Source organism: Coffea arabica, chromosome 1c (assembly GCF_036785885.1).
Source record: "Coffea arabica cultivar ET-39 chromosome 1c, Coffea Arabica ET-39 HiFi, whole genome shotgun sequence".
NCBI lineage: Eukaryota > Viridiplantae > Streptophyta > Magnoliopsida > Gentianales > Rubiaceae > Coffea > Coffea arabica.
Genome location: NC_092310.1, coordinates 7,576,398 through 7,648,486, shown reverse-complemented (window position 1 = coordinate 7,648,486; position 72,089 = coordinate 7,576,398). Strand labels below are relative to the sequence as shown.

At 35.2% G+C, this 72,089-nt stretch overlaps 2 protein-coding genes, 1 long non-coding RNA gene and 1 pseudogene across 6 annotated transcripts in view; all 4 read right to left on the bottom strand.

Moving 5' to 3' along the window:
* Positions 1-192, bottom strand: part of LOC113737533 (uncharacterized) — a 10,694-nt gene extending 10,502 nt beyond the window's left edge. For all 4 annotated transcript variants that reach the window (XR_011816945.1, XR_011816933.1, XR_011816949.1 and 1 more), the window contains exon 1: positions 1-192. This exon is cut by the window's left edge and continues 139 nt beyond it. This is a non-coding gene — a long non-coding RNA (uncharacterized lncRNA).
* A 17,890-nt stretch (positions 193-18,082) lies between these two features.
* LOC140038808 (uncharacterized) lies at positions 18,083-19,372 on the bottom strand. The gene has a single exon (XM_072084168.1). It carries the CDS (start codon positions 19,370-19,372, stop codon positions 18,083-18,085), a length of 1,290 nt encoding a protein of 429 aa, XP_071940269.1.
* An 11,986-nt stretch (positions 19,373-31,358) lies between these two features.
* Positions 31,359-45,376, bottom strand: LOC113737527 (serine carboxypeptidase-like 51; annotated as a pseudogene).
* A 22,930-nt stretch (positions 45,377-68,306) lies between these two features.
* The window catches only part of LOC113737511 (serine carboxypeptidase-like 51), a 4,602-nt gene continuing 819 nt past the window's right edge, over positions 68,307-72,089 (bottom strand). The window contains exons 4-13 of the mRNA XM_027264737.1: positions 72,000-72,089; positions 71,867-71,910; positions 71,719-71,786; positions 71,446-71,551; positions 71,189-71,364; positions 71,034-71,103; positions 70,783-70,833; positions 70,291-70,343; positions 70,076-70,208; positions 68,307-68,423 (exon numbers count right to left, since the gene is read on the bottom strand). The exon at positions 72,000-72,089 is cut by the window's right edge and continues 160 nt beyond it. Coding sequence (XP_027120538.1) covers positions 68,307-68,423; positions 70,076-70,208; positions 70,291-70,343; positions 70,783-70,833; positions 71,034-71,103; positions 71,189-71,364; positions 71,446-71,551; positions 71,719-71,786; positions 71,867-71,910; positions 72,000-72,089 — 908 coding nt within the window. The remainder of the gene's footprint in view (positions 68,424-70,075; positions 70,209-70,290; positions 70,344-70,782; positions 70,834-71,033; positions 71,104-71,188; positions 71,365-71,445; positions 71,552-71,718; positions 71,787-71,866; positions 71,911-71,999) is intronic.

Sequence of the window (72,089 nt, the reverse complement as noted above, 5' to 3'; positions counted from 1 at the left end):
CACTCGAGTCTGCTTTAGGAAGAAAGCAAGAAAGGAAGACAACTTTTCTTCTCAACTCTCTCGGCCTTATTGATTAAGGAGATCAGATTGTTACCTTTCGGCCACCGCCCAGTTTTTGTTTCTTTTAAGCTGCTCTCTATTTGGTTATTGCTTACTCAGCTGGCTTAGTAACATTTCCTTCCTGGCAGCTATCTCAATTCACCGCCCAAATGCATTGGCAGAACCTATCATTTTTCTTTCGGTTCTATTCCAGAAGGCGGTCCTCTTGGTTGCATGGTTGATTGCTGAAGTTTTAGGGTTAAATTGGTCTTTTAGCTTTGGTTTATTTACTGGTTAAGGATTTGTTATTCTATCAACTTCAAATATTGCCCCAAACTTTAGTTTGTTCCAATTTACATACCCCTATAAGAATTTTTTCTACACCATTCTTGGATTTTTTTATTTTCAATTTATAAGAAATCAATTAAACACTTAATTTAATCAATTGTAGAATATATGTATTATTTCTAATAACAAAATAAATAAAATAAATTAAACACTTAATTTAATCAATTGTAGAATATATGTATTATTTCTAATAACAAAATAAATAAAATAAATTCAAGGTATACCTATAAATTCTCGAGTTCTCACATGTGTCGCTTTAGGATACCATATGTACTGATATCGGATAATGGAAAGTAGTTTGTGAAAAATCCCTTTACGAAGTGGTATGAAGAGTTGAAAGTAAAATAGCATTTCACTTTAGTAGAACATCCGTTAGTTAATGGGCAGGTGAAAAATATGAATATGGCGGTTTTGCACAAGTTGAAAACCAAGATGAAGCAAGTACAATCGGAATGATTGGATGAATTGCCTAACATCCTATGGGCCTATCAAACAACTACTCAAAGGACAACAACTCAGGGAACTCCATTTGCACTGACTTTCGGGGTAAGACCAGTTATACCAACAAAAGTGGGTGTCCCCTTATCTAGGACTCAGAATTTTATTTCAGAAGTCAATAATAAAGAAATAAAATATAACTTGGATATGATAGAGCAAAAGAGGGAGTAAGCCACAATAAGAATGGCAAAATATAAAGAACAAGTAGCTTAGTACTATAGCATTAAAGTTCTGCAAAGGAGATTTAAGGTAAGAGGTCTTGTCCTAAGAAAAAAATTTAATTAGCCACACACATGCAACTAATAAATTAGATCCTAATTAGGATGGTCCGTACACAATTATAGAGGCTAGACAAGTTGGATATTATAAACTATCTCATCTCAGTAGAGAAGAGATCCCGCACCCCTGGCACACAACTAATTTGAAACTCTTTATCCAGTAATAAGTAATCGGAACTTTGATTTTGTACTTTCTATGTGTTTGAAATAAAAATATTTTTTTGGCCTAAATTCTTATTGTATTTGAACACTCGTCATTTAAATTGGATAATTTTTAATTATCCAATAAATAGGTGACGATGTGCTTTTAACTTAGTATACTTTAAAAAATTTTCTAAGTACATTAGGGGGCAAGATATATCAAGACATATTACAAAAATATGACAAATTCATTGAAAAAAGCTAGCAATATGAGGAATTCATTGAAAGAAGACAGCAATGTGAGGAATTCATTGAAAGATTTTCATTAAAATGTGAAATATTTTATACAAAAAACTATTGAGTACAAAGGAAGAAGGCCCTAGACTATAGGTTGTTTGGAAGGTTGGTCTACTGAGAGTGACTAAGTCTTCCTCAAATTTGGGGGAGCAAATGAACTCTCTGACGGCTTTACTCTCCCCTTTTTGGAAAGTCTTACACTGTGACGCCCCCACATCTCCCTAAGCCGAACCAAAGGGTATTCGCGAGACGCCTGCCTAACTTTCGCCAGGACTCAGGCAATTTCTATTCAAGCTTAATATAGTACTAAGCATCACAACCAAATAATGAAAGGCAATTGATGCGGAAGCTTTCAATCTTAATAATATTTAACAATTATCCAATCCTTGCATCGGGTTTCCAAAATACATCTGAAATCTCAAAATAACAATAGTCATAATGCCTAGTCAAATACATCGAAATTTCATTACAAAATGCATCAAAAGGGGAACTCCTTCGAGTCCCATTTCAAGCTCATTCCTGTTAAGGAAAACAAATCTACAGGGTGAGCAAAACGCTCGTGAAGTCAAGAACACACATGCAAGTAAATAGTCCAAGTAAAAAGCCCAGTCAATAGGTCAAATGAGAATATACATGAAATTAACAATTCTAGTGAAATTTAAACAGAAACAATTCAAGGATATGGTAGCTCTCAGGAGCTAAATTCCACTTGCTTTGCCGATGTCATTCGTATACCTTCCCGCGATGACACTCCATCAATCGGGTCGGTATTTTCATTCCGTAGATCACCACTTACTTCCCTCTGTCCACCGTACATCTTCCGGGCCCGCAAGATATTTATGAGGCGATACTCCACGAGTATGCCAAGCAAGACCTCTCATTAGGTCGAGCTTATTTATCTCATGGCTCGCCAAGGTTCCCGACCAAGCCCATGCCGGCTCGAGTCCAAGGTCGGCCTGTGACTTTGGGCGTCTCCTATGTACATTTGGGTGTCGAGGAGATTCACTCCAGCGACGTATGCAACCATAGCATACTATTTCATGTTTAGCAAGCATTTGAAATATTATAGTATCCATGTCATATCCATCAGGTCATTCATTACATATCAAGCAAGTCATTCACAAATTATTAGTTTCGAATGAGAACGAGTGCGATAAAGTACACACTCGACTCCATTTTCAAAACTTAAATCATTGGTAACAAGTAGACATGTATCAAGTTCACAGGAGTTCAAGTAAACATGCACTTGACATTCACCAATATAAGTAATGAGGAAGAAATGTCACTCGGAGCTTTAGGCGTTCACTGTGGGATCCTCTTGAAGGTCCTTTTGTGTGCCTGAGCAATTAATAATGGGATATTACTGATAATTCCAATGATAAGGAAGGTTGTACACTAGTACGATATTAGAATATATCTCGAAAATCGATCCTAGGTTTCTTTTTTGAAAATCGAGACTCAATAGGGTTACAAATCTCGAGTAAAAACGGTTCATTATCCTTAAAATCATTGGATGAGAACGAGTACGTGCAAATAAGCTTCAAAACGAACGACCGAAGTCGGAACAGGACAAGCCACGTCACAATCCGGCCGGATTCTGGCCGGATTGGAGGCAGAGACCAACCTCCTTTTTTTTCAAATTCCAACAGCAATCCAGCCGATTATCTAACCAAAAACTGGCCGGATTCAAGGCCGGAATCTGGTGAGAAGTTTTCCGCGCGAATTTCTTTCAAACGGCCAAAAATTTTGATTTTTGGGACATTTTTTGAAAATCATAACTCACTCCCTGATTGTCCAAAATTGGAAAATTTAGTACCGTTGGAAACATCTTTCAAAGTACTAAAAGTGTCTAGAAGATACCTTTCCATGAATCTAGGTGGAAGACATTCAAATTTTGGCTTGAAATTGATAACTTGAGTTATCAAGACAGATTTAAGTTGGTTTTTGGCCAACTTAGAAAATTCGGCAAAATTCAGTCAATTTGATCTAGCCTTTAAAATTTGGAACTCTATTAGAGTTGTAATCCAAGTTTAAAACAAATCAAGTGAGATGAGAATTGAAGTTTTGAGCACCAAGATATGGTGACCCAAAGTTACCAAAATTTCCTTGTTAAACAAGGGTTTTTCCAAGTATAAATTATAGATTTTAGGAGTTTAGTTGTACATTGAAACGGCCTTGGAATAGCATCAAATTTGGTATGATTATATTAAAACATAAGGGCTATTCCTCTACCAAATTTCATAGATAAATAAGCACGGAAAGTTGGTTAACCAAATCACCAAAGTTCCAAAATTCCAAGGCAAATCTGCCTTGTGAGTTCCGTTTTTCGTTTTCTGTTTTCATGACATTTGGCCTACAGAGTACCTCAAACATGGTCCATTTGTATAGAAAATGTCTAAGACATATCCAAAACACAATTTGGGGTGATTAACACCAAAAATTTCGAGTACAAGTCCCACACAAGATCAGGACATTCACTTAACCGAAAGAAGGTTGTGTTCAACACTGGGTCAGTTTCGAACTTTGATCACAACTCACTCAATTCAACTTGGAATTGAGCGTGGTTGGTGGCGTTGGAAAACACATTCATAAAGCTACAATTTCTCAGAAGAAACCATTTTCAAAATCCATCCACAACTAGCCCACATTTGAGCATCAAGTTGTAGTTCATGTTTTGCCCTGTAGTGAACCAATGCAATAGGACAGCAATTTTTAAACGAATGGTTTGGCTCACTCAAGTGGGAATGTCTAGTTTCTAGTGCCGCAAATGGCACTCGATTTCGACATCGGAGCAAGGAGTTATAGCCGAAACAAAAGGACTGCCTGGGCAATCCGGGAAAATTTTTCAGTTTTGCTATCCTTTAGAAATCAATACATTTAGCCAACCAAACCATATTATTTTTCAACAAAACTTTCTACACTATCCATATAACATGTATACATCATAAACAAATCATTAGAATCTCAAAAATTCGCACCAAAGTACACGAACATGGCAGGGATAAAATGGTCACTTTTGCTCATTGCACCTTCCTTGAGTTTCTACCCACAATACAACATTATCCCACTAATTTAAGCACTAAACCAACATTAATAACATCATCATTCATCAAATCAGTCCATCCAACCAAAGTGAGAGTTCATAGAGTCCACACAACAATTTTTCCAACATAAACAAGCTATCCACATGCATGCATAAGTTTATATATGCACTACTACTTCCATAAAACAAGATTTAAAGGGTAGATCGTCACTTACTCTCCTAGATGTGCAAGGCAGAAATTTTCGGCCCTTCTTAACTCAAGAAATATCATGGAAAGCGGCTCCCTTTTGTAGCTTAAGATGATCACCAAGTGTTTAACTAAGTGTGCGTGAAATTTGAGGTGAAATGGGTGATGATTTTGTGAAGAATTGGAGAAGAAAAATGGAAGAGCTCCTTGGTGTTTTCCTCCTCTTGATGGCCGGCCAAATGAGAGGGAAGAGAGAGAGAGAGTGTTTGTTCAAATGAAACTTCCAAGAGAAGCTTTAATGTGTGGCCCATGTTGACCCAAAAGTCAACTCTCCTTCGCGCGCACGCACATTTTGTGCTCGATTCCTCTCGAATTTATTTCACTAGTGCACTAAACCTTTAATGCACTTATATTCATATAAATGTTATTCACTCTTAATTATCCCAAAATAAGGGTCTAAGGTCCCTCAATTAAATCGCGCGTGTAAAAACGCGTATTTTCAATTTAAGCGCAATAAAATGAAATTTCCAAGAATTCTTGTAACGATAGTATCACTAACTAATAATTGAGCACTTAAACATAAAAATATCGATTTCAAGACTAGTATACAAGTCTCTAATTTTTCAAACTTATTGTATCCCCAAATCAGCTATAATCTCCAAACGTGTATTTACTATTCCCGTTTAACGAACTTCCAAAAATTAAAATTTTTAACATGCCACTTTTAAAATATAATAAAGCTACAAATCCATGTAATTAGGTCTAATGAGGTTAAAAAATAATATTCGGAGTAAATGGGCAATTAAATATTTAAATAAGCTCGAAATGAAATTTAAAATATTAAATTTTGTGAGTCCTCACATCCTCTCCCCCTTAAGAAAATTTCGCTCTCGAAATTTACCTTGATTGGTGAACAGGTCTAGATACTTTTCTCGAATTGTTTCTTCGACCTCCCAAGTAGCTTCCTCTAACCCATGGTTCTTCCAGAGAACTTTTACTAGTGGTATCTGTTTATTTCTCAATTCTTTCACCTTTCTATCTAGAAGGTTAACCAGTTTCTCCTCATAGGTCAATGTCTCATCGATCTCGATACTTTCCGGGTGTAAGACATGTGAAGGGTCTGGATGATACTTCTTAAGCATAGACACATGGAACACATTATGAATTCGAGATAGATTCGGTGGTAATTCCAACTTGTACGCTACCTGTCCCACGCGCTCGATAACCTTATAAGACCCTACAAACCTCGGTTGTAGTTTTTTTTTCCCTTTCCAGGCATCAAACTTGCTTTCAAAGGCGTGATCTGAAGAAATACTAGATCTCCAACCGCAAATTTCAAATCCTTCCTCCGATTATCTGCATAGCTCTTTTGACGGCTCTGTGCAGTTTGAATTCTCTGGCGTACCAACTTTACCTTTTCATTAGCTTCCTCAATCCAAGACACTGTAATCGGGTCTAAGATCTTCCGTTCACCTATTTCATCCCAACAAATCGGAGACTTACATTTTTTACCATAAAGCGCTTCATACGGAGCCATTTGTGTCGCACCCCATTTTTGAAATAAAATAAATTAGTTTAGAAAAATGAATTTTTGATTAATTTTGGTTAAAAAATGAGTTTTTGATTTTTTAGAAAATAAAGAAAAATATGGGTCTAAATAGGACAAAACAAATGCGACGATTTTAACCCAAAAACAGTTTAAAAAGGGTTTTAATGAAAAAAATCGGAGTCACCACTTGGTATTAAGTTAAAGTGTACCAAGTCACCTAAAAATGAATTTTTAAAGAAAAAAGTAGAAAACCCTTTTTAAATGACTCCAAATCTACGAAAATCAAAGAAACGTGCTCGGGAGTCACATTTGAAGAAAGGAAAGGCAGGGATAAAAAAATTCGAGGCACCCTTTCAACCTAACCAAGGTTAGTTGCGTGATTTAGTTAAAGATTTTCTTATTTTAACCTAAAGATTTATCACATTTAGATGTACTATATGAATGCAAAACCTAGACCTAAGAGAGTATCAGGGGATCGAATTTTCTCTTCAAATCTCAATTTGTACCAATCACATTAATTGTGATGCCCAATGTGGACTCTTTGGAGAGGTCACGAATAATGCAAAAATATGAGACTGTAAGAAAAGAAAAGGAAAATAAAAATAAAATTAATTTTATAAATATACGTGACCTAAAGGAATGCATCATATCGGGTGCGGGGACTAATGTTCGTGACTCAATGTTTCCTTTAATAGAGGGAATACGAGCGTGCTAAAGTTAAAAAGCCAAACTCATTCATATCCCATACCCAAGAGGTTTTCCTAATCTAGCATGCAAATGATTTAACCTAGTTTCTATTTCTTAAATGAAATGCAAGTCTAATGTTATGTTTTCATACAAAAGAGTAAGAAATATATATATAAGAGAAAATACGGAATAGGGGATATAAGTAGAAAAGAATATGGGATAAAGGATGTACATATATAAGAAAGTGTCATACAACATGGTAAAAACCCTAAAAAGTGAAAACATGTATGAGATGAAGTGATTTTATCAGACAACCATGATCTAACGCTCGAGGGGCTCCTAAGGGTCTAGCGTTGGACTAGCTCACGTCTATAATTTCTCACTAGCATTGGACTAGTGAGAAAAGTCGGAAAGGGCCACAACTAGCGTTGGACTAGTATGGATTCGAGAAATTGACCACAACTAGCATTGGACTAGTGTGGTGCGTCACACATCGGTTACAATCAAATAAATCATGTAAGACCTAATAAAAGCATGTAAACACATAAATCACGTATAGCACATAACACATAAGCATGATATCTAGATGCAAGGCCCTAAAAAAGCGGATAACACATAACACATAAGCATGCAAAACATACCAAGCAAATAAAACAAACAAGCCCTAACTATTACATTGGGGGGGCCCTACTATAATCTAAAAAGGGAAAGAATAAAAATAAACCCCTAACTATTACAACTTTGGCCTTTGAATGCCTTTCAAATAATTGAAATTGAACTAAAATAAATATCCAAAATTAAAACAAATAAAGCGAATAAATAAATAAACAAAATGAAAACATTCAAAAGGCATGCAATTAAGCACATAAAATCACATAAGGGCACATATGATCAATTAAAGTCAAAATAAGGGATAGAGTGTACCTCCTTTGAGTTGATAGTCTAATGAAATGAAATTACTTATTTACCCTCCAAAATCAAAGAAAAAGTCAAGGCATCACTTTAGTTAAGAAATAAATCACAAAAGATAAAAAATAAACATGAAATTGAATCAATTAAATCATGCAAGCAACCCACATTTAAGAAATTAAAAGAAGAAGGGACTTAACTGTGAAAATTAACAAAGTTTCAGGATCAAAATTAAAGAAAAATAAAGTTTAGGGGCCTATTTGCAATTAAATTAGGAACCTCTCTGAAAGAAATTAAAAGTTTTTCTGGCCATAGTAGAACAAAAGGGGACTTGGAGGGTAAGAATGCAACCTTTATGAAGATTTGCATGCATGCATACGAAGAAGATTTCTGCATTTTCTATTTTCCTTCATTCTGCAACATGCGGCATTTGACAACTAATTGAACACATCCCAGGAAAGCATCATCTTTTGATTCAAGACACAATACACAACCCATCTTGAAATGATGAAAGCGTGAGCTAAACATTCTATACCTCAATAGACCTTTAATTCATGTTGTTAACTTCACCCAACCACAATCATCTATACCTCAACAGATCTAATCAAATCATTTGAGCAATAAAATGCAGCAAAGCAACATGAATATTTGCAACAGATTCATTCACCTCCCTCTGGTTTTACGAATGAAAGCAAACTCAATAAGAAGACTCAGAACACTCAAAGGGGAAGGCTAGAACTATAGGAAGACAAAGCGCAAGGTAAAGAACAGGGGAACTGAGATGCCCTGGTCCCTTTAGGCCACCTGATTGAAAGAAAAATTTCTCTTTTGCAAGGAAACCATTTCCATTACGCACCCCCTACACCATGCTAAAACCAAAGTAAGAGAAATGACAAATGCAACCCAGGAATAGCAAACAAAGCCTAAAAGTTAAGCAAACCAAAAAAAAAAAAAAAAAAAAAAAACTTCAGCAGCTCAAGAGAAAAAGGAAACTGTTCGCACAGCTGCAACATGATCAAGGGTGACTCTCGGCTCCCCTAAGCTCCTATGCATTAACCTAGAAGGGACTCAATACAAGTCTTAACTTACTCCAGCATAAAAGACTTGGGACAAAGGGGAGAGGGAAGATTCAATAAGGTTCCTGAACATGAAATGCAACAAGGCAATGAAACGGATCCATCCAACCGCAACCGAAGTTCAACAACAGCGCAAGGAAATATAAACATTTACTGACCCCTAACTCAGAACTTCGAGAAAACATTCTAAAGCCCAACCACGACAACAAACAAGGTGCTAAGAATAAAATGGAAAGGAAAACAGCAAGAAAACAGCAACAAGGCACTGCCGCACGGAAACAGCTAGAAGAAAACATCAATCAGAATTGCCCAAAGTTTTATGCCATTTTTCTGGATTTGCTTGTTCAAACACACAAGAATCAACCATAAACATCAAACGAAAACTCCTCGCATCAGCCATAAACCAAAAGAGCAGAAATCAATGGGAAAACTAATGGAACTTCAACAAGAATTAAGGAAACTTAATCAAGAGACAAACAACGAAAATTCTAGCTTAACCCACACCCATGGATTAGAGCCCTTCCTCCTTCCCTTAAGCCCAACCAGATTCACAAAGCAAAAGCAGAAATCTTTTATACGTGGATTCCAAATAAAGTTTTGCAGCACATTATTCATATCTAATGACCTTCACAGTATCTCCTAGGTCTTATTATTTCTTAATCAAACCAGATGCATCATACCCAGTAGACTCATTGAACTGGAATGAAAGCAGAGAAACAGATTAAGAGTTACCTGAGGATGAATCTTAGTTGAGATGAAAACAGAAGGATGGTCAGAGGCTGCTTCCGAATGCAGTTTCCTTCTTGCTTCTCTGACTTTCTTGTTCAGTCGTTGTTTTCCATTCCCCTCCAGAGCCTTTTTCCTTCTCCTTTGTCCAGTTTTCTTTCTCTCCCTTTTGCGCTTGCTATCTCACTCGCAATTGTTAGCTCATTCGCTGCTGTTTTCGTTTCTTCTCCGCCTCCACTCTCTCTTGGTTTCTCCCTTGGAGCTCTTTCTCTTGCTTAGTTTCCTCAGCCGCTGTTCACTCTATTCTCTCAACCCCCAGCCGTCACTCCCATACTCTCAGCCCCCAAACTCCTCTCCGCTGTTATCCGATTCTCCCTCTCAAAACCCTTCCCAGCCGTCACTCATTCTTTTCTATCCTCCAACCCTCACTCTTATTCCCTTCCTTTGATTTTTCCCCGAAACCCCTAGCCGTTCTCTGCTCCCCTATTCTCTCCCTTTTTGTTTTTGTTTCCCTTTGCTAGGCAGCCGCCAATTCCTCCTCTCAACACTCAACAACCCTTCTCTTAAACCCGCCTCATCCTTTTATATAGCACCCCAAAAACTAAACCCTCTCAACGATGGTTTAGATGAAGCCACCGATATTTGGGGAACCATCTGACGGCCTTTGTTCCTCATGAAATTTAGGCTCAAGATAACGGCCAGATGGCCTATACCAACATCATCTAACGGAGCTAAAAAAAAGGGAGAAAAAATGGAAGGAAAAAAAACTGGAAGAAATCCCTGAACCTTCTCGCTGCTTTGCTGCTTCGGACGAAGCTGAATGGAATGCAGCGCGCGTGCAAGACACGCAGGCGTGGCTTCCCAGTTTTTCTCTTTTTTTTTTCTTCTTTTTTTTTATATCGAAATCATGATTTTAATAAGTAAAATCGGATAATTATCGAATAAAAGCTAAAGATAAATAAATCTAAATTGAAATTTGGTGTTTACATTTTGCCCCTCTTTATCTGAGTTTCAAAGAAACTCGAGACAAAGACGTAGACACCAAATATTTACCTGTATTTATTCTACTGTGATCTGAAACACATAATCAAAAGAGATCAGTGGGATGAATATCTGGACCTGTCTTCATTCCTCATTTGGTCAGTGGGATGAATACCTGAACCTGCCTTTATCTGTTATTTGGTCAGTGGGATGAACACCCGAGCCTGTCTTCATCTGTCATTTGGTTAGTGGGATGAACACTCGAGCCTGTTTTCATCTGTCATTTAGTCAGTGGGATGAATACCCGAACCTGCCTTCATTCTTCATTTGGTCAGTGGGATGAACACCCGAACCTGCATTCATTCTTCATTTGGTCAATGGGATGAACACCCGAACCTGCCTTCATTCTTCATTTGCTCAGTGGGATGAACACCCGAGCCTGCCTTCATTCTTCATTCGGTCGATTCGTACAAAACTTTCGTAGAATTTTGAGAAGGGAGACAAATAACTTCCTCTAAAATTGCCCCAGTGTAATGCTTATTGGACTATCAGACCTGCAAGAAAAGAAATAATGATAGATAATACCGCTTCCATCCGATCAACCCCTTTTTCAAGAGAAGTGTAAACATGAGCATTTGGACTCCTTATTTGGCGAAGCGGGTACTTCAATCTTGCCCTGCGAGCAATATCAAGTTTTCATAATTTCTCATATGCAGATCAACGTGTCATCTAGTATCTATTCTCTTCGATAAATCATAGGGATTGCCATTTGATAGAACGAAAGAGACAAATGTGACCATGCAACACATGAAAAACATTCTAATTGCACATAATGATGAAAAATCTTAACAATATAAACACAACCCTTTACTTTTATTGCATAAAAAATCATTTCAAATAAATAAGTTTGTATACTCAAATTTCGTGTTTGATAAATCAAACACTTTGGTTTTCGAACAAAATGCTATGCTTGACCCTTTGGATATCATCTCTTCGGAGTTCAAATGTTTGACAATAGAACCACAATGTGAGGAGAATTTCCAATGAACTAAGTCACCAGCACTTTAGATCCAAACTCACTTTTCCTTGTAAAACCCTACCTTAACGCCTTTTCGGATTTTCACTAAGGTTACCCCCGCCCATTTTATTTTATTTTTCTTTTCTTTTCTTTCTTTTCATTTTCTTTTATTTTATTTTCTCTTTTTTCTTTTTCTTTTCTTCTTTTTTCTTTTCTTTTCTTTTATTTTCTCTTTTTTTTCTTTTCTTTTTTTTTCTTTTCCTTCTTCTTTTCAAATGTGCCCTTACGGATTTTCACCAAATAAACAAATCTCGTCTATCGCCCGCATTAATTCAGAAATGTGTTTTAAGAAATAATGGCATCAGTATAACAACCCTTCCTTTGCAAAACAGGTGAAGGTGTCTTTGACATCATGTGCCATTTGATTAGAAATCGTCCGAAAAAGGTAATATAAAGAATAGAAGTCAGGACTTTTGATTTTATGTAACGGGATCTGGTAGGATGCTTATAAAAGGTTAAGACTCGAAGGCGGATTTACGAAGGTTTAGATTTTCTGAGATCGCATCTTCAAATTAACTCTACTAATAATTGCCCCAATTTATTCTCAATCGAGATTTTCTTCTTTGAGTTTCTCTTCTTTTTATTTTTCTATGATTTTTACCCCTTGAAACCTCTCTTTTAACTTTTTAACCTTTTTAACTCAAAACTTGCCCCAGTGTGGGGTTTGCGATTCTCAGAGGTTGCCAAACTAAATAATTTGCTTTGAAGGCTCAAAAAGGGGTGACTAGGGATAAAATGTTTGATTGAAAAAAAAGAAAGCCTGACTTTTCACTCCATTCTTTATATTAACCCTAAAAGGGAAATCATATGAAAAATTTCTTACACATATCCGAATTGATTGGTTGAGGGAACACTTGCCCATCCATTTCTGCAAGAATGAGCGCCCCCCGGGCAAAACTTCCTGGACAATAAAAAGGCCTTGACAATTTGGTGCAAATTTTCCTTTGGCTTTCTATTGTACTGGCAAAATGTGTTTCAACACCTTATCTCCTTCTGTAAATATGCGTGGTCTAACCTTCTTATTCTAAGCATGGGCTATCCTCTTTTGATAATATTGACCATGACAAATGGCATTTAACCTCTTTTCATCGATTAAAGACAACTGCTCATGACGTTGTTTGATCCAATCAGCCTCATCCAGTTTGGCCTCCATTAAAATGCATAAAGAAGGGATTTCGACCTCGGCTGGCAAAACTGCTTCCATTCCATACATGAGATTGTAAGGAGTTGCCCCAATAGAAGTCCGAATAGCAGTTCTATATGACATTAATGCATAAGGGAGCTTCTCGTGCCAATCACGGTGTCTCTCAGTCATCTTACGGATTATCTTCTTCAAGTTCTTATTTGCAGCCTCTACTGCTCCGTTCATTTGTGGCCTATAAATAGAGGAGTTTCGATACTTGATTTTGAACTGTTCGCACAATCCATCTACCATATTATTGTTGAGATTTTTGGCATTATCGGTGATTAACGTCTCTGGCACACTGAAATGACAAATAATGTGCTTCCTTAGAAAGTCCGTCACCACCTTCTTAGTCACATGCTTATAAGATTCAGCTTCGACCCACTTGGTAAAGTATTCAATCGCCACCAGAATAAATCGATGCCCATTTGAAGTGGGAGGATCAATGGCTCCAATCACATCCATACCCCACATTGAACATGGCCAGGGAGCAGTCATACTGTGTAATTCTGTAGAGGGAGTGCACATAACATCTCCATGCAATTGACACTTGATACATTTCCCAACAAAAACTACACAATCATGCTCCATAGTAAGCCAAAAATAGCCCGTCCTCATGATCTTCTTTGCTAATAAATGGCCATTCATATGTGATCCGCACACGCCACTATGCACTTCTTTCATCAAATAATCTGTTTCATCCTCATCAACACATCTCAGAAGGCCCAAATTTGACGTTCTTTTGTATACCACCTCTCCATTCAAGAAAAATTTAGATGATAATCTGCGCAAGAAGCTTTTGACAGTTGTATCGGCCCCAGGAGGGTAGGACCCTGTTTTGAGAAATTCCTTAATATCACTATACCAGGGATGGCCATCGGGAGATTTTTCCACAACTAGGCAATGAGCTGGTTTTTCTTGCAAATGAATCTGGATAGGTTCGATCACCAACTCGTCTGGATGTTGAATCATGGAAGATAAAGTGGCCAAAGCATCGGCGAAGACATTCCTGGCACGTGGAATATGTCGGAACTCCAAACTTCTAAATTTATTCGCCAAATCCAATAAGATACAATGATAAGGCACGATCTTTGAATATCGAGTGATCCATTCTTTGAGAGTCTGATGAACGAATAAATCGGAATTACTGAACACTATTAAATCCTTAATCTCCATTTTCAACGCCATTTTTAGCCCAAAAATGCAAGCTTCATATTCAGCCATATTGTTAGTACAAAAAAATCGCAATTTAGCGGAACCAGGATAATGCTTCCCTTCAGGTGATATCAGAACAGCTCCAATACCAGCTCCAAAGGAGTTTGAGGCACCATCAAAGAATAGCCTCCATTCAGAACATTTTTCATTCATGTCTTCTGCTGTACCAACGAACAGGGCCTCCTCATCTGGAAAATAAGTGTAAAATGGTTGATAATCATCCCTCCTTGGGTTTTCGGCCAAGTGATCCGCTATCGCCTGACCCTTGATAGCTTTTTGCGTGGTAAAAATGATGTCAAACTCCGAAAGAATCATCTGCCATTTAACCATGCGTCCAGTTGGCATTGGTTTTTCCAACAAATATTTCAAAGGGTCTGACCGAGAGATAAGATAAGTGGTATGACTAAGCAAATAATGCCTCAACTTCTGAGCTGCCCAGGCCAATGCACAACAACTTTTTCCAAGCAATGTATATTTTGCCTCATAAGACGTGAACTTCTTGCTGAGATAGTAAATAGCTTGCTCCCTCTTTCCTGAATCGTCATGCTGCTCCAAAACACATCCCACAGCCTCGTCGAGCACGGACAAGTACATAATCAATGGTCGACCTAACTTGGGTGGTACTAAGATCGGGGGATGCAACAAATAGTCTTTAATTTTATCAAACGGCTGCTAGCACTCTTCACTCCAATGCAGTGGCACATTTTTCTTCAATAACTTGAACAGAGGCTCACATGTGTGGGCCAACTGAGCAATGAACCTTCCGATAAAGTTAATTTTTCCTAAGAAACTCTTCACGTCCTTTTACATTTTTGGCACTGGCATTTCGCAAATAGCTTTAATCTTTGTCGGGTCTATCTCTATACCCTTCTTACTGACAATGAATCCCAATAACTTCCCGGCAGGGGCTCAAAATGCACACTTTGCAGGGTTTAATTTCAAATTATATCTTCTCAATCTCTCAAATATCTTTTCCAAATCAACCAAATGATCCTCCGCCCTCTCGGATTTGATGATGATGTCGTCCACATAAACCTCCATCTCCTTATGAATCATATCATGGAACAGGGTTGTCATGGTCCTTTGATAAGTGACTCCGGCATTTTTCAATCCAAATGGCATTACTCGGTAGCAAAATGTCCCCCACGGTGTGATAAAAATAGTTTTCTCTCTGTCTTCCTCGGCCATTAAGATTTGGTGATACCCGACAAAACAATCAGCAAATGATTCGATCTCATGTCCTGCGGTATTGTCTAGCAGAATATGGATGTTTGGCAATGAAAAATCATCTTTCGGACTTGCTTTATTAAGATTCCTATAATCAACACAGACTCGCACTTCTCCACTTTTCTTCAAGACAGGTACGAGATTTGAAACTCAAATGGGATAATGGGACACCATGATAATTCTAGCGTTGAGCTGCTTCTCGATTTGTTCTTTGATCTTAAGGCTTATATCAGGCTTAAACTTGCGAGGTTTTTGCTTCACGGGTAGAAAATTTGGATCAGTTAGCAATCGATGGACCACTATATCTATTGAAATTCCAGGCATATCATCATAGGACCAAGCAAACACATCTTGAAACATTGTCAAAAATTCAATCATCTCTTTTCTCTATTTTTTATTCAAATGAATGCTAATTTTTATCTCCTTAACCTCAGTCCTAGTGCCAATATTAACAACTTCTGTTTCTTCCAAGTTCGATTTGGATTTCTCTTCATATTGTTCAAGATTCTTTAATAAAGAGTCAGATTCTTCCTCGTTATCCCTCTCGTCTTGAATTTCTGATTCCAAAATTTCAACTTCGTGAGAGATATCGAGATTACAATCATCAAATTTCAGAATAGTGATATCCAAAGGGTCAATGTGTTTTATTTTTGGCCATCTAGAAAAGAATAAAATAGATAAAACAATGCATAAGCAAATTAATTTGGAAAATAAACACTACGCATTTCATTGAATTTGAAGGTAAAGGATCATAACATGCGACTCAACAAGAGATTCAACATAAGACTTGCATTGAAAAGCATTTGATTAAAAACTATTTACGAAACTGAAAGACAACAGATAAATAATGCGAATAAATTCTTTCATGGCAACCAAAGGCAATTCCCCAGATTTACCGAAATTCCCTTCGAGAGGGAAGAAAATCACTAGTCCAATTCTTCATTGTTTTGGTAGACACCTCTGAAAATTCTGGGTCCTCCAATGGCTTCCTCTCAGAAGCAACCCCCACAAATAGCTCAGACAATCCAACATCCACTTCCTCGATTGGATCTACTTCAGCTCTAATCACCTCTGATGGGTAAGGAAAAGTACAATACAATGGTGGGATATTCATGATAAGTTACCTTCCTTCCTTCTCCGCCTTTTTGCGATTCATCATTTCTTTCTTATCCTTGATAGTAGGTTGAAACCCCAATCCGAAGGTGTCCTTCTTTCCTTGAATCTCTATTGGTTCCAAAACTCCCTGTAGGTTGCGCCCGAGGCCCTTGCCCATCTCATATCCTCCTCGAATCATCTCTTTAGCCATCATAACACTAGCTTCTGGCAAATTCATTTCCACCACTGGCTTCTCCTTAGATATCCATCCTACAGAAACAATGTCAGCCACATAGTGAGGAGAAAACAGAGATTTTTTACTGTCCTCCTCATTTGGTCCAGAATTAACAATCATTGTGCAATCGTCCTCCGTAAAAATTGTGATCAATTGACCATTCACCACAAATCTCAGCAATTGATGAAGTAAAGAGGGTATAGCGCTCGAAGTGTGAATCCGAGGCCGTCCAAGGAGAATGTTATAAACACTTGAAAAATTCATGACTTGGCATATGACTTGAAATTGGGCAGGTCCGATTTCCAGCACTAAATTCACTTCCCCCATTGGTTCCCTTTTTTGCGCCATCAAATCCTCTCACCACGGTGGTTGACGGCCGCAATTTAGCCTCTTGAAATCCTAACTTAACCAAGATATTCCAGGGACAGATATTGAGAGCGGATCCATTGTCTATCAGAACCTTTGGCAAGAGTTTTTCGTTACAGCGGACTGAGATGTACAAGGCTTTGTTGTGTCCAATCCCCTCAGCAGTTAGATCTTCGTCAAAAAAAGAAATCCGATTGGAAGCTAAAAAATGTTCAACTACATTGGTGAATTTGTCAATTGGAATATTCTTAGGCAATTGAGCCTCAGTTAAGACCTTGACCAGAGCCTCTCTGTGAAGTTCCGAGGTTAGTAGCAAATTTAATATGGCAATTTGAGCGGGCATCTTGTCCAATTGCTCGACCACCTGGTACTCGCTCTTCTTTAACTTTTGAAGGAAATTAAAAGCCTCTTCATCTGTCACAACTGGTTTTGTTGGCGTAGCACATTCTTTTGCTTTTGAGGATTCATCAACTGCGGTTCCCCTATGATTCTCCCTGATCTAGTGATGGCATCCACTTCCTTTTTGGGCACCTTCTCTCCTCCAATTAACAGTGTAGGCTCGCTATAATTCCACGGGACCTCTTGTAAATTAAGAACAGGAGCTTGCTCAGGCAATTCAAGTACCACGAGTTCCGAAAGCTCACACTCGAAAGGTATCATTTCCAAAATAAAAGGATCAATATTTTCCTTAACTTCGTAGGCTTCCTCCTTCACTATGAATGGTTCTCCAATGACCCCCATGATCTCGGCCTCGTCTATAATGTACTGTGTATGTTCCTCGATCTCTTCCTCTATGGTGACAGCTCCCACGGTATCCTTGTGCTGAGGAAGAGGATTGTTGCTAACACTCGGCCTTTGTCCATCTTTCCTTCTCAGAACTATGTCTCCAGCATCAATCATATCTTGAATTTTTTGTTTAAGTGCCTAGCAATTGGACGTTGAATGTGGGGCTCCCGAATGATAAGTACAAAATGATTGAGGATCATAACCAATGGGAAATCCCTTGGGATAGGTTTTAGGGGGTATCGTACTAATCTTCCTAGCAGCTTTCAATTGCTCATATAATTGGTCAACAGGGCGACCTAGATTGGTAAATGTTCGGTATGGGGTTGGATTTTGGGTATCACGGGTTTGTTGGTATTGGTAGTTTGGGTTAGGGGGTGGAATAGGTCTTGGGTTAAAAGGAGGACGAGGTCTAATTTGAAAGTTTGGTGGAGAAATGTGAAATGGCGTTGATGGTGTGTTTGGATAATTTGGTCGAGGACGGGGATGGTTGATAGTGGTGTTGTAAACAGGGCGGACGCGTGGTTGGTATAAGTAACGAGATGAGTAGGTGGGATTTTGTTGATATCTAGGCCGGGAAAAAGAGCCCTGGTTCCAGACAAAAGAGGCTTCCTCGTCTTTTTTCTTAAATTGAGACTTCTTACTACTGCTACTTTGGCTTTGCATGGCTTCCAACTGTGACTTCAAACCTAAAGCATTAACAATTTTTCCTGCTCTCATAAACTCATCATATTTTTCCAATTTATTAACAATCTCTGCAAAGGAGCATCCTGTCATTCGAAAAATCTCCTCAAAGTAAGGCGGGTCATGAGCTTTGATGAACGTGCGAACAATCTCATTTTCAGTCATAGGAGGCTCCACCTTCGCGGCCAATTTCCTCCATCTCTTCGCATACGTCTTGTGGTCCTCCGATGGTTTCCTCTTGGTCCCCTCCAATGTGGTCCTCGTCGAAGCGAGCTCGCAATTGTATTCATACTGCCTCACGAAAGCGGTTGACAAATCCATCCAAGATCTCATATCTTTGAGCTTCAAATTGGAATACCAATCCAACGCGTCGCCTTCTAGACTCTCGAAAAATAAGCGCACAGGCAGATTCTCATCATCTATTGGTCTCCCTAGTTTGTTCGTAAACATTCGAAGGTGGGTCTTGGAATTCTCTGTTCCGTCGTACTTGATAAATTTGGGTGTTTTGAAACCTACCGGCAATTGCATATCCGGAAACAGGCATAGTTCATTGTAGTTTAGACCTCCTTGCTTGCTCACACATTGGCTTTTCCTTATAAACTCCTCAAACCGATCCAATCTCTTTAGTAAATTCTTGTCCACTGGTGCGGATGACTCCCCAACTTCAGCTTTTCCTTGAGCGGCGGTATCTAGGGTGAATGGCTCAGCGGTGGAGTAATAATGAGGTCCTTGTGGTTTGAATGGCATGCTCATAGTAATTGACAGATAATTTTAGAAAATTTGGACATGAGGAGGGTTAGTTTGGATGTGAGGTGCATAAGTAGGTGGTGGGCCATGAATGGGATAAGTAAAGGCTTCCTCAGGTGGGTTTATGACTTGTGAAGTAACAGACGTTTGAGTATAATGTAAACATATGGGTTGAGGTTCAGATTGGCTGGGGGTAATGGCTCATGTTGTTCACCGCTAGCACCACTAGCTACCAATTGATCGATTACGCGCCGTTGGGCCATCATTTCAACGCTTAGCTCATTAAATCGATTGAGAATTTCGCTCAGCTGAGCTCCCAGATTCGCCAAATCAGTTAATGATGTTGTTGTGGGCCTATCAGATGGTTCTGGATGGGTACTCATGTTTACACTTTCTTTCGAAACATGACTACGTAATCGGGTGATAATGGGGTTTCTTCGGGTAGCTATGTTTAAATATTACCAGAAAATTTTGAAAGAAATTGCCTTTAGATTTATCCCTCGCTTAGCCTTTCCAACAACAATAAAATAAGAAAAAGAAAAAGACAAGAGTTAGTAACTATCCAAAAAATTTGGGTGCATATCCTATGGGAGAACCCTTTTTGTGTCAAGAATAGGCCTAGCATGATGCAGCACCTTCGAAATGGGACCCGTTACACAAACCTATTTTTTACAACAATTTTGTACAAGTGCAAAGAAAATGTCGATTTCATTGATAAACTTGCCAATATATTTACATCATGTCACGAAGGCGGTTCCGCACATGGAATTAGTACAATTGCTCGGCAGAAATTTTAGGTGTATGCGGCAATTCCTTGGGTATGCGGCAATTCCTTGGGTACCCAGCAAGAGAACAAATTTTGACACTTTAGTACGAAGTATTGGTCTGCAGCAATTCGTCCAGTCTAGCATCCACCTAATGTCTTGATCCGGCAGCATCTCTAAGTATTTAACACATTCAAACGCATTGCTCGGCAGACCCTCTCCATTGACTCGCTTATGATGCGTGATTATCCAGTTGTACCCAACCACTGGTAGACTTTCGGGAACAGACGATCGTCTCATGAAGTGCTCCATACCTCATACATGTAAGATCAAATTTGAACCACAAAAGAACTTTTCACTTCTCTGACAGGTAGTGCAAGCTATGAATATATCGGCCAAAATAGTCGGAATAATAGAACATTGCTTATCTTTGACTCCTAGAAACAGATCATACAAGATTTTAGTGAGTTTAAAGGTTATCTTTTTGTCTTTCCTAGGGAAAAGATAGGTTCCAGCCATAACTAATCCATATATCCAAACTCTCTTTCGTTCCCACATTTCCTTGGAAGTAAACGAGAAATCTCCTAAGTGCCTATCAAAACCATCTCTTAATGCGAATCGATCAAATAAGAACTTTGCCTCTATATTTTGGTCCGACCCTTGTATTACTGATTCCTTTAACCCGGTGAAATGACAAAATTCAGCTTTGTTAGACACTAATGAAAACATCACAGCAGTTCCCTGAATCGATAAATTAAGAAATCCAGCAACCTCCTCAATTGTTATGGTCATTTCCTTTTTCCCTAGTCTAAATGCGGAACAAGTGGGGTCCCATAGATGCACTAAAGTCTCTACCAAATAGCCATCGGACTTAATATCCTTAAAATTTGCAATGGGTCCTAATCGAGCAGCTACTTGGTTAATTTCACTGGGTGAAAGCAACATGGGCCATCTTTGTACCTCAATCGGTACTACTAACATCTGTTGGACTCGGCGAGGACTTTCCATCTAGAAACAAAAAGCTGGTGTCAAGTACCTTACCTACAGGTCCCATTTTTCTGGTCAAAACATGAATTTAAACGTGCAAATCCAAAATAGGGTTAAATACCCATGGGAATATAGGGTTGGCTTATCCCTAATATGGGATTCCCTTCTAAGGTGGATGCATGATGCCAGTTTATTAAAGTAATAAAATATGCAATACATAAATAAAACGTGACCTAAAGGAACCCCCTTTTGTATGCCGGGGTGAGCCTAAAATGAAATGTATTTATGGTGTAAATGCGAAGCATTGAATTTAAGCGTGTTACATCAAATAGGGTAGGTTCCTAGAGAGTACCATGCCAGGACTCTTTATTTTCTAGGGCTTATGAATGCAATAGAGACAAAAACAAGAAAAGTAAGTTCAATTAGATAAATACACATAACACACTATAGCAAAACAATACAAAGAGATAAAGTAATAAAAGGAAAAGAGGGGTTGGATCTCTCCTCTCGTGAATAGTGTCCCTAATAGGGTAAGACAGACTCTACCCTAGGTAAACTATCATGGATGCATGAGGTATTGGCTCACTAATGCATCTAGACTCGATAGGTTTTAGGTCCCCGAGCATTCAGACTTGGAAACCAAAGGTCATCAATCCCAAGGTTCTTTGTCGGTGGTTCGAGCGATTCCCCAGACACTGTTACGCACACGTCGTGTTACGGCTACATGTCTGAGTGAATCTATCAAAAATCCCCAATCTTCGACTAAAAGCTGAAGGTTATCAACCCAAAACTTAAAATGGAAGATCGAGTGACCCCTCGGATCATGCTACGCACACGTCATGTCACGATCACACGTTCAAGTAGGTTGCCTAATCCTAATAGGAAAGAGTGGCGTGACAAGCCACTAAAAGAAAAATAAATGAGAGATAAAAAATAAAGCGTATGCATGTATGCTAGTACTTCGTTTGGAGGGGAGGGATTGAGAATCAACGCAAGACTCTAGAGTAATATCCCCCTACCCAAATGCAATGCAAAGCGCAGGATCACATAAATAAATCATCCATCACATCACATCAATCGTACGCAAATGGGTAAGGGAGTGAGTTGATACGTGCGAAATGCAAAAATCCTAAAAAAGAAAAAATACAACTCTAAACATCCAAATGCGATATATGAAAAGGTTAAAAGAAAAAAAAGGTTGACTAAATCAAATTTGCTCGGACTCTCTAAATCCCCAGTGTAGTCGCCAACTGTCGCTCCCCATTTTTGAAATAAAATAAATTAGTTTAGAAAAATGAATTTTTGATTAATTTTGGTTAAAAAATGAGTTTTTGATTTTTTTTTAGAAAATAAAGAAAAATATGGGTCTAAATGGAACATAAAAAATGCGACGATTTTGACCCAAAAACAGTTTAAAAAGGGTTTTAATGAAAAAAATCGGAGTCGCCACTTGATATCGAGTTAAAATGTACAAAGTCACCTGAAAATAAATTTTTAAAGAAACAAGTAGAAAACCCTTTTTAAATGACTCCAAATTTACGAAAATCAAAGAAACGTGCTCGGGAGTCACATTTGAAAAAAGGGAATGCAGGGATAAAAAAATTCGAGGCACCATTTCAACCTAGCCAAAACTAGTTGCGTGATTTAGTCAAAGATTTTCTTATTTTAACCTAAAAATTTATCACATTTGGATGTACTATATGAATGTAAAACCTAGACCTAAGAGGGTATCAAGGGATCGAATTTTCTTTTCAAAACTCAATTGGTGCCAATCACATTAATTGTGATGTCCAATGTGAACTCTTTGAAAAGGTCACGAATAATGCAAAAATATGAGACTCTAAGAAAAGAAAATAAAAATAAAAATAAAAATAATTGTATAAATATACGTGACCTAAAGGAATGCATCATATCGGGTGCGGAGACTAATGTTCGTGACTCAATGTTCCCTTTAATAGAGGGAATATGAGCGTGCTAAGGCTAAAAAGCCAAACTCATTCATATCCCATACCCAAGGAGTTTTCCTAATCTAGCATGCAAATGATTTAACCTAATTTCTATTTCTTAAATGAAATGCAAGTCTAATGTTATGTTTTCATACAAAGGGGTAAGGAATATATATATATATATATAAGGGAAAATACGGAATAGGGGATATAAGTAGAAAGGAATATGGGATAAAGGATGTACATATATAAGAAAGTGTCATGCAACATGGTAAAAACCCTAAAAAGTGAAAACATGCATGAGATGAAGTGATTTTATCACATAACCATGATCTAACGCTCGAGGGGCTCCTAAGAGTCTAGCGTTGGACTAGCCCATGTCTACAATTTCTCACTAGCATTAGACTAGTGAGAAAAGTCAGAATAAAGGGTCACAACTAGCGTTGGACTAGTGTGGATTCGAAAAATTGACCACAACTAGCATTGGACTAGTGTGGTGCGTCACACATTGGTTACAATCAAATAAATCATGTAAGACCAAATAAAAGCATGTAAACACATAAATCACGTATAGCACATAACACATAAGCATGATATCTAGATGCAACCCTAAGAAAGCGAATAACACATAATACATAAGCATGCAAAACATACCAAGCAAATAAAACAAACAAGCCCTAACTATTACATTGGGGGGGCCCTACTACAATCTAAAAAGGGAAAGAATAAAAATAAACCCATAACTATTACAACTTTGGCCTTTGAATGCCTTTCAAATAACTGAAATTGAACTAAAATAAATATCCAAAATTAAAACAAATAAAGCAAATAAATAAATAAACAAAATGAAAACATTCAAAAGGCTTGCAATTAAGTACATAAAATCATATAAGGGCACATAGGATCAATTAAAGTCAAAACAAGGGATAGAGTGTACCTCCTTTGAGTTGATGGCCTAATGAAATGAAATTACTTATTTACCTTCCAAAATCAAAAAAAAAGTCAAGGCATCACTTTAGTTAAGAAATAAATCACAAAAGATAAAAAATAAACATGAAATTGAATCAATTAAATCATGCAAGCAACCCACATTTAAGAAATTAAAAGAAGAAGGGACTTAATTGTGAAAATTAACAAAGTTTCAGGATCAAAATTAAAGAAAAATAAAGTTTAGGGGCCTATTTGCAATTAAATTAGGAACCTCTCTGAAAGAAATTAAAAGTTTTTCGGGCCATATTAGAACAAAGGGGGACTTGGGAGGTAAGAATGCAACCTTTATGAAGATTTGCATGCATGCATACGAAGAAGATTTCTGCATTTTCTATTTTCCTTCATTCTGCAACATGTGGCATTTGACAACTAATTGAACACGTCCCAGGAAAGCATCATCTTTTGATTCAAGACACAATACACAACCCATCTTGAAATGATGAAAACGTGAGCTAAACATTCTACACAAAAAAAAGAACTCTGCCACGGAACTTCTGAAATATGGATTCAGTTAGCTTCTCATTGGTTCGAAACTGCAGAAATGTTTCATTATTCACCCCAAGTTTGTTCGTGTGAAGGGGCCCAAGTAAAGTCTACCAATTCAACAGAAGAAAAACCAAAACGACTACAAGATCTTTAATTCATGTTGTTAACTTCACCCAACCACAATCATCTATACCTCAACAAATCTAATCAAATCATTCGAGCAATAAAATGCAGCAAAGCAACATGAATATTTGCAACAGATTTATTCACCTCCCTCTGGTTTTACGAATGAAAGCAAACTCAATAAGAAGACTCAGAACACTCAAAGGGGAAGGCTAGAACTATAGGAAGACAAAGCGCAAGGTAAAGAATAGGGGAACTGAGATGCCCTGGTCCCTTCAGACGACTTGATTGAAAGAAAAATTTCTCTTTTGCAAGGAAACCATTTCCATTACGCACCCCTACACCATGCTAAGAGAAATGACAAATGCAACCCAGGAATAGCAAACAAAGCCTAAAAGTTAAGCAAACCAAAAAAAAAAAAAATTCAGCACCTCAAGAGAAAAAGGAAGCTGATCGCACAGCTGCAACATGATCAAGGGTGACTCTCGGCTCCCCTAAGCTCCTATGCATTAACCTAGAAGGGACTTAATACAAGTCTTAACTTACTCCAGCATAAAAGACTTGGGACAAAGGGGAGAGGGAAGATTCAATAAAGTTCCTGAACATGAAATGCAGCAAGGCAATGAAACGGATCCATCCAACCCAACCGAAGTTCAGTAACAGCGTAAGGAAATATAAACATTTACTAACCCCTAACTCAGAACTTCGAGAAAACATTCTAAAGCCCAACACGACAACAAACAAGGTGCTAAGAATAAAATGGAAAGGAAAACAGCAAGAAAACAGCAACAAGGCACTGCCCCACGTAAACAGCTAGAAGAAAACATCAATCAGAATTGCCCAAAGTTTTATGTCATTTTTCTGGATTTAAAACCCCCATTCTAGCAAATCCTGTAGTTGTAATTTCAATTCCTTCAATTCAGCTGGAGCCATCCGATATGGTATCTTAGAGATAGGTGCTACTCTCGGAGTCACATCAATCTTAAAAGTTATTTCCCATTCCGGGGGTAGAGACTCTAACTCTTCAGGAAATACATCTGAAAAATCTTTCACTACATGCATGTCTTCTAATTTCACCTTATCACTAGGGGTGTTGATAAGAAAAGCCAGATATCCTCGATCTCCCTTACTTAACAATTTTCTAGCCCGAATCCTTGAGATAAGTGTAGATGAAACTAACCTACCCTTTACATCCAATTTCAGGGTCGGTTCTCCTAGAATACCCAATTCTACAATCTTTGTTCTACAGTCCAACTGGGTATTGTAACGGGCTAACCAATCTATCCCTAAGATCACATCATACCCTTTAATTGCTCTTTTGAATCTCTTGCAAGCTAATTTGAAGCAAGGCAAGTTAAGTAGCCAATCCTGTGCTTTTTGGAGCTGAGCCTGAAGAGAATCAAGCTCTTTTTATGCAGTGTTGAGCTACTTTTCGAGGGTCTGATTCCTCTTGGTTGCCTTCTCTAGATCAAGCATTAGCTTTTCAAAGTGGTAGGCCACCTCCATTACTGATTCATTTTCCTTTGAGGAGAAACATGGTGATTAAATTAGTAAAAATAGAAAACACTCTTCTTAAAGGGAAACTTGCTTTAAAAAAAAAAGATGAGGTTCAAAAGCTTTGGCTTCCTACCTGAGCTTAGAAAGAATAAAAGACGCCTAACAACTTGAAGTTGGAAGCCAACTCCATGAATCTCTTATCCCTTGGCAACAGTGAACTGCGAGTGAACTCGTGGACAACATATGGATACTGAGCTCGATCATTGATGAATAAAAGTAATAGGGGTCATGGATAGTGTGATATTGGCTAGGTTTCAGTGGCGTTGCATATCTGAAGTTCCATGTTAATAGTGGTGATACATGGTCTGCCTGCTGCTCAGCCGAATTAAGCCCACAATGGACTGTCTCCCTTGCATCAGAACTTCTCACAACGATCCCGCTTAGGTGCCGCCTTTTTGCCCTTAATTTCCCCCTTTACTTTGCTTGGTGTCCGTAGGGGTCTAGGTAGGAGGAGAGCTGACCTATTGAGTAAGAGAACCACCCTACTACTAGCTTGTGAAGAGTTGAGTAGAAGTCTCAAAGAATAAGAGTTGAGAGAATTATCTCACTATAAAGAAGAAAAATAAGGGTTAGAGCTCTACGTAAAGAGAGAGAGAGGAAGGAAGAGAAAGGAAAAATTACAATTCTTGTATTCCTCTTAGTGTAAATCCCAATCCCAGTCACTGGAAAGAGGATTGACCAGTCCGACTGTTGCAATTTGACTAGAGGAGAAATTCTTGGTAAGTAATTTGGCTTTAGGTCTCAAGAGTAAGTCAAAAAGCATCCATGTCTAGATCGACATGATAGGATCAGTTTTGACTTCCCCTACCTTCCAAAATTAGGAGGAAAGAAGTCGATTTTTTACAAAAAAGAATTCATTCTTTCACCTTTTAATGAAATAAAGAACTCAATAGAAATATCACGGGTGCTCTTACTAAAGTAGATTAGGTATGCTCATAATAAGGGTTAGAACTCAATAGAACCACCCAAAAATAAGGGTTAGAACTCAATAGAACCACCCAAGCTGAGAAGTCTTAAGCATATGGTATGCTCATAATAAGGAAAGAGAATAAGAAATTACACAAAGACTATAGTAGATTAGGAAGCCTATAGTGGTTTTAATGGAGTTAAAGTAAAATAATCCTAATCCTCTTGTAGGCCAAGATGTTGAAAAGGGCCATAGGAGTAGGAAGTCTTATACCCGAGAGAACCCGTTCCCTATAAATGGCAACATAGTTAGGAGAAAGTCAATTGACCCTTTTGTTAGGGCTAGTTGCTTGGGCTCCAAAGGACTCTAAGATGGAATAATTGGTAGCTAACTCGTCCATGTCCCCTTGAGAAAGAGTAAAGGAGAAATTGGGGATGTAGCTAAAGTCAATGAAGCCATGGTTAGGTAGGTAAACCTGAGCGCATGGGTCGTGACATTGGTCACTAACACTGACCTAACCTTCTCCTTACTTGGTACAAAACTTTTCTGAAGAAGCAAGTTATACAATAGGGAGCTACTCGGAAGGGTTAGCCTGCTCTACAGGATCTACTCTAAGGTTAGTAGATGGGGTTCTAAAAGTATGAGAACTCATTACTTCTATGGGTTCCAATAGTTCTGGGAGATACTTAGGACCAAATGAAGAAAAGGGCAACAATGAAGAAGAGGAAGAAGAAGAAATGATTGCTACTGTAATAATCACAGGAATCTACCTATGCTTCAATAAAGATATAGAGATATTGGAGTTATCAGAGATAAATAAATTGGAAGAGAGACTTACTGATTAAGATGTAGAAATAAGATTGCCTAAAAAAATTACAGAAGGGAGTATTCACTAGAGGAGAAAAGACAAAATTTCCTAGATAGATGGTTTTTCGAAATTGAAAACCTAGAACTGGAAGAAGAATATTGGAAGCCAAAAAGAGTAAAATAGATATGAGAAGTCTTCTATTTATAGAACGAAGATGGGGGAAGAATGTAGACTTTTTTGGACTTTGAAAATTCAATAAAGGTAGTTGCATGTAAAATTTGAAAAGGATTATGAATTTCTGGGGATGACATGATTGGTGGACACAATTTCTTAGCGAAGTGGTGCTTGGAATGTCAATTCAGGCATTGAGGAAGTAATGGTGATCTAGCTTGGCTAATGGTAGATTGCTACATATCTAGTTCATTAAAGGTAAAATTTATTCAGATAAGAATAAAATTTGACTTGAGGGCTATGCATTGCATGTATGCCATGTGGCCACCCAAACTATCCCAACTTGGTATAGATCCAGCTGATCTTGAACTCAAACCATGGGGATAGGATAAGATTTTGACTACCTGAAGATGCGGTTGATCTTAGTTTGTTAATGATAGTGACTATCTTTATCTTAAAAATGATGAAATATCATCATTTGAACTAATGTCTATCATACCAAACAAAAAGAGGTAATCTTTATCTCTTGATCTCGGTATCTCTTAATTTCTTTATCACTCTCTTGTACGAAAACCTATATATAGAAACACCTAACACCCACCTAGGAGGATATCCTTCTCCTCAAGTCAAAAACTAACTTGAATGTGGAATGACCTTGAGGGGTTGACCTCGAGACTCCTCACAAATTGGTCCTTTCCTTATAGGTTTTTTTAGAGAGTTCTGCCTTCATGTGATTGAGCTCTCGCCTTACTTATCTAGTTTAGCTCGTTGGAAGGAAATACCACTTCAACGGAAGCAAAAGATAGATAAACATGTTCCTAACAAACAGACTTGAAAATTTTGTGAGCAGAGGGATTAATTAAAGTCAAAGGCTAGGAAAGTTCGATTATACATATTACATGGGCAATTTGTCCTTAACTCCTAGTTAGCTAGCTACTTCAAGAATGGACGAAGAAAATGCGATAAATTATCTAAATAATTATAAGGGTCTTTTTTTGGTTAAGTTGTCACCTATTAAATATAGGGTAAACTACTAATAACCCTTTATGATTTTATTTATTGCCACATAACTCCCATAAAATTTCAAAATATTCACTTTACCCCTTATGATTTTAGTAAACTAAAATTTTAATTGAAAATAACCTATTTAATGTCATTATTTGAAATACCAATAGTGCCCTTACTTAAATGCTAAATCAAATGATGACTTAAACTACTTTGTATAAAACCATAAGAGAATTATGTGGATAAATGCAATAATTATAGGAGAATAAAGTGGATATTTATACAAATCATAACGTAAATGGATATTATGATTTCATGACATGCACTTTTAGAATGTGTGTGGTTTAATTGTTATAATTGATTGTGCATTCCATCCATTGTTCGCTTTACATAAAATTATAGGGGGTTATATGACTATTTTAAAATTTTAGAGGAGTCATCTAGAATTATGCAAAACTATAGGAAGGTTATATGTAATTTGCCCTTAGATATAAGAGTAAGTTTTTTTCATACTATCATTGTACTTTTTTTTACACTAGCACGTTTAAATTATCACATAACATGAATTCAAATTTGAATTCAAATCATGAACATATAGCAGACATCCATAACAACTAATGTGAAAAAATCACTACAATAGTAGTATATAAAAAGTGAATCCTAAATATAAACCCCATTCTTCATTTCCCCAGTACTTCTTTTCAGACATAAATACAAAAACCTCCTTCAACTTCTAAAAATTTCACTTGGCTCCCCTAGGGTTGGGAATATTATGCTTAACTCCTTAGCTTCCTTATCTTGAATTTCAATGCAACAAAATCGGCCATATATCCAAAAAAAATTCACATAAAATGCTAAAATGATTTTCTTTCCAAATTACCCTTGCATAATCATACATAGGGGTGCAAATGATCCACATCAAATCAAACATTTTGTTAATCGAGCCAAACTTGACATTATTTTGTGTCTTGAACTTGCTGAGCCAAGAAAAATAAGGCTCGAGCTTGATTCAGCAAAAAAATTCCTATGCTTGAGCTTGGCTCAATGAAGTTCAATTTGTGTGAGTTCGACAAACCAACTCGAGTTTGGTTTAACTCATTTTTCTAGTTTTCGAATTGGTACTGCTAGTCTAAAATTTAAACCTATGTTTAATCTCATTCAAAACCCTATTACCAACACACAATATTGCAACCTAATTTAAGAAATCCTCAATCCAACAATGAATTTAAAACAACAAATGAAGTTGTCATTCCGAAAGACAATTATACAACCATAATGAAACTGACCAAACTGTCTCAAATGTCCAACCATAAACCAACATTCAATTCAACCAAAGTCCACCAGTACAAGTTCATAAAATTGAACGGAAGGAAGTTTTGCTTTTCTTTTCTGGAAAATGGAGAAATGTATTTTTGGTTCCCAATGTTTGAACTATGAGCAAAATTAATTTCTAAAGTTTCACGCAAAACAAATGTGGCAATAAAATTTTCTTGTTTAGATAGAAGAAAAACTTGGCAAATAATCGAAATCAAATTTACATTAGTAAAAAATTTAATTTTATATTTTGTCCCTAACGTGTAGAATTTGGATGGTATGGTTAATTAGTTTTACAATACTACTTTTTTCTGTAATTTTTTCCCTCAAATCTTAATCATAGGAATTAGCCCAAGTGTTTAGGATGCATCCAGTTACATGTGTTGTGGCAAATTGAATGTAAAGAGTTATTTTGAGGCTTTTGATTCTGCTTCAATCGCAATAGTAACGGAAACGTTTTTTCTTAAGTGGGAGGTCTTGTACCCAATATCTTATATTTACAATTCCTCCCATCCTATCACCTAACGTAACCCTCCTAATGAAATGGTTTGAGTACCTCTAGTTTGTATCCCTTGACCTGATGCACCACTAGCTAATCAAATATCAAGTCTCGAATAATCCATCAAATATAAGGACATGCAAATTAAATCATGTTAAGTTCAATAACAATGGACCTCCTAACTTTATTAAATAAATTGTGCTGGATGATTTTATCAAATTTAGTAATGAAAATTCTCTTTTTTCTATAAAAGAAAATGTCATAATGACACCACAAGATGAATATACTAAAGATTAATTTTCAATTTTCTCTTAATAATTCACATTCCTGTGATAGTTCTTTCACAATCAAAAGAGACTTCTATGTTATTCTTCTGTTCATGTATCTTCAGCGTTGGTCTTTTATATTGTCTAAATTGGAAAGCCACCCCTATTCTGAAGCAGCAGGTGACTGCATGATGCTTCCTATCATCTTTAATGGCACACAGGGGTGATCAACAAAGACCTATAAAGAAATCGAAAAGGGCAAATAAAATTACAGGACATAACTCTATAAGAAAAGTTTCTTACAAATCTATTATATATTGTTAGGAAAGGGGTACAAGTACAGACACACAATATTAGATTTAGTCCAGAACAAATTTCTCTTTCTCCAAGTACCAGTTAAAAGAGAAATAAACCAAATCACCAAACAACGATGCCAATAGTAATAATAGAATGCAAGAAAAATAAAAGACACAAGACACCAAGATTTTTACGTGAAAAACTCAAATTGGGAAAAATTAGGCGATCTAGTCCAATTAAAACTCTCCACTATTACAATAATAGAAATACACAAGTCTATCTAAAACATATCAACCAAGTCAAATCACTACAAAATCACCCCCAAAAACTACAACTGTCAAAGAAGTGGGTTTGGAAAAATACTACTAAACGAAAAGAAAATCCGAAATCTGAATAGGTAGATAAGTAGGGATTGATGAGAGGATCATATATGTAAAATTTCACCTCAATTGGGTTTTGAATCACTCTCCAATCAAAACTTTGAAGTTTCTCTCTCTCTAGTTTCTTCACCCTTTCTCTCTTCGTTTTTTCTCCAAAGACAAAAGTGACGGCAAACTTTTTTTTTTCTTCACAAGAATGAAAACCTATGATTTGTTTTTGTGGTTTGGCCCAAAAATTCAACAATTTCCCTCTCCAACTCATTTGAGAGTATAGTCAAACCTACTTCCTATCTAAAAAACAAGATTTTCTCCTTAGGTAATACCTTGATCAACATGTTAGCACCATTATCATTTATATGAATCTTCTCAAGTGTCAACAACTTGTTATCCATTACTTTTCGAATCCAATGATATCTCACATTAATGTGTTTGTACCAAGAGTGAAATGTTGAGTTCTTATACAAATGAATAGCGCTCTGACTGTTACCGTAAAGACTATACTTCTCTTGTTTCATACCTAACTCTTGAAGGAATTTTTGCAATCAAAGAGTCTTCTTGCATATTTCAGTGGTTGCGATATACTCTGCCTCTATACTGGAAAGAGCGATACATTTCTGTAATTTATTTTGCCCTGACACTGTTCCCCTTACAAAAATCATCAAGTACCCAAATGTGGATTTTCTATTATCAAGATCACTTGCTATATCTGCATCGATGTACCCATCTAGCATAATTTTACCATTGTCGAAATACAAACACAATTTGGAAGTTCTCTTAAAATATCTGAGAATTTATTTGATAGCATTCCAATGCTCATTGCTAGGATTAGAGAGATACCGACTAACTACTCCAACTGCATGAGCAACTGCTTGATGTTCAAATTAAAATGACCCGTAAGTAGAGTTGAGACTTACTTAACCTTGCTCATGTTAAACCTGTTGAATACTTTCTCAATGTATTTTCTTGAGACAACCAAAACTTTTCATTTTGCCCATCTCGTGAGATTTTCATCTCTAGTATCTGTTTAACCGAACCCAAATCCTTCATTACAAAGGATTTACTTAACTCCTTTTTCAACCTATCAATTTTTATAGTATTATGGCTAACAATCAACATGTCATCAACATACAGCAAGAGAATAATAAAATCACCATCTGAAAAATTTTTCACATAAATACAGTGATCAAATGTAGTCCTGTGGTACTCATGGTCTGTCATGAAGGAGTCAAACTTCTTGTATCATTGTCTCAGTGTCTGTTTTAGCCTATACAAGTTGTTCTTGAGGCGACATATAAGATTTTCCTTTCCACTTTCTTTAAACCCCTCTGGCTATTCCATGTAGATCTCCTCTTCCAAATCACCATGCAGGAAGGCTATTTTCACATCAAGTTATTCAATCTCTAAATTTAAATTGGTTGCAATACCCAGAACAATTTGAATTGACGACATCTTTACAACAGGAGAGAAAGTTTTTTCAAAATCTATACCCTTCTTTTGACTAAATCCCTTCACAACCAAAATTTCTTTGTACTTTGGTTGTGAGCTATACTCTTGAGTCGTCAACTTGTAGATCTATTTGTTTTTCAGAACTCTCTTGTCCTTAGGCAATATCACTAACTTATAAGTGTGATTCTCATGCAAGGATACCATCTCCTCTTGCATGGCTCGCAATCAATTTTCTTTGTTCTCATGCTCTAGAACCTCACAGTAGGACTCTGGCTCTCCTCCATCTGTCAATAACACATATTCATGGGGATTATATCTGTTAGAAGATCTCCTCTCTCTAGTAGATCTCCTAAACTCATCTTGTGGTGGAGGTGGTGGAGTAGGTGACGCCTCATGCTCAGGTTCATTGGCAGCAGGATTTTACCATCATTAACATCCTCTTTCTACTCTGTCTCAACTCTCCCTTGAACTAGAACTAGATTTGGATCTAGATTTGAACTAGCAGAAATGTCATATAAGGATTTTGGATTGTCACCTTTATCAATGTTTTTAATGGTTTGATCTTCAAAGAAAACAATATCTTTGCTCCTACTCACATTCTTATCAATAGGATTATACAACCTATAGCCAAAATCTTCATGTCCATAACTCAAAAAAATACACTGTTTTGATTTTACATCAAGTTTTGACCTCTCATTTTTAGGAATATGAACAAATGTCCGGCAACTAAAAACTCTCAAGTACTTAAAAGATACATCTTTTTCCATCCATATTTTCTCTGGGATATCACCATCTAAAGGAATTAATGGAGAAAAATTAATTAAATCAACTGCAGTCCTCATTGCCTCACTTCAAAAGGATTTTGGCAACTTAGAATTAGAGAGCATACATCTAACCCGCTCAGTGATGGATCTATTCATCCTCTTTGCTACTCCATTCTCTTGATGAGTTTTTAGTATAGTTTTCTCCAATCTGATCTCACGGGACTTGTGATCGATTTCAAATGGTCCTCTGTACTCACCACCATTATCAGTACGTACACACTTTAACTGCTTACTAGTTTCTCTTTCAATTTTGTTATGAAAATCTTTAAATACATCCAAAACCTGATCTTTGGATTTCAAAGCAAAACACCAAACCTTTTTAGCAAAATTAGCAATAAAACTTATAAAATAAACAGCACCATCAAGAGACTTATCTTTCATATAGTAAATATCAGTGTGCACCAATTCTAATGGATTCAATTTTCTACTTCGAGAAAAATTTTAAAATACAACTCTTTGTTGTTTTCCATAAATGCAATCAACACAAGATTTAAGTGCAGTACCTCTAACTTCAAGTAGAAACTATTTGCGAACAAGTGTTTGAATTCCCTTTTCACCAATGTGCCCAAGTCGCCTATGCCAAAAATCAATTGATGAATCAAGAATTGCATTCATTTCTCTCTTCCCCAACTTGGCTTCCATCAAGTAGAGGGTACTCTGCTTCTTTCCTCTAGCAATAACAAGATTCTCTTTGCTGAGTTTTTATTTGCCTCCACCTTGCAAGTTATGATAACCCTCATCGTCAAGTTTTCTTTTAGAAATAAGATTAAGACGAATATCATGGACATGTCGAGCATTTCTTAATATCAGCTGACATCCGACATCTGTATCTAAATATATGTCTCCTATGTCAGCAACTTTGCATGAGATCTCATTTCCTATTCTAATGTATCCAAAATATTCTTCGGTGTAAATTGAGAAGAAATGCCTGTGAGCAGTAATATGGTAGGATGCACTCGAATCAATTACCCTATCACTGTCATAATGAATAATATTCACCTGACTATCATCATAGAACACAAACATATCATTATGAGCTACCACAACTACTATAGTCTCTTTATCACCTTTCTCTTTCCTCTTACCCTTTTTCTCAGCTTGTTCCCATTTTAAAATTTTGCATTCTTTCATATAATGCCCATTTTTTTTTTACAATAATTGCATGCAATATTTTTTCGTGACTCAGACTTGCATTTGGATTTGTCATTCTTGTTGTAGGGTCCTTTACTTTTGCTCCTCCCTCTTCTTTCTTTTTTTTTTTCTGTCATCAGGGCCTGTGACTCATAGACAATTTCTTATTCCTTCCTCCTGAACTCTTCATTCATCACAGCCTCCTTTGCAATAGCCATGATCAACACATCATTCGGAACTGAATTGCTGACAGAGACCATCATGGTTTTTCAACTATTCGATAGTGAATTGAATAATAATAGAGCCTACACTTCATCATCCAAATTCAAATTTAACGTAGTTGCCTGGTTTACCAATTTCTAAAAATTACTCAAATATTCAGTCGTATCTTTCCCATTTTTATATCTCATTCTAGTAATCTGTTTCAGACAACTAGTTTTGTTCAAACTGGTCTTTCGTTCATACATACTCTCAAGCTTTTTTCATAACATATCAACTCTGGTGTCATTAGCAAATACTCTGACTAATTCATTTTCTAGTATTACCAACAGTTTTTCTGTGCATAACAACCTATTTTTTATCACTCATATCACTTGGTCTACCCTTATACCATAAAACAGGTTCTAACAAATCTCTACAATACAGTTAGCTTTTCATTCTAGACTTTCAAATCGAATAATTATTAGCATCTAATTTTGTCATGCAACCACTATCCGAATCATCCATTTTTAACTAGTATGAAAAAACAACCTAACCTGACTGCTCTGATACTACTTTTTTGGGAAAGGAGTACGGTACAGGCACACATTATTAAAATTAACCCAGAACAAATTTCTTTTTTCCCAAGTACCAATTAAAATATGAATAAATCAAATCACCAAGCAACGATGCCAGCAGTAATAATAGAATGCAAGAAAAATAAAAGACACAGGACACCAAGATTTTTACGTGCAAAATCCAAATTGAAAAAAATCACGGGACCTAGCCAAGTCAAAAATCTCCACTATCACAATAATGGGAATACACAGGTCTATCTGAAACATCCAGATGACAATAATATTGCCAATATCAACCAAGTCAAATCGCTACAAAATCACTCCCAAAAACTACAATTGTCAAAGAAGTGAGTTTGAAAAAGTATTACCAAACAAAAAGAAAATCCAAAATTTGAATAGGTAGATGAGTAGGGCTTGATGAGAGGATCGCGTGTGTAAAATTTCATCTCAATTGGATTTTGAATCACCCTCCAATCAAGACTTTGAAGTTTCTCTTTCTCTAGCTTCTTCACTCTTTCTCTCTCTTCGTTTTTCCTCCAAAGGCAAAAGTGATGGCTGACTTTTTTCCTTCTTCACAAGAATGAAAACCTAAGGTTTGTTTTTGTAGTTTGTCCCATAAATAAGCTGGCCCACGAATCCAACACATATATATATATATATTTATATTCATTTAGCAAGAACATATTCAAAGTAAATCTCAATGTCCATTTTGGTAGCCATTCCCATGTCTGTAACCAATAAATAATTTCAAGAAATAATTCGTGCGGGAAATTTCTATCACAAAGATGTCCCACAATTTTCTTTTGTTCTTAAACGTCTCGTATTCCATAAGGGTCTGATAGATTTACCAATAAATGCCAGGCGTAATCTACCATAGTTTGGTGGTTTTTTTTTAAAAAAAAATAGCTTGGCAGTTATTGCTTTGGCAGCAGGACCAATTTCATCTTTGTATCATCATATAAAGTTCCAATATAAGTCTGGCAATTACTACTTTTGTCACTTTTTGGCAATCCAACTTTTAATAAAAGTGGTCTGATACTGATAATTGTTTAAACTTTCTCAACTTTATTCTCCTGAAGTAAAACCTGAATTGGCAACATCTTCCACAAAAAGATAATGAATAAAAGTAGAAAAAAAAGCAAAAATTATGTATTAACTTTTTGGACTTGACAAATATTTTGGGATGTGAAAAAAAAGGGAAGTGACATTTCCCATAGAATGGAGGAAGTATTATTTTTTCTTTTACATGGGTGGTTTCTTAGACATCGATCAAATTGTGAAAACTATTGGGATAATAGGGACCAGGAACAAGTTCTGTTGAAATTTTGGTGTAATTGTCCGATTTTGTACTTTCTACATAATATGGTATACTTTTATATAACTTTGTTGTATTCAAAATTTATTCATATACATCAATTCAACACATAAATATAAGGGTTAATCACATTTTATCCTCTTAAAAAATACCCCATTTTTCAGTTTACCCCCTAACCTTTAATTTTGCTTACTTAACCCCATTTAGGATAAAATTGCCCTTACATTATTTTGACTTTTCATTTATCTTGTTTTTCTTTCTTTTATTTCTTTTTCTCTTTCTTCTTTATTTAATTCTTCCTCTTTCCCACAAAAATTTTCATGTTAATGATTGAAATTAAAAAAGAGGAATTGCAGAGATCTATCTTCTCCTTGAATGATTAAAAAAAATATCCAAATCACTTTCCTAAAATATAATTTTTTTAGCCTTTCAATTCTTTTAATTTTGGATTTTCCTCTTTCCTTTCTAGTTTCTTATTTTACTCCCAAGAAAATATCTTAAGATGAAATTGTGACCTGATTAATAATCATCAATTGAAATTTGTGGCACGTGGCATCACACAAAAAATCAAAATTAGTTTTTGATACCTTTTAAACCTTCACCTAGAAATATGCAATTACAAACTCAAAATAAAATTTTTTGTTTGAAATGAAATTTCTATTGGGAAGGATGAAACAGAGAAGAAAGAGAAAAAGAAATAAAAGAAAGGAAAATAATTTCATCTTATGATATTTTCTTGAGAATAAAATGAGAAACTAGAAAGGAAAGAGAAAAATCCAAAATTAAAAGAATTGAAAGGCTAAAAAAATTATATTTTGGGAAAGTGATTTGAATATTTTTTTAATCATTGAAGGAGAAAATAGATCTCTGCAATTCATCTTTTTTAATTTCAATCATTAAGGTAAAAATTTTTGTAGAAAAGAGGAAGAATTAAATAAAAAAGAAAGAGAAAAAGAAATAAAAGAAAGGAAAACAAGGTAAATGAAAAGTCAAAATAATACAAGGGCAATTTTGTTCTAAAGGGGGTTAAGTGAGCAAAATTAAAAGTTAGGGGGTAAACTGAGAAATGAGTTATTTTTTAAGGGGATAAAATGTAATTAACCCTAAATATAATCGTGTCAATTAATATACACTAAATTATGAAAAAAGTACAATAACCATGCCTAACTGTGACGTAACTCAATCGTATTTGTTCCAATTCTGGGATAATAGTGTGCCTTGTCTTCTTAATCTTGCCAAGTAGGCAAGAGTGACAGTAATTTAGACCAATAAAAGAAATACAGCAGAATATGACAATAGTTAGTTGGCTTACAAAGCGGCTGTCATTAAGAATCCAGTAGAAATGTAAATTTCTGTATGATTTGGTGAAAGCCTTTACACTCCTATCACCTTCACAATAGAGAGGCGTTCTATCCTTGTTCAAGAAATTTTTCATCCCATTCCACCTGTTAAAATAGGCAAAAGATTATTGATTAGGGTAATAGGGTGTTTTTATTTTGTACATTTTTCTTCTTAGGAGGTGAATTTAGGTGCTTATTTACTTGTGGGATTCTTTTTTCTTACTTGAGCTTATCAAGCCATGCGTTTGTTCTCTTGGTTGCACACATGAGATCAAATTACGAGCAATAGTAAAATAACACTTTGATTGAACTATTTAGCCAAAAAGAAAAATACAAGGAGAGAGTGAAATTCATAGCGTGGATAATAAAAAATCCCAGGTCAAGTTTATCTACTAGAAGTCACAATTTTTTGTGACCACAAAAAAAATGTTTCAACTTGATTAAGGCCATGTCAGTGTATCAAATTTATACTAATTATGACTGCTTCAAAATCCCATCCAACTTGACTACCATTATTTTGTTCCATTATTCACGCTGTTGTATTGCAGCCAATAATCTACGATGTCTATATTATTTTTATCAGCAAATTCAATAAACAATTACTTTGCGGTGGAATCATAGCACAATCAGAAAGAGAAAGTCCTATGAAGTTTTTCTTGGATATCTACAAATATCTATTCTTCCATGAATCTTAAAATAGTATTTTTTTTTCAAATTTTTTTGGAGAACATTCTAAGCATAAAGATTTAGATTTCTTTTGCTTAGAGTTGCATAATCTTACTTGTCCATTGGAGATAGTCACATTTACTCCTTTTGTTAGAAGTTCATCTACCTGCAAAAAAGTAGTTGGAAAAATGCTTTAGAATTGACTGCATATAATTGGATAAGCTGGTCTCATTTCAATTGAGATGTGTAACAAAATGCTAATCCAGAAAGTCAATAAACATTCTTGGTATAGTTCAAACCAAAACGTCTGAAGTTCTTAAACTTTTATAATTAACTACTAACAAAAAAAATCTGATTTAGTTACCTCACTAATCCTTGGCCTCATGAAATCACCTTTCAGGGCTTCAAAAACAGGACCGGATTGCCCTCCCCATCTGTTGATTCCATTATTAGTCGTTGAATGACAATTAAGTGATGAACTCAAAAGAAGTCTGAAATTTTTCTAAGAAGAAAAATTTACATAACATTTGGTGGTATAATCTTCAATTTCTTTTTAATTTTACCATTCATAAATGCATAAAGATCACCATCGCCTCTAGGAGAGGACCTTTTTACTGCAATACGTTGTTTTAGTTCTGAAGTAGCTAACAACGATAAAGGGTCGTCCACTGCAAATGAGAGGAAATTGTTTGAAGTTTTGTATTTATCCACAAAAGAAATCATCAAGCACAAACTATGAGACCCTGGAAAATTAGGTTATATTTATTTATTTCTTTGAGTGCATTTTCTTTACTTTAAATTATTGCCTTAATTTCCTTGACATTTTTATAAGTGAGTAATGTTTTAAAATCATTTTCTTGGTATAAGTTAGTACACGTTAAGTTTGAAGTGCATTATGGATGTGGGACCTGCTAGTGCGGTTAGTGCAGTAAAATTTTGACTACTAGGTGAAGTCTTGCATAAAAGGACATTAGTTTACAAGGTGTTAGGGAATAATTAGAGGTTAGATAGATAAACTAACCATTGGAAGACAAGAGAATGAGATCAAAACCCTAAAGAGCCAAGTGTCGCGAAACCATTGGATGTTGGACTTTGACCATGTCTTCTTAACTTTTCTAAAATCAAATTTGACCAAAAATTGTCTTCATTTTTCACTAGCTTGGCCGAAATTTTGAGAGGGAGAAACCAAGAGAAAAGTTCATCTTCCACCTCAACTGCTAGCTTGAATCTTGAGTTTCAGTCCACAAGCTTGCAAAATACTCCATAAAAGTGGTTCACTATGGAAGATTAAGGGCTTGAGTGGAGAGATTTTTGGAGGAAAAGCACTAAGCTTCCATCTATCTTGGAGTTACAAGGTATTTATGGCAAGAAACTCTCTCTACTTCAAATATTTGTCAATTAGCGGTTTAGGGTTTCAACTTTGGTAGTTTTATAAGAAATATTATGATTTGAATTGATGTTCTGGAAAAATTCAGTTTTTATGGTGAATTTTCTGCCCACACATGATGGTTAAGTGTTGGCCATGGTTTGGTAGCTTTGCTATGTGAAATAGCTAGTTTTTATGTGTTAGTTTAACTTGCCTAAAGGAAATTTCAGCTTGTATGCATAAATTTCAGCTTAGGGTTTCATTTTCTAGGTTGAGTAGGTGATGGTTATATGCTTGATTTAATGAGTTTTTGGCTTGGTATGTATATGATTGAGTTGAGGCTGTTTTGTGGTAAGAATGAAGCCTTAAATTGGCTGGAAAAAGTAGTAAACACAAAGGGGGTTCTGTTGAAAATTTTGTTCTCAGGAACCCGTGGGCATCCTTAGGAAATCTACTATATCTTGTTGTAGGAATATTAGAATTGAGTTCTGTTTGTTGTATTTGAAACTAGATTCAGAATACTATCAACTGAGAAAATTTCATCCTTTTTCTCAATTCTTATGAATATCTATGATTTTTCAAAGTTGGCCAAAATTGCATCACTGTTCTGTCTTTTACTGGATGAAGCAGCAATTTGTGGCTCGAATTTGACTGACTTGTGGTATGAATCTTACAAAAGTGTATTCTGAGAAATTGTAACTGTTTGAGTCTATTTTCCGACAATATAAATTTTAAAAATTTTGGACTTAAGACGCTTAAGATATGATTTTTCAAATTGTGTTGCATAAAGCTAAGAAATTCTATTCCCTTAGAACCATTTGTACTTTCATTTTTCACTTTAAGTTTGGAGTTGGTCAATCGTTTTGGGTATGGTTTATGAGTGGAATTGAGGTTTAAGAGAAAGGAAATGAAGTCTTAGAAATCTTAATTTCTTCATGTATTTTGACTTTGTATTGCACGTCTTTTGATATAGTATATAATCACAGGATTTGAGAGAGTTCAAGAGGATGAACCAGGGATAAAGTGAAGGGTTGCATTTGATTGGTGACTGTTCCAAGTACATGAAAATATTTACGTGGAATGTCTCCTTGATTGAATGATATGTTTACTTGGTTAAAGTAGTTGTTCTTGAACTGATAATCTTTGGGACGAGGATGTACTTTATCATACTCGATCCTATGTAGTTCACTTTGTGATATTGATAGGAAAAGAATTGCTTTGCTTGCACTTGACTTGTTGGTCACTCGAGTGGTTATTCTCTTGACTTACGTGTTACATGCTCATTGTTGTTAGACAATTCTAGGTACTTGATTTCTCGTCTCATAGGTAAGTGCGTATTTTATTGCACTTGACCTATCTCAACTGAACTTGTGATATTTTGTTAAAACATGTGTTAGCCGTTTGTTACAACTTTCGGCCACTTTCTGGCCGGATTGCCAGCTGGATTTGAGGCAGTGAGCTTCAAACTTTTTAAGTTTTCCCCTAAAAATCCGGCCAAAACCTGGCCGGATTGGTGGCCAGATTTACTGAGAGAATTTTTTATTTCTGTAGCTTCCTTCCAGTTTTCTTGTTTGATTAGAGTTCTTAATCACCTGATTTCAATTGTTTGGATTTGAAATATTTGATATGCTTGGAAACATGCTATGCTGAACTTATTTGTGATTTGAACTTGTGTAGGCGAGGATGCTCTTATATACACTCAATTAACTTGATATAACTAAACACTTGATATCCCCTTCATACATGAACAAGTAACTTGATTTGTATATGACCTGTACTTGTGCTTGTGCTTGTGCTTTACCTGTAAGTGCTGAGTGGCTGTACGTACCACACTCCATCCGAGTGGGATGTACCTCTCATCCCATCTCAGTACCTCTGTTCTGTTTTATCGAGTGGAGTGTTATCTTCTTGACTATTGGTATGCTCGAATAATACCATCTCTGTTTATTTCTGAATATGGAGGGTAAGTGACAACTAACGTCTCCAATCTGAATATCTGGGACTATAAGTCCAACCTAAGGCTAGTTGGTCGAATCGAGCTAGCAAGGGTTTGGTCGATGAGATTGACAAACCTTAGGTACTCCTGTGGTGTTCGGGCCAGGAAAGGGGGTTGATAGGTGGACGGAATTGGTGTAAAGTGAAGATCTACGGACGTTATACTTCCATGGTTGACGGAGAGTCAACGGATCTTGATCAAGCTACTGTAGAACTTTGCTCCGAAGAGCAACTTGTATCCTTGACATGAATGTGTTTCTTACTATACCCTTTTGCATGTTTTATCTAGCTACTTGCTTAGCTATATACTGAGTCATGATCCATTCATGTTTCACTTGTTTCTCGATGTCTAGATATGCTATCTTGTCTTGTATTTTACCTATTTAATTACTTGAAACCTCACTGGATTTTTAGCTCATTCCACGCCATTTGTTTTCCTTACAGGGATGAGAACTTGAGAGATTGAATTGAGGAAGGTCTTGATTTCTTCTAAATTTGTTAGTTGCTCGTGTGAGCATTGCATAGGTGTTTAGCCGACTTGTTTGGTTTGATTTTTAGCAAGTTTGATTCTTTGGATGTATTATAGACTGTATGAACATTGGAGGTCCATGAATGTATCTATATTGATGGTTGTAATAAATATCGTTGTATTTTGAGGTTCTATTTATAAATTTTCATGAATTGTGACTGAGTCCTGGCGAGAGTTGGGCAGGCGATCCGCCAAATCCTTGGGTACGCCATAGGGGGAGGTGGGGCTATCACACAAACACACCGATTTGTTGTTATTAACATAAGTTCAATTAGACTATGCAAAAATTCATACCATATTGTTATTGTAATCGGTAATTAGATCTTCCAATTTGTTCCATGTGTCTATGGCCTCTGCAAACGTACCTACTGCTATTTGCTTGTTAATTTGATTAGCCATCCTGCATTGAACAATACAAGCTTCTTAGGCAACTTAAAATTTTTGAGCTCGATTAGATCAAACAAGTGGGGTTGCTAAATTCACACAAGTTCCAATAGTAAAAAACATATTTCATTGATGCATTTAAGGCTTGGATTTAGGATGGTACCATCTTTAGGTGTAAAACTTGATACCTGATTGAGTTCTGGAAACCATTGTTGTCAAGAAACGAGATGTCTTTCAAAAGAGGAACCCATGAAAACTGTATTTTGGTCACCAGAACTCAATTCACCTCTTCCAACTAAGTAATCATGAGATGAATGAAGAACAGAAACTACATACGATAAAATCTCTGGTGAAATCCAACTATCCCCCGATGCAACTCCTATGCAAAAAAGGTAAGAGCTAGCTCAAGAGTTTAGGATTGAAGAGAAACTAAGATTTTAGTTTTAAGAATGAAAAACGAATTGTTACCTCTGAGATTCAGCTTCAGCTTCCCAGCCTCAATAGCTTTTAAAGCAGATAAAGCCAGAGTAATGGCAAATTTGCCTCCATAAGACTCAGCCACAATATATAGAGGACTCTTTTGGAGGGTCTCATTCCTATTGAAAAAATCAATCAAGAATTTAGTTCCATCCTTTACAGCCTCCACATCAGTCTTCATAAATAATGTGGTGTTTTTAACGTTTTCCACAAAACTGTAGCATGTTTCAACTGGATAATCCTATTTAGATTGCAAACAGGCGAAAATAAATTTAGATAAGGAGATACAAGAAACAAACCTGTAGGAAAATCCCATTTCAGTGTGAAAACTAGTATGGATGCTGATGTGATTATTCACCAACATTATGCAACCTAGTACCAACCACAAACAAAAGATCAGCTTTCTGCAACTATGTCAAATTTTTTTTGGCTTTAGAAACATGTCTAGAGGCCCAAATTCTTCAAAATTATCAAATCCAACTCATGAAGCACCCTTCATAAACAAAATACAGTTGATTGTATGAACAAGCAATAAAGATTGAAACTTGAGAGAATCCCATGAGAATTCTGATACTCACGGTCCGCCCTGCAGGCAAAGAATAATTGGCCAAGGCTTTTCTAGATCTTGAATCCTGTTTGGACTTCTGTAGTACCACCATGGTTCGCCATCACGGGTTGCGGTCGCGTTATGGTCTCGGTTGTTCCGCAACCGTCGCGACATATCAGTTGAATATCGGGTGATATGCACATTATAGCACAAGAAAGTTTCCCAAAATTTCGAAAAGATTACTAAAAATAGAAAATATTAAAAAGACATAATTTAAAAAAATATCCCAGTTGACTCCGAGTTGATTCGGATATATCGGCCGATATCATGCATCACGGATTCGAATCGGCCAATATTGATCGAGTCAGAGCGAGTCGGCATGGATATAGTAATATTCGCGATTCACAGATTGGTATCGTATCGGTCCCCTCCGTTCCTGTTACGACTCGGCCAATATGTATTAGTATCGTTTGATATGGCGAACCATGAGTACCACCAGAACATGTGAGCCACTGAAACAAACACAAGAACTCAATATCAGCATTGACAAGTGATCCTTTTAATTGGCATTTAAAACATCAGAAACATACTTGGTCTGACTTGAACATATCCCCACGCTTCTGATCCATCTTGACTTCCAACTACTATGGCTCTTCCCACCTGAAATAATAGAACCATAAGAAGAGAAACAACGTGTGACCTTTCCATTTCGGACACAAAAGATAGATAAAATTAATCCTGACAAACAAACTTTGCAAATTTGTGTGCAAGGATTAAAGAAAGTCGAAGGCTCGGAAAGTTTGATTAGATATATTACATGGGCGATTTGTCCTAGATGCCTAGTTACCCGTTGGATTTGGCTCCTTCCATCACACACACACACACACCCACCCAACACCTTTTCCATTTCCCTAAATATGCTTTTGGATATTCTGACACTTGTCCTTACAGTATTTAGAGGGATAAGATTTATTTTCTTAACATTAGTTAACTGACTTCAATACATCCAAATTAGTAGAAGCAAAATTCTAGGCCTTCCTTTCTATATTCATCTAATCAGCTTCTTCATTTTACCGCTCCACTGTAGAAGATCCCTAAACATTATCAGTTCTTCCAAATTCTAAAACTGAATAGTAAAATTCAGTTTCACTACCTCCCTTTTGAAAATGTAAAAATTTTTATATGTCCAATTAGCATATGTTGTGCTTCAAGAAAAAGTTAATATGCATTAGACAATTATATAATTAGAATATCTTGTCCTTTTGGAACTTATTCTAGTGACTCAAGTTCTAAAATCATAAATCGATTACATAAGCAAGAAAACCAACGATGAAATAAGATAAAAAGATGAGAATGATATGATTAATTGTTAGAAAATTGGTTTAATTTCTTTTAGACAAATTTCTTGTTTTGTGTGGAAGTAACTAGTTTTCCAATTGATTTTAGTTACTTGAAATAGTAGCCAAGAAATTTTCTATTTTGTTTAGAATTAGAAGTTATTTCTTATTCTGTATAAGTCTAGGTATTAGAATTGGTTTTCTGTTGTTATTTGAGTGTTGGCCAAATAATATTCCCTATAAATAGGTGGGTTAGCATACTACAAAGAGACACACAAGGAGCACACAAGAGGCAACATATAGTCTTATACATGGGGTGAGAAAGGGTTCTTCAAAGATGAGAGATGGTATGCAAGGGTTGGATTTGGGTTCAAGTTATAATCTTGTGTAGGGTTTTCCTCTCATAATAAAGAACGAGTTTCTCTCTGTGGACGTAGGCTCAATGGTGGAGTCGAACCATGCTAAATATTGTGTGTCATTTATCTTTCATACTTGTGACTTATTTGTCATTAAATTATTGTATACTTAATGTTTCAATAGTTGTGTGTTCCGCGCTTGAATCCTAACAAGTAGTATCAGAGTTTGGTTGTGAGATTGGATTGCTCACAAGCACTTAGATCCCAACAAACTGAATGGTTGGATCAAGAGTTTGGATCTTGGTTAACTATTGAGATCAAGTGAATTTATAATTGTTACTAATTGGACAATTTAATGAGTGATATCCTTGTTTCAATTACTTGACAAAAAAAAATGATGGTGAAGGATAGGAAGTCGAAATGCATGGAGGCACTTAACGGTGAATTTAGCCAGGTGATTCAAGGGTAAAGAAAAAGATAGAGTCTAATTTTGATTTTGGACATGAATCGGTAGAGATTTTCTCACACCTCCAACGGTTGATACTGCGTTCCAGTGGATTTTAAAATTTGGTTATGTTCTTTGCGTGGTGTGGTATGTCCCAGAGAAACAAAGAAGTCTCTGATAGTTCTTTGTGTGGTGTGATGTGGTACATCCCAGAAGACTTTGACAGTTACGATTTTTTCGTTTTTGGTGAAGTATTGAAAATCACACATGGCGTGACAGTCCTGAGCATGAAAAGAAATATGGTAATTTTATCAATTGATTGCCTTAATGATTAGGGTTAGAACTCACAGAAGGAGATCTCGGATTATAAGTAGTGGTGAGAAAAAATCCTGTAAACAAAGATGGTGAATTGAGGTACTTTCTCACGAGTCAACTGGAAGGTAGACTTGGGATAACTATACATGTTCATTTGCCGATTGAATCAATTTGGTGCCAGGACTGTATTGATTCGGGTGTATAGTTTGGTACCATATTATTTAGTAGTTGAAGGCAAATGGTTGTTAAAAGAAATTTTCGCCAAGGTGGACATTTGTTAAGAAATTGACTTAATTTCTTTAGGCAAGTTTCTTGTTTTGTGTGGAAGTAACTAGTTTTCTAATTGGTTTTAGTTACTTGAAGTAGTAGCCAAGAAATTTCGTATTTTGTTTAAGATTAGAAGTTATTTCCTATTCTGTATAAGTCTAAGAATTAGAATTAGTTTCCTGTTGTTATTTGGGTTTTGGCCAAATAATGTTCCTTATAAATAGGTGGATTGACATACTACAAAGAGACACACAAGGGGGCACACAAGAGGCAACATGTAGTCTTATCCATGGGGTCAGATAGGGTTCATGAGAAATAAGAGATGGTATACAATGGTTGGATTTGGGTTTAAATTATATTCTTGTGTAAGATTTTCCTTTCATAATAAAGAATGGGTTTATCTGTGATGCCCCCACTTCTCCTATGGGCGAATCCAAGGGTATCCGTGGGGTGCCTGTCTAACTCTCGCCAAGACTCGAGACAATTCTAATTCAAACTTAAGGTCTAATACTAACAATGAAAATCGGAATAAAAGTACGAAGTCATTTCCATACTTAAATATTTAATCTTACATCACAATTTCAAACTTACAATTACTTATTCCAAAATATACAATTTCCAAAAGTTTTCTAAACAAAAATATTCAAAATTCTAATCAAATAAGCCACCAAGTAAACTTCTCCATAATTCCTCCCATATCCGCTCTTATTAAGGAAAACAAATCTAACTGGGTGAGCGAATGCTCGTGAGGCCAAGAAAACATGCAAGATGCGTAGTTCAATAACAATAGCAGTTACACAATAATGAAAGTTATAACATTCAAGTAATTCATAATTTATAATAAACACACTTGAGTATGATGCAGGGGCTCTCAGGAGCTAATTTTCAATTGCTTTGCCCATGTTCATTTTAATACCTTCGCGTGACGGCACCCTGTCACTCGGGTAGGTAATCAAATTCATAGTACTTCACTTATTCTATTTATGTTTCTGAGACGACTCGAGAGGTACCTCCCACCCAAATCAGTGTGGTACTTGCTATCGTTTGATTTATAGTTCTGAGACAACTCGAGAATTACCTCCCACTACATCAGTGTGGTACTTACTATTATTCAGAGGTCGATGAGACTCCGCTTCAATCGACTTAGAATACTTTATGATTATGAGATGACTCGAGAGGTACCTCCCACCCGAATCGAGGTGGTACTTACTATCGTTCAGAGGTCGATGAGACTTCGCTCCAATCAATTTAGAATACTTTATGGTTCTGAAACGACTCGAGTGGTCGATGAGGCATCGCTCCAATCGACTTATGCAGCCATAGCATAATTTATCATTTCATTCAATCATTCAATACATTCAATCATTCATTTCATTTCAATCAAGTCATTCATGATTCATTTAAATGAGACCGAGTGCGGTAAAGTACACACTCGACTCAGCATTTTCAAAATCTCCAATCACTAATAACAATTAAGAACGTATCAGGTTTACATACACTTGATACTCACCAAGTAAACAAGGAAAAAATGTCACTTGAAATTCAGGCGTTCACCGTGGGATCCTCTTGAAGGTCCTCGTGCGAGCCTGAACAATTAATAGTGAACTATCATGTATAAACCCTAATTATCACGAATAATTATACACTTGTACAATCTAAGAAAATTTCACGAAAGCGAACCTAAATTACTCGCGAATCAAGACTCAAAAGTGGGGCTTTTAAAACACAAGAGAAATCGAGTTTTCATTTTTGAAATCAATTGTAAACGTTCAAGTGATATCGAGGGAAAAAAGAGAATTCGAAAAACTCCATTTCCTTAAATTTCGAAAATTTCAGCTTTGATACGAGATTTTTGAAAAATCGTATCTCACTCTTTACAAGTCCAAAATTGGAAATCTTGGTACCGTTGAAAACTTTTCCCAAAGTACTAAAAGTTTTTAGAATACACTTTCCTATGATCCCCAACGGAAAGCATTCAAAAATTGGCTCAAAGTTACTGTTTTAGGCTTGCAAGATAGTTTTGAGGTTGATTTTTTGCCAACTTTGGAAATTTGGCAAAATTTATAGAATTTGAACTAGCCTCTCAGATTTGAAACTCAATTAGAGTTGCAATCAAATTTTAAAACAAAACAAGCGGAACAAGAATCGGAGTTTTGAGCACCAAGATATAGTGGCTCAAAGTTGCTGAAAAATTGAGTCGGTTAGGCAAATTTTCAGGTTCAATTTACAAACTTTGGGACTTTGTTTGAACATCAAAATGAACTCAGAATCTCACCAAATTTGGCAGTATTATACTACCATATGAGGGTTATTCCTATATCAATTTTCATGGAAAAATACGCATGGAATGTTGGTTAACCAGATCACCAAAGTTTCCAAATTTTCAAGGCAAATCTTCCTTGTACATGAGTTTTCCGTTTTCAAAACGTTTAGCCAACGAAATGTCTCAAACACGGTCCCTTTGTGTAAGTAATGTCTATAAAACATCCAAGATACATTTGGTAGGTGATTAACGGCAAAAATTTCGAAACAACAAGTCCCAATCAAGATTTGGACATTTACTAGCCAAAAGAGGGTTTCAAATCATTGAGTCAGTCTCGGATTTCGGCCACAATTCACTCAATTCAACTTGGAATTGAGCGTGGTCAGTGGCTTTGAAAACTAGATTCATAAAGCTATAATTTCTTAGAAGAAATCATTTTCAAAATCTAACCACAGCTAGCTTATATTTGAGCATCAATTTGCTGCTCAAACCAGAGCTCCCAGTGTAGACGCGAAACAGGACAGTCATGTTCAAACGATTGGCATGGACTACTCAGATGGAACCAGGATGTTAATTATATACTTTTAGAAAGCTGGGAATGTCTACTTTCCAATGCCGCAAACGGCACTCGATTTCGACGTCGGAGCAAAAGGTTATCGCCAAAACAAAAACACTGCCAGAGCAGTAACGGGAAAATTTCCAGTTTTTACTGATTTTCGAAAACACATCATTTGGCCAACCAAATCATGAAATTTTTTGATGAAACTTTCTACACCACCCACACAACATGTATACATCATAAACAGGTCAATATAACCACAAAAGTTTGCTCTAAGGGTCACGGACATTCACAGGGGCAGAAACGAAAAGTTTTCCATCTTCACTCCCTTTGAGCTTTCATCCATAATATCACTCATTTCTATTAATTTAAGCACTAAATCAACATTAATAACATCAAAATACCACAAATCAGTCCATCAAACCATAGTGGGAGTTCACAGAGCCCACTAACCAATTTTTCAACAATTTAAGCTACCCATAAGAAATTATGAACTCATAAGTGCTAAACAACTTCCATAAGTCAAGATTTTCAAGGTTGATCGTCACTTACTTTCCTAGATTATTTAAGGCAAAATTTTCGGTCCTTCTTGCTCAAGAAAAACCGTGGATTTGAAGCTCTTTTCCTAACTTGAGGTGGTCTCCAAGTGGTTAGCAAAGTGTAGTGTGATTTTGAGATGAAATGGAGAAAGATTGGTGCAAAGATTTGGAGTAAAAATGGTGAAACTTTTCTTCCTCCTTCCTTGCTGTTTTGGCTGGCCACCAAGAGAGAGAAAAGAGAGTGTAGAGAGTGTTGTAGCTTCTTGAGGAAGGTTGAGAATTTGTGGCCAAGATTTGTACCAAAAGTCAACCGAAAATAGTGCGTGTTCGTGCGTGTTTCGCGCCCGATTTCTCTCGGGTTTGTTGCACTAGTACACTAAACCTCTAATACTCTTACATTCATACAATTATTATTCAATCTTATTGGTCTAAAATAAAGGTTTAAAGTCTCTCAATTAATAGCGCGCGTAAAAATGCGTACTTCCGATTTTTGCGCGATAAAGCGAAATTTTCAAGAAATTCTTATAATGATTGTATCACTAATTAATAATTGAGCACTTAAACATAGAAATATCTATTTTAAGACTAATGTGCAAGTCTCCAATTTTTCAAGTTTATTGTTTTCTCGAATCGATTATTGACTTCAATCGCGTATTCACTATTTTCACTTAACGAGCATTCAAAAATTAAATTTTTAAACAAGTCATTTTTTAAATATAACTAAGTTATAGATCCATATAATTAAGTCTAAAAATGTTAGAAAATAATATTCGGGGCAATTGGCCAAATAAATAATTAAATGAGTTAGAATTAGGAGTTTAAAATAGATAAATTATGTGAGTCTTCACATTCTCTCCCTCTTAAAAAAATTTCGTCCTCGAAATTTACTTTGATCTGCGAACAGGTCTGGATACTTTTCTCGAATGGTTACTTCCTAGGTTGCTTCCTTTAGTTCATAATCTCTCTATAAAACCTTCATTAGAGGGACTTGCTTGCGTTTTTAACCCCTTCACTTTTCGATCAAAATTTTTACCGGTCATTCCCTCATGTGACCAATTTTCATCACTTTTACTTCTCCCATTCAAAACTCACACTTGTGGAACTTAACCATTCTCAAGTGCCATTCATGATCTTATTACAGGTTTTGAGACATGGAGCAACAGATTACAGATATATATAAGCTGTAAAATCAATCAAAAGTAAGGTAAATTTTCATATACCATAAAAGATCATAATAGTTATACTAAATTATAATAAGTTCATCAAATCATTTCAAAAGAAAAGGGGAATCAACAAGATCAAAACGTGTTAAGTCGCAATATATATCAAAAGGATGTCATCCCCTATACAAAAGATTACACCATCTGAAAGTGCCAGTTTATGTTAGGTTGAAACTACAATCTCTATTTGTCGAGTGGAGTTAGATTTACCACTACTCATAGAGTTTCTACTACTTGGGTCCCTCTTACAATCATTAGCATTAATTACTCCTTTTGGCACTCGACTGATTTTGCAGTGGATTTAGCAGGTTGTTAAGAATTTCCTTTTCCCTTAGAAGCTTTAGTGCAATTCGAAAACTTATACTCGGTACTAGCGCAACTCAGACATTTTCCTTGTTTTCTCCAGCACTCAACCTCAGTGTGGTTAATCTGACCACAGTATCCACAAGTTACGTGAGGAGTCACGGCTTGACCAGTTTGAGATTTTTCTTTTTGTTGATCACAAAACGGAATGCAAAGATGTCTCATTTTCAAGTTTAAAGTGGAGCCCAAAATTGTTCAAATGGTTCAACTTTTCTTTCGAAATGTTTGACAAACAAAAGAGTAGGAAAGCAAGGTTTTTAACCCTTAAACTCACTAGATAGTTTTTTAGATTTTCTAATCTTGACCCACCTCCAACCTAACTTGAAGAGTAAAGTCTTATAGTGTTTTGTGAGTAAAAATGGTGCTATAACCTCAAACACCAAAATCACGTTGCACTTAATACACAATCAAATCCCACAGTCCGGCATCCTAAAGTTTTAGGCCTAGAATACACTATAAAGATCTAAATCCTAAGTTCTTATACCAACTGTGACGCCCCCACTTCTCCCATGGGCGAACCCAAGGGTATCCGCGGGACGCCTGTCCAACTCTCGCCAGGACTTGAGACAATTCCAATTCAAACTTAAAGTCTAATACTAACAATGAAAATAAAAAAAAGTACAAAGTCATTTCCATACTTAAATATTCAATCTTACATCACAATTTCAAACTTACAATTACTTTTTTCAAAATATACAACTTTCAAAAGTCTTCTAAACAAATACATTTAAAATTCTAATCAAATGGGTCACCGAGTAAACTTCTCTATAATTCCTCCCATATCCGTTCCTGTTAAGGAAAACAAATCTAACGGGGAGAGCGAATGCTCGTGAGGCCAAGAAAACATGCAAGACACGTAGTTTAATAACAATAGCACTTACACAATAATGAAAACTATAACATTTAATTAATTCATAATTTATAATAAACACACTTGAGTAGGATGCAGGAGCTCTTAGGAACTAATTTTCAATTGCTTTGCCCAAATTCAATTTAATACCTTCTCGTGACGGCACCCCGTCACCCGGGTAGGTAATCAAATTCGTAGCACTTCACTTATTCCATTTATGTTTTTGAGACAACTCAAGAGGTATCTTCCACCTAAATCAGTGTGGTACTTGCTATCGCTCGATTTATAGTTCTGAGACGACTCGAGAGGTACCTCCCACCAAATCGGTGTGGTACTTACTATCGTTAAGAGGTTGATGAGACTCCACTCCAATCGACTTAGAATACTTTATGGTTCTAAGACGACTCGAGAGGTACCTCCCACCCAAATCGGTGTGGTACTTACTATCGTTTAGAGGTCGATGAGACTCCGCTCCAATCGACTTAGAATACTTTATAGTTCTGAGACGACTCGAGAGGTATCTTCCACCCAAATCAGTGTGATACTTACTATCGTTCAGAGGTTTAGGGTACTGAGATGACTCGAGAGGTACCTCCCACCCGAATCGGTGTGGTGCTTACAATCGTTCAGTGGTCGATGAGGCATCACTCCAATCGACTTATGCAGTCATAGCATAATTTATCATTTCATTCAATCATTCAATACATTCAATCATTCATTTCATTTCAATCAAGTCATTCATGATTCATTTAAATGAGATCGAGTGCGGTAAAGTACACACTCGACTCAGCATTTTCAAAATCTCCAATCACTAATAACAATTAAGCACGTATCAGGTTTACATACACTTGACACTCACCAAATAAACAAGGAAGAAATGTCACTCGAAGTTCAGGTGCTCATCGTGGGAACCTCTTGAAGGTTCTCGTGCGAGCTTGAGCAATTAATAGTGAACTATCATATATAAATCCCGGTTATCACGAATGATTGTACACTTGTACAATCTAAGAAAATTTCACGAAAACGAGCCTAATTACTCGCGAATCAAGGCTCAAAAATGGGATTTTTAAAGCACAAGAGAAATCGAGTTTTCATCTTTGAAATCAAGTGTAAACGTTCAAGTGATATCGAGGGGAAAAGGAGAATTCGAAAAACTCCATTTCCTGAAATTTCGAAAATTTCAGCTTTGATACGAGATTTTTGAAAAATCGTATCTCACTCTTTATAAGTCCCAAATTGGAAAAATTGGTACCGTTGGAAACTTCTTCCAAAGTACTAAAAGTTATTAGAATACACTTTCCCATGATTCCCAACGGAAAGTATTCAAAAATTGGCTCAAAGTTACTGTTTTAGGCTTGCGAGACAGTTTTGAGGTTGGTTTTTCGCCAAATTTGGAAATTCGAAAAATTCACAAAATTTGAATTAGCCTCTCAGATTTGAAACTCAATTAGAGTTGTAATCAAAGTTTAAAATAAAATAAGTGGAATAAGAATCGGAGTTTTGAGCACCAAGATATAGTGGCTCAAAGTTGCTGAAAAATTGAGACTGTTAGGCAAATTTCCAGGTTCAATTTACAAATTTTGGACTTTGTTTGAGTATTGGAATGAACTCGGAATGGCACCAAATTCAGCAATATTATACTACCATATGAGGGTTATTCCTCTATCAATTTTCATGGAAAAATACGTACGGAAAGTTGGTTAACCAGATCACCAAAGTTTCCAAATTTCCAAGACAAATTTGCCTTGTACATGAGTTTTCCGTTTTTGAAACGTTTAACCAACAAAATATCTCAAACATAGTTCCTTTGTGTAGGTAATGTCTAAGAAACATCCAGATGCATTTGATAGGTGATTAAAGCCAAAAATTTCGAAACAACAAGTCCCAATCAAGATTTGGACATTTACTAGCCAAAAGAGGGTTTCAAATCATTGAGTCAGTCTCGGATTTCAGCCACAACTCACTCAATTCAACTTGGAATCGAGCGTGGTTAGTGGTGTTGAAAACTATATTCATAAATCTATAATTTTTTAGAAGAAATCATTTTCAAAATCTGTCCACAGCTAGCTTATATTTGAGCATCAATTTGCTGCTCAAACCAGAGCTCCCAATGTAGACGCGAAACAGGACAGTCATGTTCAAACTATTGGCATGGACTACTCAGGTGGAACTAGGATGTGCATTATATACTTTTGGAAAGTTAGGAATGTCTAGTTTCCAGTGCTGCAAACGGTACTCGATTTCAATGTCGGAGAAAAAAGTTATAGCCAAAATAAAAACACTGCCAGAGCAATTACGGGAAAATTTCCAGTTTTTGCTGATTTCCGAAAACACATCATTTGGCCAACCAAATCATGAAATTTTTTGATGAAACTTTCTACACCACCCACACAACATGTATACATCATAAACAAGTCAATATAACCACAAAAGTTTGCTCTAAGGGTCACGGACATTCAAGGGGCAGAAACGGAAAGTTTTCCATCTTCACTCCCTTTGAGCTTTCATCCATAATATCACTCATTTCTATTAATTTAAGCACTAAACCAACATTAATAATATCAAAACACCACAAATCAGTCCATCAAGCCATAGTGGGAGTTCATAGAGCCCACTCACCAATTTTCCAACAATTTAAGTTACCCATAAGAAATTATGAACTCATAAGTGCTAAACAACTTCCATAAGTCAAGATTTTCAAGGTTGATCGTCACTTACTTTCCTAGATGATTTAAGGCAAAATTTTTGGTCCTCCTTGCTCAAGAAAAACCGTGGATTTGAAGCTCTTTTCCTAGCTTGAGGTGGTCTCCAAGTGGTTAGCAAAGTGTAGTGTGATTTTGAGATGAAATGGAGAAAGATTGGTTCAAAGATTTGGAGTAAAAATGGTGAAGCTTTTCTTCCTCCTTCCTTGCTGTTTTGGCCGGCCACCAAGAGAGAAAAGAGAGCGTAGAGTGTTGTAGCTTCTTGAGGAAGCTTGAGAATTTGTGGCCAAGATTTGTCCCAAAAGTTAACTGGGAATAGTGCGCGTTCGTGCGTGTTTCGCGCCCGATTCCTCTCGGGTTTGTTGCACTAGTGCACTAAACCTCTAATGCACTTACATTCATACTATTATTATTCACTCTTAATGGTCTAAAAATAAAGGTCTAAAGTCCCTCAATTAATCGTGCGCGTAAAAACGCGTACTTCTGATTTTTGCGCGATAAAGCGAAATTTTCAAGAAATTCTTATAACGATTGTATCACTAACTAATAATTGAGCACTTAAACATAAAAATACCTATTTCAAGACTAATGTGCAAGTTTCCAATTTTTCAAGCTTATTGTATTCTCGAATCGATTATTGACTTGAATCGCGTATTCACTATTTTCACTTAACGAGCATTCAAATATTAAATTTTTAAACAAGTCACTTTAAAAATATAACTAAGCTATAGATCCATATAATTAGGTCTAAAAAGGTTAGAAAATAATATTCGGGACAATTGGCCAAATAAATAATTAAATGAGCTAGAATTAGAAGTTTAAAATAGATAAATTTTATGAGTCTTCACATTATCTCTATGCACGTAAACTCAATGGTGGAGCTAATTCAACCACGTTAAATATTGAATGTCGTTTATCTTTCATGCTTGTGACTTATTTTTCATAAACTGTTGTATACTTAATATCTCAATAGTTGTGTGTTCCGTGTTTGGATCCTAACATTAATCTGAATATTTACTTTGAGAACAATTTTGAGATTCCCAAAACAAAAAATCCGTTTCAAGTGAGAAAAACATTACCAATTCACTGAAAGTTTGAGAAAAAAGATGCAAGATCATGATTTGGGCAGGATATACCTGTAACTTAAATTCCATGATTTGCCTTTTCTTTCTTTTTCTTTTCCCATGAAATTCCATGATTTGACTTTTCTTTCTTTTACTTTTCCCATATAAAATTTGGCTGGAAAAGGTGGTTTTTTTTTTTTTCAAATACTCCAAATTATGGTAAACATGGTATGTTAGATTGTGCTTAACCAAGGTTAAGATGCTGGTTATGAGCAAAAGAAATCTTGGACATTGACTTCAAATTGGACACATGTCAAACTCATATTGCTATATTGAGGATAACTGGAGAAAATAAGTAATGGAGAGGAGCTGGATCCATTAGCTGTCTACTTCAGTGAAGGGGAAAAAATGTGAGAAAATATCTAAATAATTATAAGGGCTTTTTTTGGAGGGGAAGGGGTGGGGGAGGGGGGAGGGTTTAAGTTGTTACCTATTAAATATAAACCCCATTCCACAAGCACTTAGCACTTTTTTTGAAGGATAAGTAAAACTTCGCCTTGGCTCCCTTGGGGCTGGGGGGGAGCTGGAAATATTACGCTTACCTCCCTGGCTTCCTTATTTTGAATTTCAATGCAACAAAGTCGGCCATTTATCCAATAAATTCACATAAAATGTTAAAAGTCATACATTCAATTAAACTCCAACAAAGGACTTTGAAAATGAAATGAAAATGAGATAAGTTGATTTTATTTTTTTTGTTTTGAAAAAATTCATGAAAATCTAATAAGGTAAATCATAACAAAGCCATATAGAGAATTAAAAACCTAAACTCTGATGCTTAGGAACACTTAAGAAAATACTAGTGTTGCTTGGGATAATTAAAGAGTTCATTTTTAGAAATTGGTATATGTGATCAAGTAGCCTATTAAACTATTGTTAATGAAGGAATTTTCTCTCCGGTTTTTATTTTGCAATTTCAAACCCTTTTTAGAATTTAAGTTTGTTATTTCAATTTCTTGTGACCCTAGGTACTTTCAAGGATTAGCTTTAGATATTTATTCTATCAATTGTTTTTATACCTCATTTTAATTCTTTGTGGACTATCATACTTTATTATGAATTTCTTTGATTTTATTTGAAACATTTTCGTTATTTTTAGTTGAATTTATTATATTAATTTTCTAAAGGCCATGGAAGGATAATTTTTTAATCGAAATATTTTATAACATTTTATATGCATGGAGTGCCATTGTTACATTGAATTTGAAAAATAAGGGCATTATATATAATAGTGAAATCTGTAAGGGGCGAAGCAAAATTTGTAGAAAGCTTAAGGAAAGTTTATAAAATTATCCTTTTTTTATATCATAATAGGTCGCCAAATAAATAAAAGATCTAAGAAAAGGGTCCCAATTTAAACATTTTAACAAATCAAGAACTTGCATTTTCGATTGCTATTGTATTGTTTTCCTTAAAATCAGCTAGTTTTCTCTTTTTCTTTTTCTTTTTTTGGGCCTAAACTTAGAAACTTTGTCTTAACTGTTTCCTTCCTTGATTTTGTCTTCTCCTTGTGAATCATTTGTAGAGAAAAAATTTATTTTTTGAAATTTAATTTTAAGGTTCTTTTTCAAATACCGATTGCTGTTTACAACTTTTAAAACCAAAGTAGGCTTTAAATCTCTAAACAACGGTTGTTTTGAAGAATCTCTCCAGAGAGAAATTTTGGAAATGCTAAAGCAGACAAGAGTAGCCTCTATTACATTATGGAATCTGACAAGAAACTTTTATTCACAAAAAATCGTTTGGTTTTCTTTGGTAGCATCCATAAAAATATACTGTCAGTTGCAGCAATTATAAAGCATTATTCCTCAATTAATACAAAATCTTGTTGAACATCTTTTACCGTTCACCATAATGTGTGCTGTCCTTTTGCTTTTTCTTGGGCATTTTTTATGCTTGACCGTACATGCATTGGAGTCGGCATAATGTTGTACGCTTGTTTTGCTCGAGCATTTTGTTCTGTTTGACCATACATGCATTGTAGTCAGCCATAACGTTGTGCTCTTGTTTTGCTTGGGCTTTTTGTTCTGTTTGACTATACATGCATTGGAGTCGGTTATGCCTCTTATGCTGAGCCACCCTGAGGTATTGAAAAAGGGCAAGGAGTGAAAATAGACAATGATGTTACACAATCAAGTCAATGGAGGGAGCATTCAGATCTCTTCAAATTGCCATATTTGCGTTGCATAATTAGAGGAACACTTAGGGTCCGTTAGTCAGTGTAAAACTTTTTCCCAAAGAAAAGATTTTGGATGAAAATAATTTTATTCAAGGAAGTTCTTCGATTCTCATGTATTTGGTGCACTGTCCCCAAAATCAAAACAAGAATATTCCCCTCAGATTCCTCTGTTTACGTCTGCCAATTAGGGGTGAGTAAAAATACATGTTAACCCGAAAATCGGTCATATCTGATCCTATCTAATCCAAAAATTAAGATACCCAATCTGTATTATTTGATTAGATCAAAAGAGAATCGGATACCGGCTTATATACATTATATATGTATATAATTTTTATTTTTGTGCACATATAATAAAATAATATTTTTAGAGATAAGTAAGCAATTTCATTGAACAAATTGCATTATAAATATGGGAGATTATAGTTTGTTTACAAGATTCATTTGTAGAGGTCATGATCTTATGTTTTTTAAAAAAGAGTTTAATTAATGTGAAACATATAGGTGCTACATATTTCAATTTTTTTCTTTTTCTTGTACTCTCTTAGCATGTTTGTTTCTAAAACTTTTTTTTCAGAAAAAAAATCTTTATTAAATTTTAGAAGAATATGTAAAATACAAAACTTATTAATATAACTTAATTTTTTTAAAAAAATTAAATGATAAGCGGGGCGAGATAGATACCTGTTGACTCGATCCTATCTCAGCAGATACCCACTGATATGTGAAGCGGGTAAGGAACAAAAAATTGCTAATTTGTAAGGTACTGATCGGGTTAGCGAAATGATGCCTAGGGCAGGTACCCAATCCATTCCCTTCCCTACTGCCAGCATGACACCACCCGATTCAACGTTGATTGACCATCCATCCAAATGCAAATCCTTCGACTTCCCAAAAATCAGATCAAACTCCATGAAAGGGAATTCATAATATCTCAAACCAATTACATATCATACTAGTTATATGCTGATATGTCAATTAAAATCGTTTCAAATTTGATTACTCTAACCATCATCTGCAAAATTAGTGCTTCGAATTTGATGCGTATAAATTCTTTAACAGATCTTCATCCAATAGCATCTCTTTCTTTTTTCCAGGTTTTTCTTCCAAAAAACTTGTCAAGACAAAACCCACCTTAGAAGTGGAGTTTCTCTATCCCACGCATATAGTTGTATACTGGTATGAAAGGAATGGATTAGTATGAGAAAGGTGAGTAAGAGGAGGATGGCAGGTGGTGCCTGCGGCTGCGAGTGTAGGTTAAGCGAGAACAGTGAGGAAGAGGGGAGGTCGCTGGCAGTGGATATTCAGCAAGTTTCATGAGGGATGTTTTGTCATGCGTACAATTTTGATATTTAAAGGGATAGTGAGATGATTAGCTCCGACAGTTTTATTGTTCAAGGGAAAATAACTTCAGTACCACAGTACATTCCTTGGATAAGATTCCGTTTGATAAAACTGAATCTGAATTCGAAAATCTGAATATTGAAACAATTAATTTGCTGAATTTTAAACACTAAAAAGAAATATATGAATGTCTGAATTTTAATACTAAACCTATTAATATTATTTGATAAACATTTATAATTGAATATTGAATAAGTAAAATTTGACAATTTTGCCCTTGTATCTTTCCAACCAAAAAAAAATAGAACCTATGATTTAATTAATTTAAAATTGTTAGGTATGAAAATGATAATATATATTTTTAAATCAAATTAGTATAAAAAAATGAAGTATATTATATGAGGAGTTTGGCGAAGATGTGAAAGTCATTAAAAAAGGAGAAAAGAGAAATGGAAAACTGTTAGATAGAGAATATTAGGTTGTTTAATCATATAAGAATTTTAAATATAATTAATAAACAATGGTAGGTTAGGTAGATAAGATAAGATAAGAATTATATAAGATAAAATAGTTGAAATAATTTTATTGGTTCTTATCAGAATTAAACATTCAGTTAGGATTTTAGCGCTGAAAAGAATAGACACAAGTTTAGCAGATAGATTTTTATTTATCAAATATTTAAAATATCCGAATGTTTGAAAAGATTCAATTTTAACACTTTTTTATATTATCAAACAGACCCTAAGTTACTCTGTCCTAAAATATTTGTCGCACTCAAGACTCAGAACTTATTTTCAATAGTGCTAAGACTTCAAATGATTCTGGTCTAACTTCTAGCAATACCTTCTGTAGTTTCTATGCATTAAAACTTGTTGGATGGTAGAAAGATAAAGTAGTGGTGACAAGACTCTGGGATCCAAGCATTGAGAATGTCTCCTAACAATTTTTGGGAAAGTATCCTGCACAACCATTGGTTGCACTTGCTGTGGGACACACGTGTACCAAGCATAATTCTTTTAATTTTTTGGGGCCCATCAAAAGATTAAAAGAATTTGGTATATTTAAGGGTTTGAGATGGAAATGGGTGAAAATTTTCATTGCCAATTGTGATAAATGATATTAATTTTGGGACAAATCAAAACTGAAAGTATGATACGTTTAATTAGATGAGGGAGTATTTTACACTTGAATGTGCAAAACATTTTATACGAGAAAAAATTTTTGCGACCTTTTTGACAGCCAAACACCAGAAATTTCAGAAAACATTTTTTGGAAAACAATTTCAATCCAAACAAATAGACCCTTACACTTTTCCAAATGCATCAACTCTTTTGTCTTATAATGCAAATTTAGTTCTCGAAGTTTATGGGTTAGACTAAATTAGTTTTCATAGTTTTAGACAAAAGAAAAGTAGTCTTTAACGTATTCAATTTTGATCAAATTAGTGCCTTAATTTTCAATCTGAAAAAAGGTATCCCCTAAAATATATTAATTGACCATATTGGGTCTTAGTGCTTTGTACAATCTGTAAAATTTATTATCATATGATAAAATTATACAAAAGTTCTATAAAAAATTATATAAACGTTCTAGAAAAATTGACAAAAAATTTGCTAACTCTATAAAATAAGTATAAGATATTCACTTTTGATCAAATAAAACACTTGGTAGGTATAAGAATTCATAATTTGTACATAATAGTATATAAAAGTGCATGTACAAATTAAAATGCTTACTTTTTTTGTTAAAATAGTATTCAAAACAAATAAATAGAGTGCATCTACAACACATGCTTTATCTCTAGTGTTAAATTGAATATTTTTAGACTCCTTTACACTCATTTTTTAAAATTTTTAAAATTCTCTAGTCGTTTTTGTTGTCGAAAGCTGAAATAAGAAATTGATTAATTAAGGGTATTTTGGTCATTTCTCAGTATATAGAGCTCTAAATTGGATGATTCTTGAAGTATTGGAAAGCTCATTCAAAGAACTACAACTTTCATGTTTCGTGCAAGAGTTAGTTCAGGTTCTATGATCTAGAAAATATCAGTTGAATTTGATACAAAAATAAAGCAAAGTTGAAGACTGACCAAAAATGAGAAAACCCACAAAAGAGGAAAACATGGGGTAAATATGTGACCTCAGCCCACATTTTCTGAGCCTGCATTTTCTTTAATTGCGGCTGCAACTTGTTCTACAACTTGTATCTCTGTTTCCACAAGCTTTTTGACCAATTTTTCTATAAAAAAAATTGAGCTGGATATGAGCAAGCAAGCATAGAGACTTCAAGAAGCAACTTGTGACGATTTCAAGATGCATTCCACATCAACTTTAACAACTCATTTGGATATTGAATTCTCTATAAATATAGGCCTTTGGAGAGCTTATTTGAACAACTTTTGAAGGCTAGAAATACCACAAAAAATGTAATCTTAATTAGTTTTCTTAGTTCATTAGTTTAGTAGTGTAGATTAGTATAGTTTGTTTCATTCAAGCCTTGTATGTAACTAAGCCTAAATGAAGTTGAGGATAAAGATAGAGGTTTCGAAACTCATGTGAAAATGGTGACATTCTCCTATTACTTTATTTCTTGTGTTAATTATAATGTATAGTTATAATACAAACTTGGTTCTTGTTTGTGTCTCCTTCATGTTTTGCTAGTTTTATACCTAGAAAATGATTGTTAAGTGAACTTGCATATACTAATCGCTGAATAATAGATATCAATTCATCTATTCATGAAACACCAACTGTCTTGTTAAGAAACACCCAAATATTATTCGTGCAACGTTGAAACATCCAATGACTAGAGTTTCAAGGTTATCCAATATAGTAGCAAATTGACATTTAATTTTAACCATCTTTCTTCTCGTAAGCAAATACTACTGATTATAACATACTTTATGTGTATACAACTTCGAAGCAATTTTAAGAAATATTTTATTATAAAAAATAGTTGTTTCTAAACTCCCTTTCTTCTTCATGATTTTCCACATTCTCTAACGGGAAGAAAGCAACCCCAGAGTTCCAAAGTAAAAGTTTTTTTTTTTTTTTTGGACAATGTAATACATTTTCGAAGATAAGAACGACACATCTGGAGGGCAGTTTGAATAAACCAAAAACAAAAAAAAAAACCGACTGCACCATTATCAGCTGTTTGATAATGTAATTCTGCACTTAAATTTAATAGATTCAAATCTTAATATATTTAGATGCGTTTGATAACAAAAAATTGAACATCTGAATTAATTTACTAAGCAAAACTTGCTCCAAAAAATAAGTGATAAACTATTCACTCATTACTAAATGTGGTATATATTCAAATGTATTAGATTTAATATTTAATAATTCAATAACTTAATAGATTTAAATTTCAAATTTTAGTTTTCAAAACACACCCTTAGTTATTGGAAATTTATTAGGATTGTCTATTCTAAAGTGAATCTCAAGAATTGGATTAAATAATACCAAACTAGACTCCGAAATTTAATATTCGAATTGGTTTTTTTTTTTGAAAAATAATATTCGAATAGTTGAATGAACTTTTTATTTGGTTATTGATTAATAGCCGGCCGACCAAAATAGTACTAGTCTTTTACCAGTGGTATCCTACTAGCATATTGACTATCTGAATTAAGCCCAAAGTTAATCACACATTTCAAATTCTCTTTCCTTCCCCAATTGTTTTTTTTTTTTTTTTCCTGTTTCACAACCGAACAGCCTTTTTGATCTCATCTCATCACAATCCGGCGAACCTCAATTCTTCCTTCCCTCCCATAGCCCCCCTGGCCTATTGTCGGCTATTGGTTGGCTTCATCATGCTAGATGGGACAAATGATACCTTTTTTTTTTGGATAAAAAGGATATTTTCAATGTAATATCTACATTCATCATAGCAAGTGCATCAAATATGATGTAAACATACAAATTTGAAAATCAATTGACACAACAAATATAAAAAGCAATAAACTTGATCATAACATTGCAATCCAAGAGTATTTTCTATTAGATGAATATCATTGCAATCCAATATATCTTTAAGCATGTCTTTAAATAGTCAAATTTGATAAAAACTACTTCAAGTCCAAAGAAAATAATTTAGAATTGACTTTTTGATTTGGTTTTTGAGATCTACCAAATCTCTATTCTCACCCATTAAAAAATAAAAAAAAAAACACTCTTATAAGAATATTTTAAGAGAAAATAAAACTCTTATCAGAAAAATCTAGGATAGAAGATTTTCATACTAGGAAACCCTAGAAGAGAATAATCTTTCACTAGAAAACTTAAAAGTGAATTTATTCAAATAAAGAAAATAAAATTAGAGAAAAGTTACCTCCCATGAGAAAAGACCAGATTATCTAATCTCTTTCCCCAACAAGAGTCAAATGAGGTTTTGGTTGGAAGAAATTGCAGAGAAGAAAGAGAAATTGAGTTCTAGAGAGAGAGAGAGAGAATAATGGAAGGTGTTTCTCTAGGGACAAATGATATTATGATATTTTAACAAGGGTAGTGAAAATTTAACTTCTTATTTATTTTTTGATTATATTTTAGAGGCACACATTTTATTGCATTGTGGATGGATTATTGTTCGAGTATTTGAGATGTCTCTTTTCCCCCTCCATAAAACTAAAAGGCATTTAAGATTTGTTAACCGGTTAGACTAGTGACTGATAATATCAATATCGATTATCCACCAACAGAAGTAAATTTTGGTTTGGTATTGGATATGGTTTTTTTAATTTATTTGAAAATAACCACATATTAACGGAAGTCTAGTAATCGAATAACCAATGACCAAGCAAGGATCAATCCACATTGGCTGTGAAATTGAGGCCTAGGCATTGCTAATCAATTATTTATTTTTTAGTCCAATTTCATGCTACTATTAACTAATTGTAGGTTTTTTTTTTCAATAAATCGATTAGTTTAATTTTTTTAAAATATCCATGTAGTGGTTAGGCTGTTTAAAAGTAGGTATAAAGAGTAAATTGAACTAACCCTTCATAAATTGCACAGAGGCGATAACACTTTACTGATTTATTTACTTTTTGCATTTGATTTCAAATGCATAGAAAATAGGTTTTACACAATAAGTATCTCTATATTGTCTCAAGACCCAAACTAGTTGGCAAGGACATTAGGACATTAGTCAGAGAACCGTCAGATCCCTTCATTCGACTCTGAATCCCTCTTTTTCCTAGTTTAGAATTTTTCCTTGAACAAAAAGAAAGGCAAGGCAGTTTTTGTTATTATGACAAAACTCATGAAATTATACGAGAATGATTTACTAAAATAGAATTCAAATTGGTTGAAGGCATGAAAAAATTGCCGAGCATTTTCATCAAATTGGCAAAGGAAATTTTACTTTCCTTTTCTGAAAAATGGAGAAATGCACTTTTGATTCCTAATGTTTGGTTTATGAGCAAAATTAATTTCTAAAGTCTCACGCAAAATAAATGTCGTACTAAAATTTTCTTCTTTTAGACAGAAGGAAAACTTGACAAATAGTCGAAATCAAATTTACATTAGCAAAAAATTTTAATTTTGCATTTTGGTCCCTAGAATTTGGATTAGTATAGTTAACTCAATTTCCAATATTCATAGTTTCCCAAAATGCTATTTTTTCATGTTTAAAATTCAATTTGGAAGTTTTACGGTACAAAAATTACCCTGTTGAATCTAAGGCATTTTAGGTGAATTTTAGGAGTTATATATATATATATATATTTTTTTTTCTTTTTTCTTTTTTTTTTTCTCGGACATGTAGCGCAAAATTGTAGGCTACTTTTTTCTGTAATTTTTTTTCCCTCAAATCTTAACCGTAGGAACTAGCTTGAGTGTTTAGGATGCATCCGCTTATATGTTGTGGCAAATTGAATGTAAAGTGTTATCTTTGAAGCTTTTGATTCTGGTTCAATTGCAAACCTATTGAAACGGTTTGAGCACCTGTAGTTTGTATCTCTCAACGTGATGCATCACTAGCTAGTCAAATATCATGTCTCGAATTATTCACCAACTATAAGGACATGCAAATCAAATCGTGTCAAGTCCAGTAACTCGATGGATATCTATAAAATGGACCTCCTAACTTTCTTAAACAAAATCTGCTGGATGATTTTTAGCAAATTCAGCAATGAAATTCTATTTTTTCTACATAAAAAAAGGGTAAATTACATTTTACCCCCTGTGGTTTAGCATTTTTTACATAACTCCCCTTTGGTTTCAAAAACTATACATAACCCCCTCATAGTTTGGATTAAAGTGTCAAAGTGACGGAAATAGTCATTCGTAACGGAACTTCTAGAAATGTCGTAATTACCCTTATAAATACATGACACACTAATCCCGTATGATTTTTATATTTTACTATATAACCCTCTTATAGTTTAATACTTTACCATATAATCCCCTTATGGTTTTCAAAATATACACATAACCCCCCCTTGGTTAATAAATAAATAAAGGGTTAATCACATTTAATCCCCTTAAGATACACCCCATTTCTCAGTCTACCTTCTAACCTTTAATTTTGCTCACTTAACCCCCTATAGGACAAAATTGCCCTTGCATTATTTTCATTTTTTATTTACCTTGTTTTCCTTTCTTTTATTTCTTTTTCTCTTTCTTCTTTATTTAATTCTTTCTCTTTCCCACAAAAATCTTCACCTTAATGATTGAAATTAAAAAAGAGGAATTGCAGAACTCTATCTTCTTCTTAAATGATTAAAAAAATATTCAAATCACTTTCTTAAAATACAATTTATTTAACCTTTCAATTCTTTTAATTTTGGGTTTTCCTCTTTCCTTTCTAGTTTCTCATTTTATTCTCAAGAAAATATCATAAGATGAAATTGTTTTCCTTTCTTTTATTTCTTTTTCTTTTTCTTTTCTCTTTCATCATTCCCAATAGAAAATTCCATTTCAACGAAAATTATTGTTTTGAGTTTGTAATTGCATATTTCTGGGTGAAGGTTTAAAAGGCATCAAAAACTAATTTGATTTTTTTTAATGATGCCACGTGTCACAAATTTCAATTGATGATTATTAATCAAGTCACAATTTCATCTTAAGATATTTTCTTGGGAATAAAATGAGAAACTAGAAACGAAAGAGGAAAATTTAAAATTAAAAGAATTGAAAGGCTAAAAAAATTGTATTTTAGCAAAGTGATTTGAATATTTTTTTTAATCATTTAAGGAGAAGATAGATCTCTGCAATTCTTCTTTTTTAATTTCAATCATTAAGGTGAAGATTTTTGTGAGAAAGAGGAAGAATTAAATAAAGAAGAAAGAGAAAAAGAAATAAAAGAAAGGAAAACAAAATAAATGAAAAGTCAAAATTATGCAAGGGCAATTTTATCCTATAGGGGGTTAAGTGAGCAAAATAAAAGGTTAGGGGGTAAACTGAGAAATGAGGTATACCTTAAGGGGATTAAATGTGATTAATCCTAATTTTTAACTTTATATAAGGGTATTTTTGACATTTTAGGTGACTCCGTTATGAATGATCATTCCCGTTACTTTGACACTTTAATCCAAACCATGAGGGGATTATATATAACTTTTAAAACCATATGGGGGTTATGTAAAAAAAAAAATACTTAAATCACAGGGGGATAAAGTAAAACTTGCCCTAAAAAAAATGTCATAAAGACTCCACAAGACGAAAATACTAAAAAATAATTTCCAATTTCCTCTGAAATAATTCTCATTCCTGTGATGGTTTTTTCAGAATCAAAAGAGAATTCTATGTTATTCTTCGGTTCATATTTCTTCAGTATCTGTCCTCTGTATTGGCTAAGTTGGAAAGCGACACCAACCCTGAAGCAGCAGGTGACTGTGTGATGCTTCCTATCATCTTTAATGCTACACAGGGCTGGTCAACAGGGACCTATAAAGAATCGAAAAGGGCAAATAAATTTATATGACATAATTATAGGGGGCAATCGAGTCGGGTTCGGGTTGGCGGGTCGGGTTGAGGCTTAAGTATAATAAAGAACCTGCTGACCCGAATCCGACCCGCCAACCCGAAACGGGTCAGGGTACCTGACACGAATCCGAAAATTTTGAGTTGGCGGGTCGACCCGAAACTTAATTTTAATTTATTAATTTATCACTGTAATTTCTAATAAAATCAATTTTTCACAAAATTAATTACATCATCAAGTAATAAAAATTTAAATAAATAATTTCAAACCAAATCTAAAATAAATTAAACACCATAAAAGTGTTTTATCCCAAACCAAATATAAAATAAATTAAAACAGCATAAAAGTAAAAAATAACATAATATATTATTTTTCCAAATATAATAATTTTAACTTCACACAAGTTAAATAAATTCATTTAGGACTAAGTAATTAATGTCTTTGGAAAAAAAGAATGATTTAGTTTAGTTAGATAAAATAATTTTAATGTTTATTAAATTAGTTTTAATTCGTAAACGGGTCACATCGGATCATATCAGGTTACCACGGATTGACCTGAAATTGACCTATTTTTTTTTTCGGGTTCATCGGGTTCGACCCGATTCTGATCCGAACTCCCGAAACCTCAACCCAAACCCATTAATTTCGTGTTAGGTTCGTGTCGTGTTTTCGGGTCGTGTCAGAAATTGCCACCCCTACATAATTATAAGAAAATTTCCTTACAAATCTATCAAATATAGTATTTACTTAGCGAGAACATATTCGCTACAAATCTTAATGTCCATTCTGCTTGCCCTTCTCATGTCTATAACCAATAAACAACTTCAACAAATAATTGGTATGGAAAATTTCTCTCACAAAGATGTTCCATAGTTTTCTTTTGTTCTTAAACATCTCATATTCGGATATTCCCACAGGGTTTGGTAGATTTACCACCAATAAATGCCAGACATATTGGTATAAGTCCGATCTACCCTAACTTTAATGGTAGTTATTGCGTCGCAGCAGAACCAGTTTCATTGTCCTCAAGTAGATACAAGTGTGATGTTACTTGTCAAATTCATTCAATTCTTCTTTCAGACACACACAGTTTCATCTTTGTCTCAATAATCCGAAGTTTCATTATAAGTCTGGCAATTACTACTTTCAATCCCATAGTTTTGCCACATTTTCGCAATCCACCTTTCAATGGAACTGATACTGATAATTATTTAAGCTTTCTCAGCTTCATGCTCCCAGAGTAAAATCTCAATTGTTTGAAATGTCTTCCCCAAAATGACAATGAACAAGAGTATTTGAAATGAGAGCGAAAATTATGTTTAGCTTTTGGACATGACAAGCATTTTGGAAAATGCAAAAATGAGAAGTGAACGTTTTAATGGAATGGAGGGAGTATTACTTTTTCTACTACCTTTGATGGTTTCTTGGACAAAGACAATATTATGCAAACTTTAGCATTTCTCAAATGTGGAGATTGGCTATGACATACTAAAGCTATTGAGAGTTGAGACAAGTGTGTGTTGTGTTCTCAACCTTGTCAAGTAGGCAAAAGTAACAGTAATTTTAAACTAACAAACAAATGCAGCAGAAATATGACAATGGTTTGTTGACTTACAAAGTGGCCAGCATTTAGAATCCAGTAGAAATGAAGATTTCTGTATGATTTGGTGAAACCCTTAATACTCTTGTCACCTCCACAATAGAGAGGCGTTCTATCCTTGTTCAAGAAATTTTTTATCCCATGCCACCTGTGAAAATAGGCAAAAAAAATTACTGATCAGGGGAAGAAATTTTGGTGCTTATTTACTTATGGGATTTTTTTTTTCTTACTTGAGCTTTTCAACCCATGCGTTGGTTCCCTTGGTTGCACAGATTAGATCGAACTACAACCAACAACAAAACAACACTTAAAATTGAACTACTTAGCCAAACACAAAAAAAAAAAAAAAAAAAAAAAAAAAAAAACAGTGAAATTTGTAGCATGGATATTAAAGCTGCCCTGATCAAGTTTATCCACTGGAATTCACAATTTATTGTGAGCAAATATCAAATTACAAGTACGATTACTCCAAAATATCATCCTTTACCTGGTTACCATTATTATGTTCCATTATTGCCATATTATCTTATTGCCAATTTTTGAAAACAAATGCTATGCAGTGGAATCATAGTACAACCAGAAAGTCCTATCAAGTTTTTCCTTGAATATCTATCTACTGCTTCTGTGTAAATCCCATTCTTCCAGAAATGTTAATACACTATTTTTCCATTCCTCTTTGGAGAATATTGTGAGAAACAACATAAAGCATTACAGAATCTTACTTGTCCATTGTAGATAGACACATTTATTCCTTTTGCTAAAAGCTCATCAACCTGCCAAAAGCAGTTGATCAAATGCTTTAGAATTTACTGCATATAATTGGGTAACTGCTCTTATCGCAATTGAGATGTGTCAAAGAATGCTGATCCAGAAATTCAAAAAACGTTCTTGGTGTAGCTCAAACTAAAAACCAAAAGTTCCTAAACTTTGTGATTAATTCCTAACCAAAAAAAAATGCAGCTGCTTTAGTTACCTCACTAATCCTGGGTCTCATGAAGTCACCTTTCAGGGCTTCAAAAACACTATTGGACTGCCCTCCCCATCTGTTGATATCACACTACTCCTTTAATGACAGTAAAGTATTGAACTCTGAAAAAGTCTGAAAATTTTCTAAGGAGAAAAACTTACGTAACATTTGGTGGTATAATCTTCAACTTCTTTTTAATATCACCATTCATCAAGCTGTAAAGATCTCCATCACCTCCAGGAGAGGACCGTTTTACTGCAATACGTTGTTTTAGTTCTGAAGCAGCTGACAGCGATGAAGGGTCGTCCTCTGCAAATGAGAGGAAATTGTAGAAGTCCTGTATTTATCCACAAAAGGAATCGTCAAGCACATACTTAACAATTTGTTGTGATTAAACATAAATTCTTCAAATTCATACCACATTGTTACTGTACTTGGTAATTAGATCTTCCAATTCATTCCATGTGTCTGTGGCCTCCGCAAACTTACCTGCTGCAATTTGCTTCTTAATTTGATTAGCAACCCTGCATTGAACAATAGGCTTATTAGACAACTTAAAATTGTCGAGCTTGATTAGGTTAGACAGAAATGTTAAATTCACGCAAGTTTCAATACTAAAAAAACACATCATCGATGCATTTGAGGCGTGGATTCAGGATAGTGCCATCTTTCAAGTATTATAACTTAATACCTGTTTGATATCTGGAAACCATTGCCGTCAAGCAATGAGACGTCTTTCAAAAGAGGAGCCCATGAAGACTGTATTTTGATCGCCAGAACTCAATTCAGCTGTTCCAACTAAGTAATCATGAGACGAATGAAGAACAGAAACTACATACGGTAAAATCTTCTGGTGAAATCCAACTATCTCCCAATGCAACTCCTATGCAGAAAAGGTAACAGCAAGTTCAAGACTTCAGGATTGAAGAGAGAATAAAATTTTAATTTTGAGAATGAAAAAGCAATTGTTACCTCCAAGATTTAGCTTCAGCTTTCCAGCCTCAATAGCTTTTAAAGCAGATAATGCCAGAGTTACAGCAAATTTGCCTCCATAAGACTCTG

Coding starts and splice junctions, on each gene's coding strand:
- LOC140038808 (XM_072084168.1), bottom strand. CDS start 19,372: ATGCCATTCAAACCACAAGGACCTCATTATTACTCCACCGCTGAGCCA.